The 72,089-nt window shown below is 43.0% G+C and overlaps 1 protein-coding gene and 1 long non-coding RNA gene across 3 annotated transcripts; one reads left to right on the top strand and one right to left on the bottom strand.

The window, feature by feature from the left end:
- Window positions 1-22,037: 22,037 nt before the first annotated feature.
- On the bottom strand, window positions 22,038-46,552 carry LOC141983881 (uncharacterized). The gene is made up of 3 exons (XR_012638555.1): window positions 46,455-46,552; window positions 27,939-28,172; window positions 22,038-22,281 (listed from the first exon to the last, which is right to left on the bottom strand). It is a non-coding gene; the product is annotated as an uncharacterized LOC141983881 (long non-coding RNA).
- Window positions 46,553-47,509: 957 nt separating this feature from the next.
- On the top strand, window positions 47,510-54,253 carry TENT5A (terminal nucleotidyltransferase 5A). Of its 2 annotated transcripts, none has more exons than XM_074946859.1 (3): window positions 47,510-47,682; window positions 50,309-50,821; window positions 51,886-54,253. In XM_074946859.1, exons 2-3 carry the CDS (start codon window positions 50,375-50,377, stop codon window positions 52,663-52,665), a joined length of 1,227 nt encoding a protein of 408 aa, XP_074802960.1. In that variant the 5' UTR covers window positions 47,510-47,682; window positions 50,309-50,374; the 3' UTR covers window positions 52,666-54,253. The 2 variants fall into 2 exon arrangements, with proteins under 2 accessions (XP_074802960.1, XP_074802959.1); XM_074946858.1 differs by lacking the exon at window positions 47,510-47,682 and adding an exon at window positions 49,862-50,061.
- Window positions 54,254-72,089: the final 17,836 nt, after the last annotated feature.

The following is a 72,089-nucleotide window of genomic DNA, read 5'->3' as shown; positions in this document are numbered from 1 at the left end:
CTGTGAATCGTTGAGCATTTCACAATGGTTTCTTATTAAAAACTGCTGTAACACGGGACAATGGTGCTTTTGCTCATTTTGTTACGTGTGCGTGTGCGTGTGTGTGTGTGTGCGCGCGGTGGGTAATACCAACATTAACACAGAGTTAAGCTAGAAAGATTTTTGCAAATTAAACTGTTTGGACTAGACCATTAATGGGGACAAAAGGTATGAATAGCTTGTTTGATATACTATTGAATTGGAATGTTGGAATGTACTATAGATTTTTAGCAGAGACTCTGCCAGTGGGACTGCATTTCCAATAGTCTCTAACTCTTGTTGCACAGCCTGAGTGTTCAAGTGTACATTTAAAATTTTTTTAAAAAATCCAACATTACCTCATGACAATAAGACTATTAGTTTAGATGTTAATGTTAAAAAAAAATTAAGCATGCTCTAAAACAAGTAGAACCCTTCATTATGTACCCTAGTATATAACTGCCCTGGACACTCTGGCCTTCAGTTCAGAGCACATAATTCACATTGTAGTTTATTATCAGCTGCTAGAGGCCACAATGGGGACCACTGCTTAATTATATCCTGCTTTTCCTTTCTAGTTCCAAATTACTTGTAATTTAAGTTGCTGCAGTTTGTTGTCACTTTTATCGTTTAACCTACACGAGTGGAAATGAAATGAGATCAGTGGTTCATTTCTTAAAATGCAGTTAATCTGAGTCACTTGTCTTTTGCCAAAAAATTGAATGCTAATTACAAACATGATTACACTATACGGCTAATTAGCCATTCAAGAAGATATGTAAGCCCATAATTTTTTGTATTTTATCTGAAATATTGTAGTCCTACTTTCTGTTTGCTCTCTAGATTCTGCTTTCCTAAATATAGAACGCCCAATTCTCATTTACATTCTAGATTCTGATTTCTTAACTATGTAGGGCCTGATTTTTATGGGGCTAATTAGCCTTCCAGGAAGAAATGTAAAGCCATAGTCAAAATTGTGGACTATGCAAAGTAAGTTAATTAAAATCACAATTGCGGTGGAAGCCTAATTGCAGGATCTGCAATATCTGCAATATCGCAAATTAAGTAGGACCTTAATTGTAAATAATGACTATAATCCTTGATTTGGTAAAAATTAGAAATGTTCCAAGCAACCTACTCTGCATTATTTAAATTTTTTATTATTATTTTCACTGTTTTGGGATTAAGGGTGCAAAATCTAATATTTGTTATGTCGTGATTTTGAATTTTTTGCCTGGAGAAGCTGTTGACTGTTATGAGCCAAAGGGCAGGACCATGAGGAATCCTTGTGTAAGATGCAGGGGCTATTAAATATAATGTAAACACACACATTTTTCACTCTTTTCATAATTTGCTCGGTGCATCTACATAACTCCTAAACAAAGGAGAAAACTCGTCTCTGACCATGTAAGGAGTGCATCCTCTGAGGTCACTGGGAGTTCTGGACATCAGGGAGATTAGAATGTGAGAACTGAGATCCATCATATATGGATCAGTGAGCAGAATGTAGCCCTAATACAAGTGGAATTGCAGTAAGTAATTTACAAAAGGAAGAGTTAACAGGCTGTAAAAATGCTGTCTTATTTTTGTTGACTGGGCATATTAACTGTACAGTACAAACATCCGTACTCAATTTCCAGCTCAGTAATGCCAGGGTGAAAGTACTGTATTGATTCACTGAAATCTTAACTCTGCAACTCTTAACTCTTGGGTTACTAATTTTGTTTGTTTGTTTGTTTTACCTTTATACTCTAGGATTCTTGAAAGGTAATATTCTCTCTCATTACTACAACATTAGCTGAATTTAAGAATTCTTTGAATATTTGTAATTTATACCTATGTGTAAAATACATACATGCACGCAGGTATATTTTGATAGAAATGCAGCCACAATTAAAGTAGAACATGGCAACTGTAAACAATACATCTCAGGGCACATAAGATAGGAAGTGAAGAATAATCTATTTAGTTTTAGCAGGGTTATTTTGTGTACAGAAAGTAGAAAATAAGTAGAGAAAAATCACCAGAATGCTGGTCTAATAACATACAGTGGCAAAATAGTTCCATGGGTCCCTAATGACCATAAATGGCTAACACTTCAGATTTTACTTGAGTTTTAATATTGGAGAGGCAGCTTCGTCTAGTGGCTAAGGCACTGTCATAAATATAAAGGGAAGGGTAACCACCTTTCTGTATACAGTGCTATAAAATCCCTCCTGGCCAGAGGCAACATCCTGTTACCTGTAAAGGCTTAAGAAGCTCAGCTAACCTGGCTGGCACCTGACCCAAAGGACCAATAAGGGGACAAGATACTTTCAAATCTTGGAGGGGGGAGGCTTTTGTTTGTGCTCTTTGTTTACGTGGTTGTTCTCTCTTGGGACTGAGAGAGGCCAGACAGAAATCCATCTTCTCCAAGCCATCCTTAACCTGGGAGGCAGTGACCATGAGATGGTCGAGTTCAGGATCCTGACACAAGGAAGAAAGGAGAGCAGCAGAATACGGACCCTGGACTTCAGAAAAGCAGACTTTGACTCCCTCAGGGAACTGATGGGCAGGATCCCCTGGGAGAATAACATGAGGGGGAAAGGAGTACAGAAGTAATGAATGTATTTTAAAGAATCCTTATTGAGGTTAAAAGGACAAACCATCCCGATGTGTAGAAAGAATAGTAAATATGGCAGGTGACCAGCTTGGCTTAACAGTGAAATCCTTACTGATCTTAAACACAAAAAAGAAGCTTATAAAAAGTGGAAGATTGGACGAATGACCAGAGAGAAGTATAAAAATATTGCTCAGGCATGCAGGAGTGAAATCTGGAAGGCCAAATCACACCTGGAGTTGCAGCTAGCAAGAGATATTAAGAGTAACAAGAAGGGTTTCTTAAGGTATGTTGGCAACAAGAAGAAAGTCAAGGAAAGTGTGGGCCCCTTACTGAATGAGAGAGGCAACCTAGTGACAGAGGATGTGGAAAAAGCTAATGTACTCGATGCTTTTTTTGCCTCTGTCTTCACGAACAAGGTGAGCTCCCAGACTACTGCACTGGGCAGCACAGCATGGGGAGGAGGTGACCAGCCCTCTGTGGAGAAAGAAGTGGTTTGGGACTATTTAGAAAAGCTGGACGAGCACAGGTCCACGGGGCCGGATGAATGGACTAGAAGGTGGATAGAAAGTTGGCTAGATTGCCGGGGTGGTGATCAATGGCTCCATGTCTAGTTGGCAGCCAGTATCAAGTGGAGTGCCCCAAGGGTCGGTCCTCGGGCCGGTTTTGTTCAATATCTTCATAAATGATCTGGAGGATGGTGTGGATTGCACCCTCAGCAAGTTTGCAGATGACACTAAACTGGGAGGAGAGGTAGATACGCTGGAGGGTAGGGATAGGATACAGAGGGCCCTAGACAAATTAGAGGATTAGGCCAAAAGAAATCTGATGAGGTTCAACAAGGATAAGTGCAGAGTCCTGCACTTAGGACGGAAGAATCCCATGCACCGCTACAGACTAGGGACCGAATGGCTTGGCAGCAGTTCTGCAGAAAAAGACCTAGGGGTTACAGTGGACGAGAAGCTGGATATGAGTCAACAGTGTGCCGTTGGTGCCAAGAAGGCCAATGGCGTTTTGGGATGTATAAGTAGGGGCATTGCCAGCAGATCGAGGGACGTGATCATTCCCCTCTATTCGACATTGGTGAGGCCTCATCTGGAGTACTGTGTCCAGTTTTGGGCCCCACACTACAAGAAGGATGTGGAAAAATTGGAAAGAGTCCAGCGGAGGGCAACAAAAATGATTAGGGGACTGGAACACATGACTTATGAGGAAAGGCTGAGGGAACTGGGATTGTTTAGTCTACGGAAGAGAAGAATGCGGGGGAGATTTGATAGCTGCTTTCAACTACCTGAAAGGGGGTTCCAAAGAGGATGGATCTAGACTGTTCTCAGTGGTAGCAGATGACCGAACAAGGAGTAATGGTCTCAAGTTGCAGTGGTGGAGGTTTAGGTTGGATATTAGGAAAAACTTTTTCACTAGGAGGGTGGTGAAACACTGGAATGCGTTACCTAGGGAGGTGGTGGAATCTCCTTCCCTAGAAGTTTTTAAGGTCAGGCTTGACAAAGCCCTGGCAGGGATGATTTAGTTGGGGATTGGTCCTGCTTGGAGCAGGGGGTTGGACTAGATGACCTCCTGAGGTCCCTTCCAACCCTGATATTCTATGATTCTATGATTCTAATCCAAGTCTCCAATATTGCAACCAGTATAGATAAGCCAGGCAAGGCGGATTAGTTTATCTTTTGTTTTATGTGAATTTTTCCTGTGTTAAGAGGGAGGTTTATTCCTGTTTTCTGTAACTTTAAGGTTTTGCCCAGAGGGGGATCCTCTGTGTTTTGAATCTGAATACCCTGTAAAGTATTTTCCATCCTGATTTTACAGAGATGATTTTTACCTTTCTTTTTTTTTTAATAAAATCCTTCTTTTAAGAACCTGACTGATTTTTCCATTGTTCCAAGATCCAGGGGCTTGGGTCTTTGATGATTTTGTAACCAATTGGTTAGGATATTATTCTCAAGCCTCCCAAGGAAAGGGGGTGTGTAGGGCTTGGGGGGATATTTGGCGGGAAGACGTCTCCAAGTGGTCTCTTTCTCTGTTCTTTGTTTAAAATGCTTGGTGGTGGCAGCATACTGTTCAAGGACAAGGCAAAGTTTGTACCTTGGGGAAGGTTTTAACCTAAGCTGGTAAGAATAAGCTTAGTGGGTCTTTCATCCTGGTCCCCACATCTGTACCCTAGAGTTCAGAGTGGGGAAGGAATCCTGACAGACACTAAACTGGATTCTGTTCCTGGCTCTGCTGCTAACCTGCTGTGTGACTTTAAACAAGTAACTTCTTCTCTTGGTGAAATCCTTGTTTCATTGAAATCAATGGGAGTTTTGCCACAAATCCTCTGATTGTGATTCTTTCCTCACCTTTGTCTTTTTTGTCATCTTAGATTGAGGCCTTCTGGGGCATTAATGTAATACAACCAGAAATAATTTTACAGTTGATCTGAATTATCATGAAAATAACTTAAATACATATATATGCGCTTAAAAAAAGGTTTTGCTCTGTTTTAGTTTAAATCCTGTGTCGTGTGATGAAAAAAAATGCTACAGAAAAATATGTTCTTTCTGCAGGCTAAAGAGTCGGAAACTGAGGAATGCACACAAAGGGAGAACAGGCTCTTTTTAAAAAGGAAACACCACCTTCGGTGTATTACAGTTTTATTCCTGAGTGAACAGCAAATCTCAAGGCACATATTTCTCTAACGGGAGGTTGAACTTTGTGAGGTTTCACAGCTGAGCAACGTTGAATGACCATTCACACAACTTGACTTCTTCAGTCCAGTATTTCTTTTTCACCATCTCCATAAAGAAACTGAAAAAGTATCTGTTACAATGACCAGGTTTTGCCATTCAGATCTCTCTAAATTACAGCCTTTTCCTCTGGCCATTTAAAGTGGAGTCTATAATGCATGGCTGTGTTACTCTTTGACTTCACTGTAACTTGTTATTACTACACTAAACTGTAGTGGTCTGTACAAAAGGCTTTTCTATAAATATCTTCCTGGCTGCACAGCTGACAGTCCCAACCAGTAGCTCCTGCATTATTGAGCCTCTGGTTTTCTGCTCCTCTGCTGAGAATGTTTTGAGCCGTTTTGAAATAAGAAGCCTGTAAACACTTGATGGCTGTTGGACTCCTGAAAATCTTATTAGCTGGAAGTCAATAATGTTAGTATACAGATGGATTTCATCCTGCTCACCATTTTGGTGAGGACAATTCTTTTTTCAGATTCCAGGGCTTTTTAAGGGACAGGAGGCAATGGAAAAAGTGATACAGCTACTATATATTATATTTGTGTTGCCATTATTTAATCGTGTCACTTGGCTAAAGTTCATGAATAAAATCCTGGTCCCATTGAAATCAACAGCAAAACTCCCATTAACTTTAGTGAGGTTGGGATTCCACCCTATTTCTTTGTGTCATGCTGATGGCTAGAGGGATCTCATAGGATAGTCTTCACTGAGCCCTGCGTTATGCTTTTTTTTTTTGGTCAGCAGAACCCCTGGCAGATACTGTCCAGTGGTAGAAAGTCTGGCCAGAGAGAATACAAGGAACTTGTAACCCCCACTGTGCCTGAGGGCCTGCAGCCAGTCAGTTCAGCCCTCCCCAAATTGACTAGGCTGGCTAGAACACCTAGGGGGTGCACTAAGTCAGTACACCCAGGGATAACTATTGCTGACAGGGCTCCAAGTTAAAGCTGCTCTCCCATGTCTGAAACCATGCCTCCCTGAGCCACACATGGCCCTGTTTGGATAGATTGTATCTTGTACCTCCTTTATGAGCAAGGAAAAGTCAAGTCAAATTCATGTATCTAATTCTATTTAATTAATTGAATTAGACTAGAAGCTCTTAGGGGCAGGGACTGTCTTGTAGGGTATGTCTGCACGGCAAGTTTCTGCGCAACAAGTTATACCACTTTTATTAAAGCGCTAGAATTAAACCGCTGTTGCATGTCCACACTGTGCTCCTTGTGACGCTGGAGCACATCCACATAAGCAGCTCTTGCAACGGGAAAGACAGCAGTGCACTGTGATCGCTATCCCACTGTGCAACTGGCCGCAGGGTGCTTTGGGAAGGGTTTGCAATGCTTCATGGGGCAGGCACAGCGTCACATGACACAGGTTTCCCAATCCCATTGTTCCATGGGCATCCTACTACATTGCCAGCTGCTTTTCAACTGAAGTGGGGTGGGGGGGGCAGTGTGTGTGACAGGGAGTGTGTGTGTATGGAGAGACTGTGTTTTGGGGGTCAGAGAGTGTGTCAGCATGCTGTCTTGTAAGTTCAGACAGCATCAGGAAGCAACTTGTTCTGAGGCAGGGGGAGGGGGACACCCAGACATCAGCCCCTGGCTCCCTGCACAGCAATCTCTCTCTCTCTCTCTCTCTCTCTCTCTCTCTCTCTCTCTCTCACACACACACACACACACACACACACACACACACACACACACACACACACACACACACACACACACACACACACACACACACACACACACACACACCCTGCCTTTCTGTTCAACAGCATGAGCGTTCCACGTTAATGGTTTGCTTTGTGTCCTGGAGCAGATCAGCACAGCACGCAAGGGCTGTCAGAAATGGAGCTTTGAAAGGGGAGGGGCAGCCGAGTTCAAAACAATGAGCAGAGCAGCCACTTGAGGGATCATGGGACGCTTCCGGGGGCCAGCTGATGGCTTTCTGCACTGTAATGTGTTTACACTGCCAATACAGCGCCGGAGCCTCTGCACTGTAAGGCTTACGACTCTCATCGAGGTGGGTTTTTTGCAACACTGCAACTAAGGAATTTCTACGCACCAAGTGGCTTGGCAGTGTGTACACCTCGGGAGTTACACCGCAGAAAACCACTTTACTGCGCAGTAACTTGCCAGTGTAGACAAGGCCTTACTATGTGTAATGCCAAGTACAATGGATCTTTGATCTTCTTTGAGGCTTCTCGGCTCTGCTGTATTACAAATAGTAATAATAATAAGGGGATACAGAACTGTCAACAATATTTGGCACTTATGGCAAATAGTATTTTCATATTGAAAACACGATACAGACATTAACTAATTAGTTCCTTTACACTTTTGAGAGGTAGTATTGCCCACCCTAAGTGTTCAAAAATCATGAGTCAGACCCCCAAAATCATGAAATTGGTTTTAAAAAATCTAGAATTTTTTGGAAAAAAAAATTAGCCTTTTTCTTGGCCTTCTAGTATTTGAGCCTTGAGGCGTCACATTTTCCAGCCTTTCTCTGCAACTGTGGGGGCTAGAAACTTACTCTTTAGAAAATGTTAGCTGAGATCTCACATAATCATAAGACTCCCAGAGCTGAGGCTTTAATATCAATTCCAAATATCATGAGACCTGTAATTAAACCTTGAGAGCAGGCAACAGTGAGGAAGATGGCTTTGATTCCTGTGTTACAGATGGGGAAAGAGAAGCAGAGGGTTTAAGTGAGAGTGACTTGCTCAACGTCAAGTGTTTCTACCCCGTCCCCAGGAGTTTACAAAAACGTGAGTCAGGCAGGTCCCAAAAAAATCATGAAATTGGTTTTACAATCATGAGATTTAAAAAGACTCCAAACAAACAAATTTTGATTCTTTTTATTTGCCTTCTGGTTTCTGAGCCTTTAGGGTACCTTTGCTTCATGTTTTTAAGTTTTCCTTAAGTTTTTAAATGAAAGCTGATTCCAGCAGTGTGGGTTTCAATAAAAACACCAAATATCACAGGAGCTGGTGACACAGAGATCACTGAGATTTGGTGGCTTCTTGCTGCTTAGCCAGTTACCCATTCCTCTAACCCACGCTGCCTTTCAATATGTTAATGCCCCCTATTGAGAAGAAAATCATGGAAATGCACCTGGTCTGTGGTTGTTTTTGAAACCAGGATTTTCCTTAAAAGAACGGGCTGGATGCGAGCTCTGTTCGTTGAACTGACATTGCAGTTCTCTGACAAAAATACCAACATGATGTGTATTTTTTTATTTGTCTATGCACACAGTCCTGGATAGCTGACTTTTGGATTTTAACAGGCTGGTTTTATGACATCCAGTGAAAGAAACGTCTGTATGAAATGCTGTGTAGTAGTTGCACTGTATGTAAGGGAGCAATATGACTGCTCAGAGCTCAGGTATGAAACTGCAGAAAAACCTGAGAGTCTCTGGATTAAGTTTAGAAGTGTGAGCAACAAGGGTGATGTCGTGGTGGGAATCTGCTATAGACCACCGGACCAGGGGGATGAGGTGGACGAGGCTTTCTTCTGGCAACTCACGGAAGTTACTAGATCACAGGCCCTGGTTCTCATGGGAGACTTCAATCACCCTGACATCTGCTGGAAGAGCAATACAGCAGTGCACAGACAATCCAGGAAGTTTTTGGAAAGGGTAGGGGACAATTTCCTGGTGCAAGTGCTGGAAGAACCAACAGGGGCAGAGCTCTTCTTGACCTGCTGCACACAAACTGGGAAGAATTAGTAGGGGAAGCTAAAGTGGATGGGAACCTGGGAGGCAGTGACCATGAGATGGTCGAGTTCAGGATCCTGACACAGGGAAGAAAGGAGAGCAGCAAAATACGGACCCTGGACTTCAGAAAGGCAGTCTTTGACTCCCTCCGGGAACTGATGGGCAGGATCCCCTGGGAGAATAACATAAGGGGGAAAAAGAAAAGGAGGACTTGTGGCACCTTAGACACTAACCAATTTATTTGAGCATAAGCTTTCGTAAGGTGCCACAAGTACTCCTTTTCTTTTTGCGAATACAGACTAACACGGCTGCTACTCTGAAACCTGTCATAAGGGGGAAGGGAGTCCAGGAGAGCTGGCTGTATTTTAAAGAATCCTTATTGAGGTTACAGGGACAAACCATCCCGATGTGTAGAAAGAATAGTAAATATGGCAGGCGACCAGCTTGGCTTAACAGTGAAATCCTTGCTGATCTTGAACACAGAAAAGAAGCTTACAAGAAGTGGAAGATTGGACAAATGACCAGGGAAGAGTATAAAAATATTGCTCGGGCATGCAGGAGTGAAATCAGGAAGGCCAAATCACACCTGGAGTTGCAGCTAGCAAGAGATGTTAAGAGTAACAAGAAGGGTTTCTTCAGGTATGTTGGCAACAAGAAGAAAGTCAAGGAAAGTGTGGTCCCCCTACTGAATGAGGGAGGCAATCTAGTGACAGAGGATTTGGAAAAAGCTAATGTACTCAATGCTTTTTTGCCTCTGTCTTCACGAACAAGGTGAGCTCCCAGACTACTGCACTGGGCAGCACAGCATGGGGAGGAGGTGACCAGCCCTCTGTGGAGAAAGAAGTGGTTTGGGACTATTTAGAAAAGCTGGACGAGCACAAATCCATGGGGCCGGATGCGCTGCATCCGAGAGTGCTAAAGGAGTTGGAGGATGTGATTGCAGAGCCATTGGCCATTATCTTTGAAAACTCATGGCGATCGGGGGAAGTCCCGGACGACTGGAAAAAGGCTAATGTAGTGCCCTTCTTTAAAAAAGGGAAGAAGGAGGATCCTGGGAACTACAGGCCAGTCAGCCTCACCTCAGTCCCTGGAAAAATATTGGAGCAGGTCCTCAAGGAATCAATTCTGAAGCACTTAGAGGAGAGGAAAGTGATCAGGAACAGTCAGCATGGATTCACCAAGGGCAAGTCATGCCTGACTAATCTAATTGCCTTCTATGACGAGATAACTGGCTCTGTGGATGAGGGGAAAGCGGTGGACATGTTGTTCCTTGACTTTAGCAAAGCTTTTGACACGGTCTCCCACAGTATTCTTGCCAGCAAGTTAAAGAATTATGGGCTGGATGAATGGACTAGAAGGTGGAAAGAAAGTTGGCTAGATTGTTTGGCTCAACGGGTAGTGATCAATGGCTCCATGTCTAGTTGGCAGCTGGTATCAAGTGGAGTGCCCCAAGGGTCGGTCCTTGGGCCGGTTTTGTTCAATATCTTCATAAATGATCTGGAGGATGGTGTGGATTGCACCCTCAGCAAGTTTGCAGATGACACTAAACTGGGAGGAGAGGTAGATACGCTGGAGGGTAGGGATAGGATACAGAGGGCCCTAGACAAATTAGAGGATTGGGCCAAAAGAAATCTGAGGTTCAACAAGGACAAGTGCAGAGTCCTGCACTTAGGATGGAAGAATCCCATGCACCGCTACAGACTAGGGACCGAATGGCTTGGCAGCAGTTCTGCAGAAAAGGACCTAGGGGGTTACAGTGGACGAGAAGCTGGATATGAGTCAACAGTGTGCCCTTGTTGCCAAGAAGGCCAATGGCATTTTGGGATGTATACGTAGGGGCATTGCCAGCAGATTGAGAGACGTGATCGTTCTCCTCTATTCGACATTGGTGAGGCCTCATCTGGAGTACTGTGTCCAGTTTTGGGCCCCACACTACAAGAAGAATGTGGAAAAATTAGAAAGAGTCCAGCGGAGGGCAGCAAAAATGATTAGGGGACTGGAACAAATGACTTATGAGGAGAGGCTGATGGAACTGGGATTGTTTAGTCTGCGGAAGAGAAGAATGAGGGGGGATTTGATAGCTGCTTTCAACTACCTGAAAGGGGGTTCCAAAGAGGATGGATCTAGACTGTTCTCAGTGGTAGCTGATGACAGAACAAGGAGTAATGGTCTCAAGTTGCAGTGGGGGAGATTTAGGTTGGATATTAGGAAAAACTTTTTCACTAGGAGGGTGGTGAAACACTGGAATGCGTTACCTAGGGAGGTGGTGGAATCTCCTTCCCTAGAAGTTTTTAAGGTCAGGCTTGACAAAGCCCTGGCTGGGATGATTTAGTCGGGGATCGGTCCTGCTTTGAGCAGGGGGTTGGACTAGGTGACCTCCTGAGGTCCCTTCCAACCCTGATATTCTATGATTCTATGATTCTATGACAGGTTTCAGAGTAACAGTCGTGTTAGTCTGTATTCGCAAAAAGAAAAGGAGGACTTGTGGCACCTTAGAGACTAACCAATTTATTTGAGCATAAGCTTTCGTGAGCTACAGCTCACTTCATCGGATGCATACTGTGGAAAATACAGAAGATATTTGTTTTTATACACACCTATTCTATGACTTGTCTATGGAGGCTTATAGCTAAAGGTATATCATTCTAAATTACATAACAACAGTGCTACAGTAGATGAAGTGATACTGTCTAAACAACTACAGTAACAGGGGTTCCAAGGAACTGAAAGCTTTAGCTGCCCAAAATTACTGGAACTGTTGTGTACATATGCCATAATAAAAGGGTATGGATATGATGGATGGTTCTGCAGTTATTAGCAGATACAGATACACCAGGCGATCAGTTTAAATGGACAACAATTGAAAATGCAAACCCAGAATGTCTATCAGGACTTTGAACTCCTTCTTTTTCTGTAAGAACTAGTTTTCACAGACACCCACACCTCTGTTCCTCTCCTTCTGACATTTCTCTTCTTGATCTGTTAAACCTGTCCCACCTTTTGTATGAAACTTAAAACCTAAGGCCTGACCACTTGCGGTCACTGAAAATCACATGGCACTTTTTGCAAGAGTAGGGTTCTTAAACTTCATGTCCTGACCAAATTCCAGTTTGAGTAACTATATTCAGGGGGCCTGTGTGGGGATTCCCTTAGGCCCAGCACACTTTGGGACATCTCTGCTCCATGGTATAGAGCTCAGAGCAACAGTACAGAGGGAGTGGGAGGAGAGCATCTTGGTCCAGCTGAGCCAGGTGAACCGAAGGGAGAGGGAAAGGAGAAAAGGAAGGAACTGAGTAAATTGCCTTGAAACCCCACCTCTTTGGATTGGAGGTAAAAGCAGAATGTCTCCTTGTTGCCCAGCTCACCTTTACCAACCCTTTGAGAGAAAATGGAAAGCAACTGCTGCCATCAAACAATAGAAAGGGGAGGGTGCAAGGTCTCTTGCAGAAAACCATTACAAATCAATGTGTCTTGGGCAGTTGGAGAGTACGGGAATCTTCAACACTCCCCCTAGGAACAGGGAAAGGAAAGAAGTCATCTTTCCTGCCTTTCTCAAGGGGAAATGTATCACCATATCTTTCCAATGTGGTAGAGCAAGGGAGGGTGTGCTTAGAAAAATGCTAGATTGAAAGCACTCTGCCTGCCTAAAATTAGATCTTAAAATGTTGTTTTTCTCTTAAAATATAGGCAGCACTTTCCTTGGTCTTGTTACCACTGGCCAGATGGAATCGCATTGCTACTTCTCAGACTCATGAGAGCTGCTAAAATGTTCTTAATACAGAGTTTCATATTATGATCCAAGTTCTGCTATCGTAAAGCTAAGACTTCCATGGTTCCAATGGGAGTTGCGTTGTATAACTGAGCGCACCATTTGGTCCCTGTCATAAATATAAAGGAAAGGGTAAACACCTTTAAATCCCTCCTGGCCAGAGGAAAAACCCTTTCACCTGTAAAGGGTTAAGAAGCTAGGATAACCTTGCTGGCACCTGACCAAAATGACCAATGAGGAGACAAGATACTGTCAAAGCTGGAGGGGGGGGGAGAAACAAAGGCTCTCTCTGTCTATGTGATGCTTTTGCCGGTAACAGAACAGGAATGGAGTCTTAGAACTTAGTAAGTAATCTAGCTAGATATGCGTTAGATTCTGTTTTGTTTAAATGGCTGATAAAATAGCTGTGCTGAATGGGATGGATATTCCTGTTTTTGTGTCTTTTTGTAACTTTCGGTTTTGCCTAGAGGGATTCTCTATGTGTTGAATCTGATTACCCTGTAAGGTATTTACCAGCCTGATTTTACACAGGTGATTCTTTTACTTTTTCTTCTATTAAAATTCTTCTTTTAAGAACCTGATTGCTTTTTCATTGTTCTTAAGATCCAAGAGTTTGGGTCTGTGTTCACCTATGCAAATTGGTGAGGATTTTTATCAAGCCTTCCCCAGGAAAGGGGGTGTAGGGTTTGGAAGGATTTTGAGGGAAAGACGTTTCCAAGCCGGCTCTTTCCTGGTTATATATCTGTTAGACGCTTGGTGGTGGCAGCAATAAAGTCCAAGGGAAAAAGGAAAATAGTTTGTACCTTGGGGAAGTTTTAACCTAAGCTGGTAAAAATAAGCTTAGGGGGTTTTCATGCAGGTCCCCACATCTGTACCCTAGAGTTCAGAGTGGGGAAGGAACCTTGACAGTCCCTGAGAGCAGAATTTGGATTTTAGATTCCAAATGCATGTGGTATTTTATTCCCGGACAGAGCATGTTTGCGGCTGATGATTTCTGCTGCTACTGCTGCTTAAGGTCATCTATACATGCAAAATGTGTCTCAGTGGGCACTTGACAGTGACAATGTAGATAAATATTTTAATTTACATAAACATTGCCTTTACATTTCCAGAACTGTAGTAAATAGTGTCAAATCCCAGAAGCCATTTAGACCCGTCAAGTATCACATTGTTGGGGATTATTTTTGAATAAGGTTGGTGTACTGCATTATTTCATTGGTCACAGTCCAGGTCTAGAGAATGAGTTACCATTTGTTTTGCAAATGGCTATGTACCCTCCTGCAATAAAAGAAAATCTAAGCGGACAGGAACAAAGTGTGGAGACCAAATGGCTTTTAAAAACTATGAACAGCTCAGGAAACTTCCCTGAGCTTGCCACAAATCATTTAAAACAATTAAATTACCCTCCACCTACTAGTAAGCATGGAGAGTGGGCATTTAAAAAAAGACTCTGGACATTCACACTTAAATTGCTGTTGTCTTGTTGCATTCCATTGTCCGTACACATGGCCACCCTGGAAATACAGTTGCTTCCTGTTCTGAATGGGTCCTCTCCACCTGACAACAGGAATGTAAAGCTGTATTGTGTGGCTGCCCAAGACTGCAGTTCCCCAGAGGCACTTGGGCTCCACCTACCCCAGTGGCACAGAGGCTAGTGGGGATGACATAGGGGAAAGAAAAACTATTGACACTAACATTGTATAAGTTGAGGAACAATAGAGGCCCATTCAAGAACGGATGGTTTAGCCACAACAAATCCTGCATCTTGGCAGGGGATTAGACTGGATCAGTGGTTCTCAAAGCCAGTCCGCCGCTTGTTCAGGAAAAGCCCCTGGCGCGCCAGACCGGTTTGTTTACCTGCCACGTCCGCAGGTTCGGCTGATTGAGGCTCCCACTGGCCGCGGTTTGCCACTCCAGGCCAATGGAGGCTGCGGGAAGCGGCGTGGGCCCAGGGATGTGTTGGCAGCCTCCATTGGCCTGGAGTGGTGACACACGGCCAGTGGGAGCCGCGATCGGCTGAACCTGCGGACGCGGCAGGTAAACAAACCGGTCCGACGCACCAGGGGCTTTCCCTGAACAAGCAGCGGACTGGCTTTGAGAACCACTGGATTAGGTGACCCTTGCGGTCCCTTCTAACCCTATGATTCCATAGAGATTTCAGTTCAGGGCTTTGATACCACAGAAATAAGCACCTTTGAAATAGCTGAGCTATTTTGGGGCAGATCCTTGAGTGGTGTCAATTTGAAGAGCTCCAGTTCATCCAGTTGAGGATCTGACCCATAGTTTTCACAATACAGAACTCTGCAGGCACATGAATTGAGTGGCATGCTTCACTAGTGCACTATGGCAACCGAACCCAGGGATAGTTTACGTTCTGTACACTGTCCACTCTGAAACATTATAGGTAACTAGATTCAAGTAGAACTGGTGCCGCTGAACTAGCAGCTAGTATAAATTCGTTGGAGTGTAGCTGTCCTGCAGTGTCACATGAGGAGTTTAATGAACACAAGGACCTGCATTTTCTACTCAGGACAATGACTTCAAGTATCTAATTGCCAGTGAGAACTGCAGCATGATTTGGTGAAGTCTGCTGCTTTCCCATGCTGGTGACATGCTTTTGCAGAGCTTCATCTGTTGTACCCTAAGTGCAGTTTGCAGCCACAGCAAAAGCATTATTGCTTGTAATGGAATAGAGAGCTCAGAGCTGTGCAGTGGACTCTGTGTACTTCCACAATTGCACTGTTAATGAATTAACTGCTTGAATGCATTCTGTAGTCCCCCAAACAATTATTTTAGCCTGTCATAGCAGATTGAAGTTGGCTAGTAACAAGTACAGCTTTCTGTGTAGTTTAATTCTGATTCAAGTCACTTACATTATGCATAGTATGGTTGTTTTCTTTGAGAGGGTCTCAAGTAATTTTGTCAGATATATTTCCATACTTGCACTTGGAGGTTCCCCAGGCATACCACCTTTGTGTATGTATGTCTGCGTGTGCTGTGTAGCCTAAATGTTCAAAAGTGACAAGTGAGTTTGGGTGTCCAACTTGAGACACTTTATAGGAGTTCGATTTTTAGAAAGGGCTGAGCAACTGACCTTTAAAAATCAGGTATCTCGGGGTGGGCACCCAAAATTACTAGTCACTTCTGCCAAATTCAGACAGTATGTAATCACAGCCCCAAATCATTCCGCTCTGTGTTGCGGCTGCACATTGGGTTTGAGAAAGATGCCTGGACTAGACCTACCAGGATACTTCTTCTTACTAGTAGGAGAGCATTCAGTCACCAGTGTGTGTTAATGATGTGTGTCTCGGGAGTTCAGCCAATCATTTCACAAACTTTGCTGGTTTATTGTTGCACCAAGACAAAACAATGTAACAAATACACAGAAATGGGAAAAGCCCTCAAATATTTAACATGTAAGTACTAAACTAGGCAACCTGCAGCAGGCTCCCAAGAAGTGAGTCCTTTGTCGTTAGGTTCTTAGCACTTCCGGGCCTTGAGTGCAAAAACTCCTTCTCAACTGCCATCACCTCATGGCTTTAATCTGCATCTAGCTGGCTTTTATAGTCCTGTAGATTCCGAACAAACTGGTACCTACTCTCTAAGCATGTCTTTCTCACCAAAACTGCCAGCCTCTTTCTGATTTTTCTTTCTATCCGAGCTGGGCTGTTCTACTCCCCTGCAATGAGTAAACAAAATTAGACACTACAATCAGGGCTCCTCTGGAGACCCTGTGGTAGCTGCATAACTTTCCAGAGATTGTCAGGCTGGGTACTGTAAGTTCATTCTCTCTAGTAAAGTGTCAGAAAGCACTGGAATGCTCCAGTGTCATTTATACCCATATTTTCTACTTTCCCCACTGAATGATGGGGCATGCGTCCAGTTACAAAGTTATACAGGGAAAAAATAATTCATGGCAGTATTACCATGTAAATTGTATAGGGAATATTGTGCCTTTCACAGGGTAATTCCCATAAAAACAGGGGTTCTCTAACTGGGGGTCACAAGTTTTCAGTTTCCACCCCAACCCCCACTTCACCTACAGCATTTATAATAGTGTTAAATATAAAAAAGAATGTTTTTAATTTATAAGGGGGGCGGGTCACATTCAGAGGCTTTCTGTGTGAAAGGGGTCACCAGTACAAAAGTTTGAGAACCACTTCATTAAAATGAATCTCCTATAGGAACATATTGTAAATATATTTTAATCTCTTTATCTATAAATTGTCTGGAAAACCCTTAGCGCAGACACAGCAAGATGCACTTGTTTGATGCTCAGAAATCAAAGGTTCCTTATCATGCTCGTAAAACTTTTTTAATGTTATATAATCCACATCATAGGCCGCTAGGGTGCTGGTCAATGTAAACCATTAAAATCAATATTTAAACAAAACTGGGTCAAGTAACCAGCTGGTCAAAATGGCTAAGGAAAAGAGAAACTAAGAAAGGAAGGGTTGTTCAGAAAGGGAAGATAAAATGTCAGGGATTAACTGATCTAATTCAGAAGACCTTACACTGAGTCCTGAAAAGCTACTAGGATTCTGGTTATTGATGTAAGTGGTGGTACTAGCTTGTGTCTAATGAACAGTTGTGACAATATGAGAGCAGAGCTCAATGGGCTGAAAGAGAGCGTAAGCAAATCACAATATCCTAGTGCCAATCATGTATTTGCATAGACCAGTGAGTGTACTGAATGAGCACTCTGTCAGTGGCCACACTGATTCTTTTGGCATGCCCACAAGCAAACTGGGAAGTGGAAAGTGAAACCAGACAAAATTACATGATGCCAAAATAGAAAGAAGCTCCTGCTTTGTGCTTTCATACCCCAGGATCTCTCCAGAGCTGCTCTGGAAATGCACATGAGAAGAGGCTGTCAGTGATTTTCAGATACCTGTCATATTTTCTCTAGCCCGTTTCTGTGGCAGGCACACTTTCTGTATTTGGCTGGTCTGCCAATAGCCAGCTTAACACTTCTAAGAGAGAGAACACTGAAATGGATCAACATATCCTGGAGTTGCAGGATGCCCTTCAGCATGACCCAGTTTGTATTGTGCTATTCCAGAGAAGTGTTGTTGCTTACACTCTCAGTATTCATTATTTATCAATGGCAAACAAATAATAAAACAAGTTTTATCCTACTGCTGACACAAATCTATGAGCTGCTGCATGCAATCAGTTCTCAGACTATGTGTCACCTGACAAAAGTTCCCCATAAACAGGGGCCGATTCAGGAACCTCACAGAGAGCCTGAAAGCATGGTATTGCTAAGCCACTTCGTGGATTTCTCAGACTAACTTTTCTAGATTTACCAAGCCTTCTCAAATAACCTTTGGCTGCAAACTGAACATTTGTAATGTGGGTGGCATAAAGGGCAAACTTCATTGGAATGATTACCCACTTGCCAGGAATCCCAGGGACTGCACCTAATTTGCATATTTTAATTGCATAGCCGTTCCAAAACAAAGAAAGCAAACCAGAGTCAAAATGGGTTGTTCCTTTCCTGAAAGTCAGATTTTAATAAGACTGAATATTTTTATCCAATTATCTTGATTCCCTGTCCCCAACTATGCAATGTCAGTCACTCCTGCAAAGAAAAATAATTTTTAGATATGTAACCTGTCCTTCCCCTATTATGAGCTGCACTACTATCTTAAGGATAGTGAAGGTGGCCTTGCTGCATGTTACCAAAAAGCTGATTGTGTGGTATCTTCTAACTTTTGTGGAAGCAGGAGGTATCTGGGATGTCACAAGATTTCCAGCCCAATTTTGCATACACACGAAGCATCTGAACTTCAGGGTACTTATCCAAACTGAACTTCTGAACCTTAAGAGGTGTTGCTTTCAAATGCTGCCTCTTGGGAGCATCACAGGTCCCATAGTGATATTAGGTCCTATAGTGATATTAGGTCTTTCTCCCCCATATACAATTTACCCCACTGTTCTATAATTTCTCTAGTACAGCATAATAGGTTTAATCCTTAAAACCCCTTTCGCGCAAGAATATCACATTTTAACATAAGCTGTCTGCTATGGATTTAAATATATTCTATGATCAACAGATTTTGAGGTAGTCCTATTTATTACCACATACAACAATTCAGAGTATATCGCCATGTAAATTGCAGTTTTGCATATAATGACCATAATTTGCCTTCAAGGAGTAAATAGCGGTGTACTTACATTAGACCATGGCACTCAGCTATGTAGGCCTTGCTCAGCAAAACTCTCACTGATGTCAAAAGGGAGTGTTAACTGAAAAAGGATTTTAAGACTAAACCACAAATAAATAGCTGATAGTTGCCTTTCATTTGTATGGAAGTTGTCTGACCATTGTAGAAATAAGAGTTAAGACTAAAATTAATAGTAAATAGATGTATAAATTATAGTAATGATACACAGAAAAATACCAAGTGTCAAGATTTCCGTTTCAAACACTATTGTTATTGTAGTGCTTTTACAATGGATTGTCCTGAAACTTGGTTATTGTGAGGGGAATGTGCCTGTTGAGGAAATTAGCTTTTAGTCTTGTTTTGTTTGTTAAACTTGGCAGTCATGGGAGTCTAAAAACTCTTAATTAAAATCAGTTGGGATATTAAGAGGAAAACAATAGGACAACAAGTCAAACAAGCTGGAGGAGAGAAAACACAAAGGCAAAGGGGAACTTTCAAACAGCTATGCCAGACAACTCTGTCTAACATTAATGCGAGTCACATGGACAGTGCTTTGAAAAATGCAGGAGAGAAGAAAATACATCATTTAAATAAATTCTGCAGACTTCCAAGCTAACCTGTTCATTTAGTCGAAAACAAGGAGGATATGGGTTCTATGAAGTTGCTGGACAGTATCGCTGCTGTAATTTATTAAAAGGAAGGTTTATTTTACCTCAGTTATGTTTGTTGTATGTTAAATATTGTGCCAATGTGTGACTGTCCTTCTGAAACCATGCAGAAATCTCATGATTTTGTTGCACATTCAAAATGTAGCCCAGGTTTGCTGAAAAATTCATCAGCCTTTTGACTGAATCTTAACCTTGTTTCTAGGTAAACCTGAGGACTCAGATGAAAATTGGGATTTATGCCTGAACTTCTGGGTTTGTCCAAATCCTAAATACAATATAGGATTATGATCCCCTGTGAACCAAAATCAATGAGCATCACTGAGTTAGCACAGCATTTGCTAAGTAAGGCTTGAATCAATTCAAACACATTACTCTTATTTCATAATATATAGTGGATAAGATGTGTGAGAGAAGCAGGAGTAAAACCATGTCTCCATCACAAAGACTGTTGTTATCTACTCCATTAGAGGTCTTGCAAGCAAGCTACTTAATCTCTATGTGTTCCTGACATGTAAAATGAGCCTAATATTAATGATTTGGGTCCCAATCCTGTAAACCTTTATGGTGTGTTCTAAAGCCAATTGACATCAATGGGTTGGGCGCTACCAAATCCACAGCCTTGAAAAACGCATCACAGACTGTGAAATCTGGTTTCCCCCATGTAATTGGGGGGGTGGCGGTATTGCCACCCTTAGTTCTGTGCTGCCTGCAGAGCTGGGCGGCTGAAAAGCGGTGGCTGCTGGCCAGGCTAGCCCAGAAGGCAGCACCGCCACCAGCAGCAGCGCAGAAGCAAGGGTGGCATGGTATGGTATTGCCACCCTTACTTCTCTGCTACTGCTGGCATCAGCACTGCTTTCAGAGCTGGGTTCTTGGCCAGCAGCTGCCACCCTCCGGCCACCCAGCTCTGAACGGAGTACAGAAGTAAGGGTGACAATACTGCCACTCCCCTACAATAGCCTTGCGACTGCCCCCGGTGACCAACTTTTGGGGTTGGGACCCCCACGGGTACAACACTGTGAAATTTAAGATTTTTTAAATGCTATCACAGTGAAATTTACTAAAATGTACCTTAAATTTGGTAGGGCCCTATCAATGGGATTTTAGGACTCCCTTTGAAGTTAATGGGCCTACTCAAGTGAATGTGGCTTCGTCACATGAATAAGGGTTGAAGGACATTGCTAATTAGTTAGATGTAGATCTGGGAATGACTCTGGTTTTGTTTAACTTTTCAATTTACTCTGCATCGCTAGACTAAACAGGCTGTTCTTGGAGCAAAGAAATGCCGAAACCTAGAGTGTTTTTTTACCCTTTCCATATTACTTGGCTTTGTTCATGCTCTAGCGTAGTGTCACTCTTGGAATCCAACCAAGCAAAAGTAGGTGTCCTACTTTTTGCCTCTGAAATTCTGGTTCATACTGTGGCTACAGCTATACATTTAGCACCCAGAGCAAAGTCTCATTATTTATTTATAAATGTATAGTATTTATTTCAGTATTTTAAAAATTAAATTACAAGGCTAAGAAAGAAAACGTGGATTTTCCCCCAGACATCAGCATAAAATGTTGCATAAAGAAAAGAAAGAATTATTCTGTATAGGATAGATTGTTAGGTCTAGTGAAAGCGAATAAAGAGTGAATCATAACATTATCAAAGCATGAATGCTTCCTTATTTGGTGGTCATGCAATAATATTAAAAAGCAAAATATGGGAGTTTCTCTGATTTGAAGAACAGGGTCGTTATTATCTGTGTTGCAAGTAGAGCCACTTATTCTTGTGCCAATAAATTTTTTTCAAAACAGTTTAGTACTAGAGTAATTATACAAAAAGGCAAATATTAATGTTTTTAGATAGATGGATCCAGTTGTTTAATAAGTTTCTGCTGTGCAAACATATGTAGCCTTAATATTTTTCCTTTCCTGTAAAGAAATGTAACAGGAGCTACCTGATCTAGTGGTACTGGGTAAAAGTAAACTGGTACCAAACATTTACCGAGAATGCTGCTCCTAAAAAATCCTACCCCAGCATCTGGGATGTGGCACTATCTATCTTGCAATTCTGTAATCTGTCCTCACTCTGCTTCGGCAAGGCCAGTACGTGTATTGGTTTTGTGATCTACAGTGAAAGAATACTGGAGGAAGTGAAGGAGGAGGGGCAGTTCTGTGGTTAGGGCACATGACGGGGTGCTACAGACTTACGGACATATCTTTAAAAGTATTTAAATGTCTTAAAATACAGATAGGTGCATAAGATTTTCCATTGCACTCAATGTGAGTTAGGCACCTGTGTGCTTTTGAAAATATTGTTAGGTGCCTATCTCTTTAGGCATTTAAATATCTTTTAAAAATCTAGCCCTTGATTTTTCTGTGCTTTAGTTCCCTCCACTGTAATCTGGGGATAGAAATATTTACCTTCCTCACAAGTGAATGAGGCTTAACTCGTATTTTACCAAATTCTTTAATGAATATCCAGTCAGCTTCCAGAACCCATCAGGGTTAAATAATCTGTCTCCAGAATGGCAAACGTCTGCCCTCCTAAACTCTGGACGGACTTAACCTCCAATCTTTCCCAAATTTCTATGCTGGCTCCAATTTCATGGGAAGCTCGTACACTATAAGAAAACAAAGAGAGAGAATGGATGGTACAGGCTACTGGCAAAGTTTTACACAGCTTTTCACTTCAAGTCCAGAGCAGTAATGACTGCATGTTTTTACTATCAGATGGCTGGTTGGTGGCCTGGGGGTGGGGGACTTGATTTCAGAGTAGTTGCTACTAGAAAGGCAATAAAACTATCACTGCTGTTGACATTAATGGGCAACCTGCTGGGCAGTTTCAGTAAAGTGGCCAAAGCACTGAATCAGAAGATAAAGTTGCAGGGGAAGAAATGGACTGATACTGTATTACTTGAGAAACAATTGCAACCATATAATTCAAGACCACACAGTAGTGGAAAGAGGCAAAGTTAAGGCAGTACAGGTAACTTTAACTGCTTAACCATGCAACCTAATCATTCTCTTAAAGTAGCAATTGTGTGGATTCATAGTCTAAACATTTTGCATTGAATCAGTTTCTTAATAGGGGAGGTCCACCCCAAAATCCTGGGTCAAAGAACCCCAGAGCTTTGGGGAGAATTGGGTCTTGATCCCAGCTTTGTGGCTTAGACCCGTCTCAATATTTCATTCAATCATTTTAGAACAGCTCTGTTTTAGAAACTGGGCTCAACTGCTTTAGAAGATTTTTTTCAAAAACAAAATAAATATCCCTTAAGGCAGATTTCAGAGTAACAGCCGTGTTAGTCTGTATTCGCAAAAAGAAAAGGAGTACTTATGGCACCTTAGAGACTAACCAATTCATTTGAGCATAAGCTTTCGTGAGCTACAGCTCATTTCATTGTATGCATACTGTGGAAAGTGTAGAAGATCTTTTTATACACACAAAGCATGAAAACTGTGTCCCTTGTAGTGGTGAAGAGAGAGGACTCGGTTGCAATGGGAGTCTTTATCGAAGCTGCTGGACATACACACCCTCTGTGTAGCATCCTGGCCTTCTTCACAGGAGTGAATTTCATCAGGTTTGAGAACAGTAGCCTTCTCCGCACAGCTTCATGAATGAGAAGTTTGCCTAAATCCTGGCCTGGATTCTGCAATCATGGAGTGGATTACTGACTACCCAGGTCAGTATTTGCAAAAAGGAAAGGAGTACTTGTGGCACCTTGGAGACTAACCAATTTATTTGAGCATGAGCTTTCGTGAGCTACAGCTCACTTCATCGGATGCATACTGTGGATATGCATCCGATGAAGTGAGCTGTAGCTCACGAAAGCTCATGCTCAAATAAATTGGTTAGTCTCTAAGGTGCCACAAGTACTCCTTTCCTTTTTGCGAATACAGACTAACACGGCTGTTACTCTGAAACAGGTCAGTATTGTGTGTGTGTGTGTCTAAGAGATGTTTGACGGAGTTATAAGCTCTGGGGACCAAGCCCAACTCTCTGCAGGCTCACTGCCTGGTTATTGATTGATCGATTGAGGCATCATCCACAACATTAAGCAAATACACAACAGACAACACATTTGAATGATTTTAGTTTAGCTTAGACATATTATAAAACAAGGCTTTGGTCATCTGAAGTGTGCACTATTGCCCAGAAATGCATTACCCGAAAGGCAACTGCTGTTCTAAAATGTAAACTTAAATTTTTTTAAACAAGAAAAATCAAGAAAACGTGGCGATGTGGTACATCTGGCTGGGCATTGTGTTAGAGACGTTGCAATTTCAATAGCTGACCCAAAAGCTCCATTTCTATTGAAAAGTTCTTAAATTATTTAATCATTTTTGATTAAAATCTAAACCCATTTGACTTCTGCTTCAAAGCTCCTTGTTAGACAACAGTGTAATGCAGACAGATGATTCAACAACCTTCATTATGGCTGTCTCTGTTTGCCATCTAGTTTGATTTATGTGTTACCTCTTCCAGATTGTAGACATATAGTTTCCCTCACACCATATGCAAATTAGAGAAAATAGAAGGATGCAGTATGGTGTAGTGAGGCAGGATGTCAAGACACAGTAAACTTTTAAAAAACAACATCAAATGAAAGGCCTTAGCATAATGAAAAGGAATCTTGTGGTGACTGTAAAGGATTCTGACATATGTCCTTTATCCATGTGAACAAAAATACTTAGTCTGAAAAGCCCATGGAGATCTGTGTGACCAATTTCCAGACAGGGGGGAAAAAATCCTTCCAGAAAATAAGAAAAAAAGCTGTTTGCACTGCAACAAATGCCTACAGTACTGACATGAATTATGAAATTGCTGGCTGTGACTCATCAGCCTTAATAAATGGAATGAACTGGAAATGGAGCAAATCCTTTTTCTTGTGGTGAAAACTGCTTGAGTTTACATTTTTGCTCAGAAAAAGGGCTTCTACTGAACAAACCTGTCTGTCACTGTATTGTTATCCAGTGGAAAGGGGAGAGACATTCATTTTTAGGGAAAGAAGATGGGAGAGTGGGATTTTGTGAAACTTTCAGAACTTTGCAGAAAGCTCTAAAAGAAGTGTGGGTTTTTTTGTAAAATTTATTTTGAAATTTAAGATTTTTGGGAAAAATCCAATCTACATTTCTCTACTCTGCCTGCAGAGAAAGTGTTCAGAAGACTGCAACAAAAAGCAAGGCTCCTCCCTCTTACTGATAGAGGACAGATGTCCATCATTCCTAAAATCATCATCTCATGTGGAGCCAATTGCTACCCTTGTTGCCAAGTTTCAGCAGAGTGGCCAAGAACAGAGTAGTCTTTACTTTGATGGGGTGTACAAACATCTCACTGGCTCAGGGCAAGAAGGGGATAATGGTTTGCTTCTCTCCCCACCCCCACCCCCCAAAAAGGGCTATAGCTGGCTCTGCCCTATAGCATGTGGAGATTAAGATACTGTGATGGTAAAATCCAGATGAGTTTACCAGGAGATCTGGTGCCCACAGCCACGAGTGCTGTCCTGTAGATGCCATCTCAAAGGCACTGTGCTAAAGTGACCCCTCCTCCACTACGGGTTAGCTGGAGTTGACTTTCCACAACTCATCATGCTGTTCCTGAGTCAGCCAGCTGAGTCAGGGATAACTTACGCAACAAGAATCTCTCCATTCTCCTCAGGGCTGAGTGCCCTACACTGACAGTCAGGTTAGTCTATTCTAGTGCAGAAAGTGAAGGGATATTTATTTTAAAAGACTGACCTAAAAATTCCAGTTGAGATGATGCTGTTTCCAAGGCTGTCTTGGTTCAGAGAAAAAAGAAGCCAGAGATGCACATTCACATTGTTAGGGTAATTACTAGATTGCTCGATGCCAACTCTGTCCACATATTTATTCAAGTGACACCATCATAGGACCTAATCACATTAGCCACACCATCAGGAGCTCGTTCACCTGCACATCTACCAATGTGATATATGCCATCATGTGCCAGCAATGCCCCTCTGCTGTGTATATTGGCCAAACCGGACAGTCTCTATGCAAAAGAATAAATGGACACAAATCGAACATCAGGAATCATAACATTCAAAAACCGGTAGGAGAACACTTCAACCTCTCTGGCCACTCAGTAGAAGATTTAAGGGTGGCAATTTTGCAACAGAAAAGCTTCAAAAACAGATTCCAATGAGAAACTGCTGAGCTTGAATTAATATGCAAACCAGATACCATTAACTTGGTTTGAACAGAGACTGGGAGTGGCTGGGTCATTACACATATTGAATCTATTTCCCTAAAGTTAAGTATCCTCACACCTTCTTGTCAACTGTCTAAATGGGCCATCCTGATTATCACTACAAAAGTTTTTTTCTCCTGCTGATAATAGCTCATCTTAACTAATTAGCCTCTCATAGTTTGTATGGCAACTTCCAACTTATCTGTATGTATATATATATCTTCTTACTATGTGTTCCATTCTATGCATCCGATGAAGTGAGCTGTAGCCCACGAAAGTTTATGGTCTCATAAATTTGTTAGTCTCTAAGGTGCCACAAGTACTCCTGTTCTTTTTGCGGATACATACTAACACGACTGCTACTCTGAAACCTATTAGATTGAAATGGCCATTTGCTTTTCTGTGTTCTGATTCTTTTTCATTTTTCCCTTACAAAATGGCAGCATCAAGTACACAAAAGATGAGTTCAGTTCCAAGAACACAGGTATGTCTTCATACTATTTATGGCATGCATGGTGGAAAAAAATACATCACTCACTAATGCTAACATTTGTCTGGCCTCAAAGTACAGAGAGTAGATAGAGTGGGTGGACCTCACCAGTATGACAGAACACAAAGTATAGAAGAATTACTAAGAAAGTCATAGAAGAGCAAGGGAGTGAATAAATATGGTCAGAAAAATCCCTATACCTTCTTCCCCATTACTGATTCAACATAGCCCAAATCTGGTTGTACTTTTCAGTAGCAATAAGCCTTTTCAGAGCGCATTGAGAGATGTGTTTTAGTTCAAAAAGCCATTAACTGATGATTTCCAATGCATCAGAATAATTCTGTTCATGACCATAAAGGACCAGTATAGGGCAACACCAGCAAGCTAGTAATTAATCCAAGTAAACGGAGCAAGTTAAGTACTGGGAGAAAAACAAAAACAAAAAGCAAGCTGTTACTTATTCTGAACCATTAATGTGTAATTTTTAGGCCATATACAGTCATCAGTTTTCAAGCTGGCCTCCTCTTTGAATTCAACACTGGCAGCGCAGAGGGAAAGGGGCAACACTAAAAAAGACAAAGATAGATAGGGCCTGATATGAAGCCCATTGAAGCAAACAGAAAGTCTCCCATTGATGGATTTTGGATCAGGTGTATAAATATCAAGGAACAAATACAGAATATTCTATATATGTACTTGCCATATTATATCTTGGGTTTAGGGGAAATAATCTCTTAAATTGCAGCACTGGAAAAGCACCTGTATATTACAACAGTTGCAAACTGTGTGTGTGGAGGAGAGAGAGGCAGGGGCTGAGGCATATGACTTATTTGTACTCAAAAGAAAGACTTACACTAAAATAAATGTTTTCAATAGAGTCATCCAATATTTGCTATCTTTTTGCTGAAGCAGAATATGGAGTGCCTCCATGAAAGGGCCTGGAGGTTAAATCAACTATTCTTAGTCAAATACCTAGGAATTAAACCTTCCGGTTGCTTCTGCACACAGCAGATCTGTCCTTCAATTTTCCCTTGGGTTTAATACCTCATGCCAGATGATTTCTTTGCACTTTGTACTTCTAAAAACCCAAGCAAATAAAAAAAAAAGATTATTGAATGTTAGATGTGCAGTTTTGCTAGGATTCATGTGGTTTGCTCATCTCTACAAATTAGTTTTCCAGAATAGTTTCTGAGATACAAGGTAATATTCATGTTGATATATGAGCCTCCAGTACAGCAGTGAGCACCCAGCATGGCTTGTTACACAGCTGTTTTAAAAAGTCATGTTTTGAAACATATTTTTATTTGCAACATTCATGGAGGAAGATATTCAACTTAACATTTGGTGCCTGGCAATGGGATAACTAGGAAGCAGGTTCCGTTTCTAAAGGAATGATGGGAGTAGACTTCTGCTCTACATCTGGATCTTACTTTAAACTAGTTGATACTGGGATTTTATCTAACTTTCATTAAATTTCAAATATTACAAGGATTGCTTTAAAAATTATTTTTGTGTGAAAAGTAGAGCAGTTTGGATGCTTTATTCTAAAAGTTTCTGTTTACCAACATGTAACTTACCTGTAGCATATGGCCCAGATAATTTCAAAGCTAATCTGGATGGAGAGAAATAGTTTTCACAGTCCAAGTGCACAATGGTGAAGTATGAAATACACTTCGCGTTGTACTCATGTCAATGGCAGGGCTCCCAATCCATCCCTAATTTGGAGCCAATTCTCCACAGTGCCGAGCACTTCCATGCAGGATCAGGTCTTTGAAGAGGTGAAGCTCCAACATATCAAATCAAATGAAGATCTTCAGGACCAGAGAAGAGCACAGCTAGGTTTAGAACACAACCTGTGTTACGCTAACACTCCCTTCCCCTCCCCTGCCCTCCAATGTTTGTAGACAGATGTTCAAAGTTTGAAAAGATTTTACTTTAGCACACAAAGTACCATAACTTTTGAAAACAGTGCTAGTTCCCGGCTTCTGAGTTCAATAAATAATCAAGGACAAAGAGATGAACAGGTTAAAGTGGGGGAAGAACAAAATGGAAAAATACCCAATGCCAACCAAACCCACAAACGTAATGCCTCCTGTGTAATAATAATAATAATAATTAATAATAAAGCCAGGAGAGAGGGAGAGCTGCAGTGGAAACAACAGGGACAAGAAAAGGAGTACTTGTGGCACCTTAGAGACTAACCAATTTATTTGAGCATAAGCTCACAAAAGCTTATGCTCAAATAAATTGGTTAGTCTCTAAGGTGCCACAAGTACTCCTTTTCTTTTTGCGAATACAGACTAACACGGCTGTTACTCTGAAACAGGGACAAGGGCATTCCCTTTAATTGCAGTATGTGACTGTGTATGAAGTCAAACCACCCTAAAAAGTTTCCATCTTCAGGAGGTCCAATTTAGCCATAATCTCTTCCTGCCCATAGTCTTCAGGATGTGACCTATTTATTTCCTGTTGGCTTGTTTCTAGATGCTAGGGGGCGGTACAGGGGAGCATTCTCCCCTTGCACTCTGTATACACTGTGCTGGGCAAAGGGACAAGTGCAATTTCTGCACTCAAGGGAATGCAGTGACTGCTTCTTCTACGCACCCTGAGGGACAAATAACCTCAGAGGAGGAGGTGGGACCGGCTCTCTTTTGCACCAGCCAGCAGAGTTGGCAGACCAAAGAGAGGGTACCAGGCTGTACCATCCTAAAGGATGATACCGGTTGCCAGCTCCTGCTTGAATAGCCCACCTCTGCACACACACCTTGCAGGCCACAGCCTTAAAAGCACAATCCAGCCCTGAAAACTGAGACTTTGTGTATCCAAGGGATAGATTTCCAAAGGGATTTAGCTGCCTAGTGGGCTTTCCAAATGTGCATTACCCAGTTAGGCCCGAACTCTCATTGATTTCAGTTGAAATCAATGGGAGTTAGTTGCCTTCAAACTCACTTAGGCACATTTGAAAATCCCTCGAAACCTATCTTTATCTTTAGGTGCCTAAATATCTTTGAAAATCTGGCCCTAAGGCTTCAATCCTCAGTTGTTTCTAACTCCCTGATCCTGGAGTTGGCGAGGAGCTGGCTTGGCTCTTGGCATAATTTAGAGTAGCCCTGAGGTTTCTATTACTATGCCCAGCTGGCTAAAGCCCCAATGGAACATCCTCCAGCTGGTGGTTGCTGGAGTGCAGCGGTGCCCCAGCCATGTATCCACCTGCTCTGGCAAGTCTCTTACCTTGGAGCTGCAGAAGGATTGGTATAGGAACTGGCTACACCGGCTCCTTGCTGAGAGAGGACTCCCTCATAATTTTATTTTAAATACATGTTTGCTTGTGAAAGTTGGCAGCTGGAGGACACGGGAAACTGAAGACCTCTTTCTGGCCGCAGATTAGAGCACAAGTAACAAGGAGGACAGGCCCTTAAAGGATAGGTGCAGCTCAGCTCTCCTGCTTCTGGGTCTTGGCCCCTTTAAGACTAAGGATTCTGGGATTTTAATCTTTCTACTCTTCCTCCACCACTTCTCTCCAATGGATTATGTGAGGCTAGGCAACCGATCCCTCTGTGGAGGATGTCGGGTGGGGCTACCAACAAGTGACAGATTTGCCTTTGCCTTAAAGGCATGGAGACCAAAAACTGGAGTGCTGGGCCATGCATGCTCTTAAAGAGCCAGCTTGCCATGCTGCAGTACTTCAGGGACATCCCTCACAGCTTCCCTATGAATCTTGCTCTAGGGGGACCACCTTCTGGGTGAGAGGATAGTTCAGTTTCCAAGCCACTTAAATCCTTGGCTTCTCTGCTGATACTGCCAACAAGGTAACAACTGTGATGTTGTTTCCCTGCAATCTGGTCTCCTCTCCACTAGTTACTGCACTGAGATGAGACCACCAGTTCATTTCACATAGGCAACTGAATAGCTCATCATATGATAACATGTTTCAGGCATTTAGCTGGTTTATATCCTCAAATCTGTAGTAATACACTCACCATGTCCGTTGCTATTCCCGGGAGAAAGAGAGAGAGAGAGAGTGTAATTTGGGGGGGGAGGTGGGGTGGCAGGGTAAGCCATTCATTTTTGCAAACCCAACTGTTCATAAATCAGTAGAAATACTGAGCGCAAGACTCAAAGTAAACAAACTGTGCTTTCAAATTGTGCTTATCACCATCTCTTGTCAGAGCGTAGGTGTACTTGTTTACTTATTGTGAATGGTACCATGCTTTTAAAAAATGTTTTGACTCACAGCAGCAACAGATTACAAAAAATTAAATGTTATTTGCCAGTGAAGTGCCATTCACCCTCAGAGTGCTACAGAAATAACAAAACAATGGTAGACTCTCGAAGGTCAGAACTTCTCTATGGGACCAAATCAAGTGTATTTTTAGGTTTTATAATACTCAGTGATATCCGTTTAAAAGTGCAGAAATCTAGTTCCTACCCTATTAGTTTAGAAGGTGGATTAATTCAATAAAACTCAACAATATATTTTCCCATGTACAATCCTTTCTACCAATACAGTATATTTTGCTCATGATAAAGTTCCCTATAAAACAGATAGAGGTTAGATTTTTTTTTCTGCTGCTGAATCATCTGCCCATTTGGAAATGTTGAACTAATGAGAATACCAGTAAATGTGAGTTCTGTTTTAGAGATATATCCATTCTTCCCACCACACATGCATACAGTTTTGATATATGAAAGCAATACCAGCCATGAGATGAAAACTGTCTTTGAGGAACTATTCATCATGTTGGCTGTTTGCCTGTAGTTGTGGTTATTTTGATTAATGTTGTTAGAAGTCCCAAGGATTTGAGAAGTTAAAAACATTTTTCAGTTTCATTAAAACCCTTTTTGCCAAATATATTTTGATCAACTAGTTCTCCCTAAAACCTTAACAAAGATGATGATGTTTTCTAGAGGTATGTTCAAGGGAGAATGTCTCAATTTGTAAGTTATACTCATTATTCATGATGTGTGTCATTCACATAGAGACAGGTCCTTACCTGGTTTAAATCAGCATAGCTCTGCAGATTTCAATGGGACTGTGCAAACTTACATCATCTGAGTATCTAGCCCTGTATATTTAACAACACAGTTGGACTGGCTCTGTGCTCTTTTGCAGTGGAGAGTTGAGATCATTTCTGGTGACTGGGGCTTGAAAATAGATCTCAGTAAAGTGTAATGGCAGCAGGTAGCAAAGATGGGGACATAATGGGCAGAGCTCCTGAAGAGAGGGAGTATGTTATACCAAAACAGAATGACCGCCTTGACCATTATAGGAGATATGTTCTGGGTTCCTTAGCAAGCAAAGTTGGGAATCTGGCCAGTTGCTTCAAGAAGGCTTTGAAGATGGAAGGGATAATAAAAATTAAAACCATGAGGAAAATCTTTGCACGAGATAACTGGCTCTGTGGATGAAGGGAAAGCAGTGGACGTGTTGTTCCTTGACTTTAGCAAAGCTTTTGACACGGTCTCCCACAGTATTCTTGCCAGCAAGTTAAAGAAGTATGGGCTGGATGAATGAACTATAAGGTGGATAGAAAGCTGGCTAGATTGTCGGGCTCAACGGGTAGTGATCAATGGCTCCATGTCTAGTTGGCAGCCGGTATCAAATGGAGTGCCCCAGGGGTCGGTCCTGGGGCCGGTTTTGTTCAATATCTTCATAAATGATCTGGAGGATGGTGTGGATTGTACCCTCAGCAAGTTTGCATATGACACTAAACTGGGAGGAGTGGTAGATACGCTGGGGGTAGGGATAGGATACAGAGGGCCCTGGACAAATTAGAGGATTGGGCCAAAAGAAATCTGATGAGGTTCAAAAAGGACAAGTGCAGAGTCCTGCACTTAGGACAGAAGAATCCAATGCACCGCTACAGACTAGGGACCGAATGGCTCGGCAGCAGTTCTGCAGAAAAGGACCTAGGGGTGACAGTGGACGAGAAGCTGGATATGAGTCAACAGTGTGCCCTTGTTGCCAAGAAGGCCAATGGCATTTTGGGATGTATAAATGCATTGCCAGCAGATTGAGAGACGTGATCGTTCCCCTCTATTCGACATTGGTGAGGCCTCATCTGGAGTACTGTGTCCAGTTCTGGGTCCCACACTACAAGAAGGATGTGGAAAAATTGGAAAGAGTCCAGCGGAGGGCAACAAAAATGATTAGGGGACTGGAACACATGACTTATGAGGAGAGGCTGAGGGAACTGGGGATGTTTAGTCTTCAGAAGAGAAGAATAAGGGGGGATTTGATAGCTGCTTTCAACTACCTGAAAGGGGGTTCCAAAGAGGATGGCTCTAGACTGTTCTCAGTGGTAGCAGATGACAGAACAAGGAGTAATGGTCTCAAGTTGCAGTGGGGGAGATTTAGGTTGGATATTAGGAAAAACTTTTTCACTATGAGGGTGATGAAATACTGGAATTGGTTACCTAGGGAGGTGGTGGAATCTCCTTCTCTAGAAGTTTTTAAGGTCAGGCTTGACAAAGCCCTGGCTGGGATGATTTAGTCGGGGATTAGTCCTGCTTTGAGCAGGGGGTTGGACTAGATGACCTCCTGAGGTCCCTTCCAACCCTGATATTCTATGATTCTATGATTTCCAAATGGATAACATAGGAGTAACCATTTACCCTGGAAATAAAAACAACATGAAAGGTTCTGATGCCTATTCACAGCTTAAATACAACCATTTCCCAACTATTTAGTAATGGGTATATCTCAGTGGAAGTCTTTGACACCAGTACTCCATAATCTGTGCTGGTCACCTGTTGAGCTCTGAGTGTGGTTTAGGGTTTCTGACCTATAAAGGACATTGGACCTACCTATTTGAAAACTGGCCTCATTCCCTGTGCTACACTGAAACAGATAGATGAGTGGAAGCATTGCTTGATCTTGATTTCCCTAACTATAAAAGAGAAGGGGCAGAGAATGGGATACAACAGGGATCGGCAACCTTTGGCACGCAGCCCGCCAGGTTAAGCCCCCTGGTGGGCTGGGCCAGTTTGTTTACCTGCCGTGTCTGCAGGGTCGGCTGATCGCGGCTTCCACTGGCTGCTGTTCGCCGCTCCAGGCCAATGTGGGCTGCGGGAAGCAGCAGCCAGCAGATCCCTTGGCGTGCACTGCTTCCCACAGCTCCCATTGGCCTGGAGCGGTGAACCGGCGCCAGTGGGAGCTGCGATCGGCCGAAACTGCGGACACGGCAGGTAAACAAACCTGCCCGGCCTGGCCCACCAGGGGGCTTACCCTGACGGACTGCGTGCCAAAGGTTGCCGATCCCTGGGATATAATTTTGGGGAAGAAATCAGAGACTTGTGGGAGAAAGCAGGAATAACTTCTCTGGCAGGTTGGTGGTGGCTGCTTTTTGTTGGGGAGGGGAGGTGGCATTTCCAAATGGCTGCCTTTAAGCTGCTCAGACTTTAGAGGTAGCCATAACAGAAATGGATTTGTAGGCAAAATGTTGGTGAGGTGCTCAAAGGTGCAAAATAAATACAATGGTTCTGCACTGCTTACATGGACAACACCATCCTCTGTGTGTACAATTGTAAATAGAAAACACTTGACCAGCAGCTGTCACTCGTACTCCAGCTACAAGTATATCTACATACACACACTTCATGGTTTTATCCATCTGATACATTGCAGAGCCATATGATACGTCCTGCATAGACACACACAGATGTGTACATTTTAGTACTACAAAAATCCTGCTGTACCAATTTAAGAAAACCTGCTGTAGAAAACAAATGAAAGGAACACAAGTGGAAAAATAAATGGTAGCTGGAGGCAAAAGAAAATCTTTCAGGAAGCTTTGGAAATGTGTGTGGAAAATCTGATTTGGTTGATTTTCTTTTTTCTGGTCTTTCTTAAATGAACTGTATTCAACGTTAAGCTGATCATGCAAGATATATGCAGAGAAGTGATGGCTCCAATACACTGGTGAGAATGGAAGCATGATTGCTATAATTCCTAGTGCCTGTCAGGTCTTGAGGTCAGGGGAAAAAAGAATTTATGTAACAAAGGCGTGGAGAAAGGATAGGAAAACTTGATGCGTTTGAATGTCAAAGGCTAATGCTCAAAGATATTGAAGGCTTAGATGTTGCAATTGTTTGTTCTGGAAAGTACAAAATATTGAGTCTAGAGAAAACCCTAAAGATTATCTCTCTCTGAAATAAACAGTATTTTCTTACCCCTTGACATTATTATATCAATGTGATCTTTAAATGATGTACTCTATGATTAGAGTTTGACCTAAGCTCCTAAATAGAGCTATTATTTCCAATGACCTCGTTCTTCATTACGTTTTACAGGTCAGCAGTGAACTAATAGGCAGCTTTCTGCTAATTAATCCTATTTAGCTAAAGAACTGTTAGCCTGCATTATCTTATCTCTGTTAAAAGGAAGTTTTTTCAGCCCTAGCACCGGATTACTACAATGAATGACAACTCCCCACCTCCCTAACACTGCATTGATGTGAAGGCAGAAGAGTAGAAAACCGGCTGAAGTACACCAATGCCATCTCGTCCATCAGAGTGCTCCTTAACATACTGAACTGTCACAGTCATTCCAATACCCAGGTGGCTTTGTACTCACCCTAAATACAGCTGGTCAGGCTGGAAATGGCATTGTGATTGGACTTGCCTGAGCCAAGGGGTCATTTCAAAGACCAGCTAGTTCTGAAGACTCCAAGCAGGTACATTTGCAGATGGCAGAGCTGGACGAAACTAATTGCTTATTTTTGTATATAGTGCTCATTTTTACTTCTGACTGTTAGTTTCCCTGACAGAATTGAATCCACTGTGAGGCAAGGAGGAGCCTGTAGCAGAAGAGTACTTACTGAGATTTAATGGCTTTAATTATGGAGTCTTAATTGCCACTCCTTTACAACAGGTTTTGAAATTAGTGATGTTACACCAGTGCAATGGTGTTGGGGGGAAAACAAGCCACAGTACTCACTAACTTTCTAGATCAGGTGGTAGAAATGCAATGGGACAGCAAGCACTGGTCAATGCAATATGGTGTGTGGGATATTTAAGTTTCTGATTTTTGTTTGCCTTTCACTAGCCAGCAGACCTTCTCTTTTGTTTTAGTATGACCTTGGGTAATCCTGTAACATGCAGGACGTAGCTGAAGACAGAGCATATATTAGGACAGGGGAAAGAGATGTTTATAAAGGACCTCTATTTTTACTGATGCTGAAGTGTCAAAAGTTAATTAAGAAGCTATGTCTATGAAAAGTAAGTATTTAAAAGGCTAATTAGCTTAGTCTCTGTTTTCAAAGGCCCCCAAAGAAACTATTGTGTTGGTGAAATAAATCATGCATTTGGTTTTGCCAGGGAAGCATGGGCACCACTATGTGGATTTCACCTGAGCTGGCTGAAATAGTCCCTCTGTGCTTTACATATGTCACTCAGTATAGTGCTTTGGGATTTATAGCTGTTTTCTGAGTGGGTTTGTTTGCGTCTCCAGCGCCTGGTGCAACTTTTATCACTATTCCTCCTCCCCCCAGTCATGCTGGTTGATTTTTAGAGTGAAGGAAGGCCTGAGAGATGCTACTTCCATCCCTAGCTGCAGGGTGAGTACAGTAGTGGCAGCTGTTGAAAGGAAGCTTGCTCGTTATATCAGGGGTGAGGAGGGCAGGAACAAGGAAGGCAGCATAGATTAAAGAGTTATGTCAAATCACCTACTTAGAATGTTCAGAAACCTGAGTCTCTGTTTTAGGGTGTTGAGCCCTCTTGGTACAATGGTTGCCATTAATGCTTACATATTTGTGGGGTATACATCTCCCTATAATTAGAATAGGAAATGTCTGTTGTGGTTCAGATACTGTAATAAATTTTTTAATGGTGACCACTGTGATTGTACCTGCAGTGGTGAATAGGACGGTGCAAAGGAAATAGTCTTCATACTGGCATACATGGGGATCTCTGCCACCAAAAGAGGCAGGATGAAGGGAAGCCAGGCAGTTATTAAGCAGGAAAAAAGTAAATTGGGGCATCAGCTCCAGTAAAAGGCCCACCATCTGCTTTTCTTCATCAACTCCTCATGCCATGACAGTGTTGTGTAATTTTACCCATACATAAAGACAAGTCCCTTAATTGTGTAGTTAAGCAGGATGAATAAGCTAATGATTCTTTTGATGTGAAGTTAAGCATAGCAAAAGTCTGTTTGTAAAATGACACATTAAATTATAGGTTCCTTGTGATTCATTATTAACATTATTTAAAGTATTCAAATGTAGCATAAAGAGCAGCATTTCACTGGCAGAGGAGACAAATTGTAAGATGAACAATAGGTCTCTCTCTTTACCTTTTAAATTAAAATTGAGCTGAAGAACTGTAGGAAGTCCCGTTTTATTATAGAAGGATAAAACCACTTATACCAGGAAAAGAGCCAAAAGAATAAAAATCAGAGAGGCATGAAGAAATGTGAGCAATTTCTACTACCATGTGACTTTAGTTTGCTTGGCCTACATTTAAGGACTTCAATGTGTTCCTGATTAGTAGAGACAGAGGAATTATGTACTACACTTAAGAACCGTGTGGAGTTTGTCTAGAGATGAAAAGGAAGAGTCAAGTCTGTTCTGGAAAGACTAAGGAATAATCTGAGGAGAGAATGGTTTCCATATTTAAAATGGTGCACTAGGGAAGGAAGAATATGTTCTTTTCCTACTTTGGATCCTTGCTTTCCTGCTCTGATTGTTGGGGAAAGTCTCTAAAGCTGCTTTCTTAATCAATTCCTTAGCTAAAAATACTGAAATAAAAAACAATACATTTGGTAAAATAAATAAATAAACTTACTAAAGAAATTGCCAGCTATTACATGCTATGAGGACGTTACCTCCCCACCCAATTACAGCACTGCACAACTGGCTAGATACATTATGGGTTCCCCCCCCTTTTTCTAGGCCACTGCTGGATGCCAGTTTGGTGGACCACGGGTTTGATATGGCATCATGTGACATAGTATAATATATGTCATATTTTTTTTTAATATCAAGAGACTAAGGCCAGGTATATGCCCTGTGATTACTAGGGTTGCATGAGGAACAAAATCTGAAGGGATTTACATACACACACACACCTCTCTTTTTAGCAAGTTTTTCAATGTTTTTAAAATGCAAGCTCAGTTTTTGTATTATTGAACATTTATATTGTGCTTAGAGGCTTTGAGGCCTCAATGTACTAGGCATTGTATAAACAAGCAATTAACTTTTGTGGTCTCCAATAAACATATCCTTTTATTCTCTAACATGCCCCCTTTTTCATGCTTGCATATTTTAACCTGGCTGCAGAGATAGCAATAAGGTCACTTCTGCACAGTAAACATTCTTCAATAGGCTTTTGCTGAACAATCCATTTTGGATCTCTTGTGCATATAAATAATGCATAAAAACCCGAAGCCTTTATTCACCGGATTTTAAATCTACTGGCACAAGTTAATTTTCATTTTGTTCTTCATTTCGCAAACCAACAATAATTGCCTGGTAAAGTGGGATGATCTGGTTTAACAGTTCTTTGGCAGCTGTGACACAGAGACAAGAGGAAATGGATAGCTGATCTCTGTCACATGTAGTCCTTTGGAACAGGGCCATAACTTCCTAATACCAAATGAGTTTGGGATTACAGGTTATGAGAGTCAAAATGGCTAAATCACATCTAGTCTGTTTTTGACGCATAACTTCAATTTGATCTTCAGTACTGAGTAATGCTGACTAAACCTACTTTTTGTGAGTTCACCGGGTGTGATGTATTAAAGGACATTTGAGACCAAAGGGCTTTAGCTGGTGAACATATTAGCAGTCAGAGGAAGCTACTGTAAGTAACTATAAGCATTACAAGGACCCTTGAAGTGCCTCCCTTCCCCCCAACCATGTGGCCTTTGGGAAAGAAACTGCAGGGAGGAGCCAGCAATTTCTCAGAGCAATTAAGTGCAATAAAATATACTGTGGATACTTATCATCCTAAAATGATAGACATGTATAACCCGTTTCAAGTGAAAGGACCGTGTTGTGTAATTAGCAAAAAAGAATAATGCAGATCTCCTTCGATGTTGTGAAATACCCAGTTAGAAGGCTGGTGGGAGGTCCAGGAGCAGCAGCTGGCATGGAAAGTCTTTTTAGGAGAGGTCACAAAGAGCCAAGAGGCACCATGGAGGCACCGGGCCTCTTCACAGATCATTCTGCACTCCAGTGGATCCCCTATGATAGCTGGGGGCTGAATCCTCCTTCTGCATGGAGGACAAATTCTGCACCACCCCAGGGAGGGAAGCTAATGGAGTTTGCTGAGACCTATCTAGATTCTTCTGTATACTGTGTGTCCTGAGGCAAATTCCTCTCTCTATTACTGTAGTGCCAATGAGAGCAGAAATTGGCAGGTGCAGTATAGCTGAGGGCTTTCCTTGAAAATCTACGTTAGGACACGATGTCTTATGAGCATTTTATTATTTGTAATTTCAGCTGAAAGTGAAACAAATCATTATATTATTACACTGATGTCTGAGAATCGTTAGGAGTTAGTTCTGAGAGGCAAGACTGATCCCCATAAGAGAAGTAGGAGGAGGTGGAGTAAGAGTATTGATCTACTTTATTGTATTCTTCAGGTTTCATCCCTTTATCTCACAGAACTATGGCCTTTGTGGCTGCAATTTCAGGTATTATAGAAATGGGCTGAAGGGGAAACAGTATTCAGAGCTGAATCCAGATTAAGTTTAGGCTAAGACTCAGGACAGGATTAAGTTTGGGACAGTGTTAGGTTAGGAGTCAAGGCTCAACTAGGGTTCAAGTTCAGTGATGAAATTTCACAAACGTTGCTCAACAGTTTGGCTCAGAATTATGTATGGTGTAAACCATGGGAGATCAGCTGTTTTTACAAGATTTCCATGATTATGGGGAACATCCAAGTCAGATCTGGAAAAAGGCCCCTTCCCAGTTTGGATCCAGCTCAGAATTAAAACCATAGATTGGATTTAGATTTTGGGATTGTGGTCTGAGACACCGTGACTGATCCTTCAAGTTTGAGGATAGACAGAAAAGTATGGAACCAATGTCCCAGTTTGGGTCCACCGCTAACATATTTGTGGAAATAAAGTGGGAAATAATAAATAAAAACATTCTGATTTTTTTAAAAAAACATTATACAAAACCAGTGTAGCCAATATTAAATAGATTTAAAAGCTGGTTAACAGATAGATCTCAGAAGTTAATTCTAGACATGGAATTATTACTTTATGGAGGTGTTTCTAGTGGGGTCCCATAAGGATCTGTTCTTGATCCAATGTTATTCAATATCTCTATTAATTATCTGGAAGAAAATATAAAATAACTGCAGGTAAAATTTCCAGGTGACACAAAAATTGGTGGAGTGGTAAATAATGGTGGCGAGAGGTCAGTCATGCTTACCAATCTGAATTGCTTGATAAGGTGGGCTCATTTGAACAACATGTGTTATAACACAGCCAAATGTAAGATTTGATATCTAGAAATGAATAATGTAAGTCATACTTATAAGATGGGGAAGGACTGCATCCTGTAATGTAATGACACTGAAAAGGATGCATAAGTGGGGTGATATCAAGGACTAGGAAGGTGGTAATACCTCTGTATATGGAATTACTGGAATACTATGTACAGTTTTGGTATCCAAAACAAGACAGCTTGTTTCGATCTTAAATTGATGGGTTTCTGCAGTTCTGCTGGTTAAAAAACAGAACACTTAGATATACTGGAGTATTCCCATATGAGTTTAGTGTATTGTAGGATAAACAAAAGATGGAAAAATAAAATCTACAATAATACCCTACCAGTCATATGCATATGGAGCAACATAAAAGTATGACTCATGAAACATTGAGACTCTGTCTTCCTATGTGGGTAGAAGAACTGAAATATTAAACTCTGTCACATACACGTGGAAAATGTAGTCTTAAGAAAAGTCCTCCCCCAATTATTAAGTTTGAATTTTAGAACAGTTTATTTTACTCACACTCAAGTGATGCAGTGACTTTTTTTTAGGTAATAGATTACACAGGAATCCATCATATTACAGGACCTAAAGAGTTTTTATTCCTTTATGGCTTCTCTGCACTCCTGTCAACTGAGATCAGCTTAGAGAGCAACATGAGCATCCCCATACTTTAGTCCAGCAAACAATCTCATCAAATAAAATAGGAAACAGTCTTGATAAGTTCAAGTGTCAGTGGGCGCTCACTGGGGAGTGATGAGAAATATTCTCAAATCTCCTACCTAATGTATAGGGCCCTACCAAATTCACAGTCCATTTTGGTCAATTTCACAGTCATAGGATTTTAAAAATCGTCAATTTTATTATTTCAGCTATTTACATCTGAAATTTCATGGTGGTGTAAATGTAGGGGTGCTGACCCAAAAAGGTGTTGTGGGAGGGTTGCAAGGTTATTGTAGGGGGCATTGCAGTACTACTACTCTTACTTCTGCGCTGCTGCAGGAGGCGAGTTGTCTTCAGAGCTGGGCAGAGAAAGAGTAGTGGCTGCTGGCCAGAAGCCCAGGTCTGAAGGCAGAGCCACCTCCTGCAGCAGCGTAGAAGTAAGGATGGCATGGCACGGCACGGCACGGCACGGCACGGCCACCCTTTCCTCTGTGCTGCTGCCTGCAGAGATGGGCCCTCAGTCAGCAGCCGCCACTCTCTGGCCTCCCAGCTCTGAAGGCAGCAAAGCAGAAATAAGGGTGGCATGGTATGGTATTGCCACCCTTACTTCTGCACTGCTGCTGGCGGGGTGCTGCCTTCAGAACTGGGCGCTCGGCCAGCAGCCGCCACTCTCTTGCCGCCCAGCTCTGAAGGCAGCGCAGAAGTAAGGTGGCCATACCACAAGCCCCTTAAAATAACCTTATGACCCCCTTGCAACTCTCTTTTGGGTCAGGACTCCCAATTTGAGAAACCCTGATCTTTCTCTTGAAATTTGTACAGGTAAAAACATTCAAAAGACCAGATTTCATGTGGGAAGACCAGATTTCACGGTCCGTGACGTGTTTTTCATGACCGTGAATTTGGTAGGGCCCTACTACTGTATTTACTACAAGGAATTGTGTTGCATTCTAGCAAAAAATATTAAGAGGCTTTAAGATGTCTAATGCATAGCCATGTTTTATTAGATATCAAGCAGACAGAAAACATTATAAGCACAATATTTTGGCCAACGTGTGATTTGAAATATTGTTCTTACTGCCACTGTTTCTCATATGAAGTAAACCAATACAACAATAATCTATGCTAATGTATTGCATATTCATCCATCTGAAAACTGCACCAATAATCTCGATGCACATCCTGGTATGGCTTCTTGCTATTAGAGTATGGAGCATATAGTCTCAATTTTGTTTTTTTTAAACAAATTTTTTAAAAAGAAAAAAATGTGTGTGCGCATTTACTCTTTCTACTATGAAAAACAGTACTTAGTAAAAGGATAAGAACAAAGGGGGGGGGGAAAGAGGTGGGGAAATGTACTAAAAAACACCTTTTCCTTACAGCTGTGAATGTATTTACTGTTTTATTTTCTAACTCTGTCTATCAGTTTTAGAGTTCCCTATACTAGTTTTCCGCTGCCTCTATCCTGGTAAGAGAGAAGGCTATTAGCCTTATTAGCTATTAATAATATTAATATTTATTATTATTTGTATTACAATAGCACCTGGAGGCCCCAAACAGATCAGGGCACCATTGTGCTAGGCACTGTAAAGACGTAGTAAAAGACAGTCTTTTTCCTGAAGAGAGTACACATTCTTATTTAAGACAAGATGTAACAGGTGGGTTAAACAAAGAGGGAACAGGCATGGGGCAACGGTTGATACAAACATGTTAAATCAGATATAATCTGGAAAAAAAATAGTGAATTCTAAAATTAAGGAGAGAGAATTTTATTAACTTCCTGCATCTTTTATATAATGGTGCAGAGTGAAAAGTTCACAACAAAGAATCTCTATATAAATATACACACATATGTAAAAATTATATTTTTATTATTTGAATTGTGATAGAACCCAAAGAACTCAATGAATATTGGGGCCTAATTGTGCCAGGCACTGTACAGACACACAGAAAACATGGCCCCACCTCCAAAAACTTACAATCCAAATACCTCTTCATGCTACCAGCAGTTCTCAAACTGTGGGTCAGGACCCCAAAGTGGGTCATGACCCCATTTTAATGGGATCACCAGGACTGGCATTAGACTTGCTGGGGCCTAGCCTTTTGGCTTTGGCCCACACACCCAGGGCTGAAGCCCTCAGTCTTCGGCTTTGGCCCCCCCTCTCTCACCCACCAGGGACGGTGCGGCTCGTGTGGGCTCAGGCTTCAGTCCCCCTTCCTGGGGTCATGAAGTAATTTTTGTTGAGAAGGGGGTTACAGTGCAATGAAGTTTGAGAATCTCTGTGCTATAAAAATAATGTATTTGAACAGTATATTAGCCTTATATTGTACTTCTCTAATACACTGATAAAATACTCTCAACTGGATTATTTTCCACATTGACTGATTTAAAAAAACGAACACCTTCTTCAGGTAAATGTATCTGTAATTAAAATGATAGAGATGTATGCTCATGACTTAAATTACTGTTCATAATTGTGATGTTAGCAATGTCCATCATAATTGAGATGACCTGTGTAAGCTACACAAATGTTTCCAAATTTCCAGCAATATAATTAGCCTACATTACATTAGTTGTTACTTTTCTCGACCAGTTCAGCTCATTTAAAGAAATATAATAGAATGCAGTTTCACAAACTGTATATTGTCTAATAGTGAATATTAGAGATTTTTAAAGGATATTTTTCCACACTAATGCTTATAAGTACTCATGTATATATACACTTCTAGACTTCCAAACTTCTTGCTCATTCAGTCTGGAGAGGGCTATAACAGCATACATACTGTAGCAGACCAGTAGTCCCATCTTGCTCAGTATCCTGCCTTTAGAAGTGGCCTATTTTAGATTTTTGGGGGAGTGGAAAAGAATGAACCACACATCTACCAGCCATCTTTAGAATACTATAGGGAGCGAGATGTGAAAAGAATTTCTTACTGATCCAAACAGTGCTCAGTTTGTACCCTGAAGCATGAAATGATTCATGATGAGATAACTGGCTCTGTGAATATGGGGAAAGCGGTGGACGTGATACATCTTGACTTTAGCAATGCTTTTGATACAGTCTCCCACAGTGTTCTTGCCAGCACGTTAAAGAAGTATGGATTGGACTGGATGGACTATAAGGTGGATAGAAAGCTGGCTAGATTGTCAGACTCAACAGGTAGTGATCAATGACTCCATGTCTAGTTGGCAGCCAGTATCAAGCGGAGTGCCCCAGGGGTCGGTCCTGGGGCCAGTTTTGTTCAACATCTTTATTAATGATCTGGATGATGGGATGAATTGCACCCTCAGCAAGTCTGCAGATGACACTAAGATAGGGGGAGAGGGAGATATGCCGGAGGGTAGGCAGGGCCATGCCTACCCATACGCAAAGTACGCAGCTGCGTAGGGCACCAGGAAATTTTGTGCACCAAATTTCCTGGTACACTACGCAGTTGCGTGCTGCTCCAGCCCCTGCTCTGCCTCTTCCCCATGGCCCCCATCCCTACTCCGCCCCAGCCCCACCTCTTCCCACACTTTCTCCCTCCAGCCCCGCCCCAACTCCACCCCTTCCCCAAACCCCCTGCACCTACTTCGCCCCAAGCCCCACCCCCACTCCCTCTTCTCCAAAGCCCCTGTCCCTGATCCGTCCCTGCCCCACCTCTTCCTGACCCTGCTCCACTCCCAGCCGCACCACCGGTGTGTGCCGGGGGGTGGTTCCCCCCGCCTCCCAAGTCTGGGAGCCAGTGGAGCAGAGTGGGCTGGGTCTGGGTCACTCCACTTCCTGCCGCCCCATGAGTGCGGGGTCAGGCCTGACCTACACTCACCGGGCGGCAGGAAGTGGAGTAACCTGGCCCCAACCCGCTCCGCCGGCTCGTGCTGGGGGGCAGTTCCCCCCTGCCCCCCAAGCCTGCTCCTGCCCCCCCACAGAAGCTTGCCCCCCCTCCACAGAGGCCTGGTGCTCCACACACACCCCCCACCACGTGGGGGCTGCATAGGACAACAAAATGGCTAGGGACGGCCCTGAGGGTAGGGATAGGGTCCAAAGTGACCTAGACAAATTGGAGGATTGGGCCAAAAGAAATCTGATGAGGTTCAACAAGGACAAGTGCAGAGTCCTGCACTTAGGAAGGAAGAATCCCATGCACCACTACAGGCTGGGGACCGACTAGCTAAGCAGCAATTCTGCAGAAAAGGACCTGGGGATTACAGTGAACGAGAAGCAGGATATGAGTCAGCAGTGTGCCCTTGTTGCCAAGAAGGCCAACGGCATATTGGGCTATATTAAGAGCAGTGCCAGCAGATCGAGGGAAGTGATCATTCCCCTCTATTCGGCACTTGTGAGGCCACACCTGGAGTATTGTGTCCAGTTTTGGTCCCCCCACTACAGAAGGGATGTGGACAAATTGGAGAGAGTCCAGAGGAGGGCAATGAAAATGATTAGGGGGCTGGGGTGCATGACTTATGAGGAGAGGCTGACGGAACTGGGGTTATTAAGTCTGCAGAAGAGAAGGGTGGGGGGAGGGATTTGATAGCAGCCTTCAACTACCTAAAGGGGGGTTCCAAAGAGGATGGAGCTCGGCTGTTCTCAGTGGTGGCAGATGACAGAACAAGGAGCAATGGATTCAAGTTGCAATGGGGGAGGTCTAGGTTGGATATTAGGAAACACTATTTCACTAGGAGGGTGGTGAAGCACTGGAATGGGTTACCTAGGGAGGTGGTGGAATCTCCTTCCTTAGAGGTTTTTAAGGTCCGGCTTGAGAAAGCCCTGGCTGGGATGATTTAGTTGGTGTTGGTCCTGCTTTGAGCAGGGGGTTGGACTAGATGACCTCCTGAGGTCTCTTCCAACCCTAATGCTCTGTGAAGGTGTCCCCTTGTAATATTTTGTAATCAACAAATATAACTGCAAACGTTATTCCTCTACCTATAAATAACTAATGTTTTCCCCATTGTTTCAAGTGAACGAGGGTATAAACTGCAGGTGCCAGGCAGTAAGGGCATTGACTACCATTGCCGTATAAAAAATAAAAGGCATTTAAATGAAAGTTCCCCCTTAATAAAATTCATCTTTTCTTGAAATGACAGCAACACGTTTAAACATTTACAACCAATCTTTATTTTATTTTGCAGTGCTGCTGTTGGCCGTGTAAAAATCTTTCAATTTCTTTCTAAATTCCATAATCAAGTAAAAAAAATCTAAGCAGACTGACCTGTTTCTCTAAACTACCAGACTTGCTGGAAGTAATCCAGCAAGCCGTTTTCAAATGTGACCCTGGTTCATAAAAGATTCCATATATAGTTTTGGAAAGTGAAACTGCAGTTTCACAAAGATCATATACATTTGCATAAGCATACACATAGTGGTAAGCTACACTGAAAAGATGGTAGGTTCTCAGCCTATTTTGTGCTTGAAAAGGTGGGATTGGGCTGAGCTGGAAGTACTTCCTTACCACAGGCCAGAAGAGCTGGTTCCCCTCTGGGAGTGGAGGTTGGCAGCTTGACTCTGTCTGTAAAAATGTCCTACATAAGCCTAGAACTCTGAGGAATGGTATACAGATGAAATTAAACTGGTATTCCTACTGAGGTCTGTCTGTGGGACATACACTGAAAGACAATGAGAGTTTCAGAAGTTTGAAGGGGTTAGATCTGGTGTTTGGAGCTAACCAATTTAAGAAGAAGGAACTATTTGCAAAAATGGGATCCAGATTAGGACTTCTGCTACTCCTCCCCACCCCTCCAAAAAAAAAAACAAAAACCCAAGGTTGGATCCAGGGTTTGGCTGTATCTCACCCGACTATCTCATTCCATACACACTTCTGCAACGGTGCTTGGAAATGTCAGCGGGCCAGAAGCGTGTTGTCTGTTAGTGTCACTGCTAATGCCCTGCTTGGGTCCACCCAGCTCCAGGATCAATGGAGCTTTGTTAGAAATAAATGTAGTTTTGTGACAAGTGAGCATAACCGTGAGGCAGCAAGTTCCCCTTTGCGGCTCCCCTCCCCCAGCACCTTACCCGACAGCAGGCAGGAAGAGGAGCTGCAGGCAGGCGCGCTCTCCTCACGGGCCAAGCGCGATCCCTGCAGCGGGCAGAACAATGCCGCGTTTGCTGAGGAGGGTGCCTGGGAGGGAAAGGCGTCCTCAGCGCCGAGGGAGGCGAGGGACTCGCTGTGTGGGTGCCGGGCGTCCGGCAGGGGGAGGCATTGCCACACAGCAGGGCCCCCGCTGCAAGGCGAAGCTGGGCGAGAGCAGTTACTGCTGCTGGCCTTTCCTGTTTGCCTCGAGCGGCTCGTCTCCCCCTGCCCCGCTGGGGGTGTTAATAGGCTTCCCCGCCGCTGTTCTGTGGAAGCGGCTGGGCCTGAAGCCTTGGGGCGGCCCGGAGTGCAATCAGCATGGCAGCCAAGGAGGGCTTGTGCGCGTGGCTCTGGTCTCCTCGGCAAAGGGCTTACAGACTAAGGGGATTCCCCAACTCTGCAAGGAGCTCTCCTTCCCGCGGGAGGGGCCCCCGAAACTGTGGCAGGGCGGGGGAACAGCCCCTGTCCCCGGCCATCACTGTCTGTAGCGTTCGCTAGGATAATTTTCCACGGGCCACCCCCTCTCCTCGCCTCCTCTGAAGCCTTAAAGCAGAGCCGCCGGGAGGCAGAAACCCCTTCGGCTTGCATGAAGCAGCCGCGCTGTGCGCGCTCTCTCCCGTCTGCTCCCCCGGTGCTAATACCGTAAGGGCGACGAAGCGACCCGGGGGCTGAGCGGCTGCAAACAGCCAGCCCTTCTGTGCGTGGGTATCCCTACCCGCGCGGCAGCCCGGGAGCGCACAGAGCTCATTCACACGGAGCTGGCACCGCCCCTCCTACCCACGCTCACCCCATTGGCTCCTAGCCCTGAGGGGCCGAGGGGAAGGAGAAGCCGTCGCCGGCGGTGATTGGCGGGGCCCTTCGCACAGCCCAGCCCTTCGGAATCGCCCAGCAGCTGTTGCTGGAACGTCCGGACCTGTGACGTTCTGTCCCGTCCAGCTCCCTCTGGTCCAGCGGCTGCTCGCCTCGCCCATCCCCCAGGAACGTGCCAGCCACAGCTGCCGCCATGCGCCAGTCAGCCCGTGCCCACGCCCCTTTACATGTGTCCGATTGATCTGTTTGAGGAACTGCGTAGCAGGAGCCCCTAGTTATAGCCACATTGGGCAGCTCACAGGTGAAGCTGTTGCGTGGACTTCGGTGACACACACGGAAGATAATACTAGAGATAAAAGAGTGAGTTTCCTTTTTACCGTCTTGTTTATACATCTACCCACTGCAAACTCAGGGCGCATCTCCAGCCATTTTAAAGCATCGCAAATATTTAAAGCAGCCTACCAGACATTTTAATTGAAGAAAAGATTAGCCTCGCGGCAGTGCAAACGAAGGAAGAAGTTTTTACATTGTAGCATGTACCTACTGCCTGTCTGCACTCATATGCCTTCTTCTATGCTGCGTGATCCGCGTGTTATTCTGCTCTGCTTGTATAATGTTTGTATCTATATTGTTAAATCCTTCTCAGAGATAAAACTGGATATACCTGGATCATGCCGATATTTGGCCCCAAGTCTCCTACTGCGCGGGTGGGGGAGAGCAGGGGGAAGACGGCAGTTCATGCACCACCGAGCATGAGCGCTGCAAAAATCCGGATTCAGCAGCAAGAGCCTGATGGATCCAATCAGTTTTTGGCCCTAAACCCTCAAGTTCTGTTGCGTCCATACAAAACAAGTTTTTCAGCTCTTACTGCAGCAAAAAATACTGGGCCCTAACATAGCGCGTGAGTGCCGCTAAAACCCAGAACCCAACGCACCCGTATGCATCCCTGCTCAGTGGTACCGCAAAGACAGCACCTGGAGCCTGCTGGATCCTAGCATTTCGGTTTTGATTTTTTTTTTTAAGCCCCGAAGTTGTACTATCAGAATAGACGACACATATTTCTCATCATACTTAACCAGAAAAATACACGCTCAGACTCATCCTGGTACAGGAACAATGCAAAACACATATACGGCACCTGAGTCTTATCAGATCAAGCAAAATGTGGACCACAAACCTATATTGTACTGATCTCATTATTTGTGTTTTTAGCTGATCAACTCTTGACCGAGATTTTCAAAGCAGTCCATGGAACTGAGGCACATATCTTCTATTATCACATTTTAATGTGTGTAAATCTCCTGGACTTCCTAACACTCAGTGCATTGGATACATTAGCTAGATTGGACAGATTTATCTGAGGTAAAAGAATGTCTCCCTTTGCTGTTTATCTAAAAGGTGAAAAAATGGATGAATGGAGAGTGGATTTTTCATGTAGGAAGGTGCATCAGCTTTTCCATTTTTTCACCTTTTAGATAAATAGCAAAGGGAGATATTCTTTTACCTCAGATAAATCTGTCCAATCTAGCTAATGTATCCAATGCACTGAGTGTTAGGAAGTCCAGGAGATTTACACACATTAAAATGTGATAATAGACGATATGTGTCTCAGTTCCATGGACTGCTTTGAAAATCTCGGTCAAGAGTTGATCAGCTAAAAACACAAATAATGAAATCATCACCATCTGACCGACCAGTCCACTGCTATATTTCAGTGTCATGGCATACATTTTGGCTCTGTTTAGAATGATGATGTGTAATCTGGTTTCACCGAACAGCAAGGAATCCAGTAAAATGATGTCTAAACTTGATGTCTCCTAGAAAAGGGATGGGGGAGGAGAGGGGGATAAGAGGCTGCTGGATCCACGTACATATGTGGGTGCTCCACGGTCCCCACTTGCCGGTGCAGTAGAAGTAGCTACAGAGGGGATTTGGGAAGGAAGGGCCAAAAACTGGTTGGATTCTGTAGGCTCCGTGTGCCAGCTTTGGCATTTTGTGGCGCTCCTCTACAGGGATACCCCGAGGTCTAGAATTTTTTTGGTGAAGTAGGAGCAGCTCCACATAGTATCTGTTTAGGCATTCGCATTTGGGGATTAGGAGGCAAACTTTGACTGGATCCAGCTGCCATATGCGGGTAGTACAGCATTTCTGGTGTGGAATGCCTAAGGGTCCGAATTTTGCTTTGGTGGGGGACCAATGGCTGGATAGGGGATTCTTCTGCTCGTTCCGCGCTACAGTTTTGGGGGCAGTGGCAGGATCTGAGTAGCTCCAGCTTTGCTCAACCCCCCCCTTCCCTCCACCCCTGGTCCGAGGTAGGGCTTGGGGCGAAGGGCGGTTCTGGAACGACGGCCGGCTCCGCGGCGAGTGCCGAGAACAGCTGTTTATGCATATGAGGTGGGCGTGGCGGGGGAGCCTCGCCAAGGGCTGCAGCGGGCTGTCCATGCAAATGAAGGGGGCGTGGGGAGCGTGTAACTCGGAGCCCCGGAAGAGCGGAGAAACCCCATATAAAAACTACTGGGGACATTTCCCGGGCAGAACTACGAAAGCTCCAGAGACAGCAGCACCCGGGGCGGGCGGGCACAGCAGCTCCGCGCAGCGCAGCACCCGGCGCCGAGCAAGCCAGCGGGCGAGGAGGAGCAGAAAGCGGGGCCGATAGCGGCTCCCGGGTCGGGCAGGCGCTCTCCGGCCGGGCAGAGGCGCAGCGCCACGGTGCTGTCTCCAGAAGGCAACTCTCCCCAGGTGCTAAAGATCGGAGCGATCTCTTCCTTTGGGCGGGGTGGGGTGCGTGTGTGTGTCAGTGCGAGTGGGATCCCCGGGGGTCTGCATCTATAAATGCCGTGTCTGCGGGTGGGAGCCGGGGGGCCGCAGCTAGCTCGGCTGTTAGGCGCCGGTGAGCGCTAAAGCCCCGCTGTGATGCAGTAGCGGAGGGGGTCTAACTGGGCATGTCAAACCCCGCGCTCACTGCTTGCTTTCCTGTTCCGTTAAGAGCGAAGCAAGGCGGCATCTCGCAAAAGGGACCAACCAGGCTCCCGAGAGGAAACGGCTGCGGACCATGGCTGACGATGAAAACGCCCGCAGCCCCAGCTGCAGCGGTACTGGGCATTGCACGGGCACTTGCGGCGAGAACCCTCATTGCAACGTGCTGAGCTGGGAACAAGTGCGGCGCTTGGATCGCATCCTGAGCGAGACCATCCCCATCCACGGCCGGGGCAACTTCCCCACGCTGGAGATGCAGCCCCGGCAGATCGTGAAGGTGGTGCGGAGCCGCCTGGAGGAGAAGTGCATTGGGGTCCGAGACGTGCGACTCAACGGCTCGGCAGCCAGCCACATCCTGCACCAAGACAGTGGCCTGGGCTACAAGGACTTGGACCTCATCTTCTGCGCAGACCTCAAAGGGGAAGCCGAGTTTCAGACTGTGAAGGACGTGGTCTTGGACTGCCTTTTGGATTTCTTACCTGACGGAGTTAACAAGGAGAAGATCACCCCGCTTACCCTCAAGGTAAACCTGCACTTGTCCAGACACACAGCCAAGGGAAGGAGCACTTTATAACAGTGGAGCTGGGGGGAGGCAAGGGTGTCATGAAATTGACGCCTACAACATGTTTTTAAAAGTGACTCCTCTCTCCTTTTAAACCCCAGCTGAACCAAAGAGAGTTTGACTTGCAGCTAAGCGATAACGACAATACATACTGAGCTAATGAGGAGGAGGAGCCAGGCAGGATTAGTGAACTTTTTTCCTCCTTTTGTCATTATGGTTATTGGGTTACGTTTACTTAGAAAGTTGGAGTTTACAGAGCCTCATTTTAAGAGTTACTCAGAGGGACGGAAGCATAGTTTAAAAGTATCTTAAGCTCATTGAACATTTATATGTATCTGCAGGGAAAATACTCTTTGCAGTGAGCACTTTTCCCAGATGGATGGAGAAGCTGTACATTTTCTTGTTTTAAACAGAAATTCTTGTCTTAAACAGGATTCACTTTCTGAGTTTATTATAGTTTATGCTAAATAGCATATACCTATTTTGTCTGTTTTGGGGGGCATTTTTAAAATTTGGGAGTGTTTTGGGGGAGCTGTGCCGAAAGTACAAGCTTTGATTAGTTTGAAAATGTAGAAAATATATTTTCGTGGTGCCTATAGAAATGCTTTTTTATTATATTTTAATGGTGATCTTTCAGATCCCCAGGAATGATTGTATGTGTGAGACAGAAAGAGAGTGTGTGTGCATATATACTATGTGTGCAATCAATTTTGTAACGTGTCTCTCTCTCTCTCTATATATATATATATATAATGGTTAGAAGTGCTTAAAAAAAACATGGTTGCAAAAGTTGTTCCTGACATAGCACAATCCCATAAGGAACACCACTCCCATCACCCCTTGCAACTACTGTGGTGCCACGACCTATGTTAAATATGTCTCCTTCAGTTTTTATCCAGAATCCTTAAAATACTTCGCAAAAAGCGGGCACAGGGTGGAGGTGGGAGAATATGCAAATGAAGTCTGTGAAGGGGAATTGCTTGTACTGGTTTCTTCATCTGTTCATTTTGTCTTTCAAATTATAGGAAGCTTATGTGCAGAAAATGGTAAAAGTGTGCAATGATTCAGACCGGTGGAGTCTCATCTCCTTGTCCAACAACAGTGGCAAAAACGTGGAGCTGAAGTTTGTGGATTCTCTGAGGAGGCAGTTTGAGTTCAGTGTAGACTCTTTTCAAATCAAATTAGACTCCCTTCTGCTTTTTTATGAATGCTCAGAGAATCCCATGACTGAAACTTTTCACCCGACCATCATTGGTGAGAGTGTCTATGGGGATTTTCAAGAAGCCTTTGATCACCTCTGCAACAAGATAATTGCCACCAGAAACCCAGAAGAAATCAGAGGAGGTGGCCTTCTTAAGTACTGCAACCTTTTGGTAAGGGGCTTTAGGGCTGCCTCAGAATCTGAGATTAAGTCCCTTCAGAGATACATGTGTTCCAGGTTTTTCATTGACTTCTCAGACATTGGAGAACAGCAAAGAAAGTTGGAGTCTTACTTGCAGAACCACTTTGTGGGATTAGAGGACCGCAAGTATGACTATCTCATGACCCTTCATGGTGTGGTGAATGAGAGCACAGTGTGCCTGATGGGACATGAGAGGAGACAGACTCTAAATCTTATCACCATGCTGGCCATCCGTGTCCTTGCTGAGCAAAATATCATCCCCAATGTGGCCAATGTCACCTGCTATTACCAACCAGCCCCATATGTAGCAGATGCCAACTTTAGCAATTACTATATTGCCCAGGTTCAGCCGGTATTCACATGCCAGCAGCACACATACTCGACTTGGTTGCCCTGCAATTAAGGACAGTTTTAATACACCTGGTGGGGAGAACATTTTCTAACAAGCAGAAAGGGGTGATATGCTCCTTAAAATGGGGTGTTTTGTGCAATGATGATCTGCTCTAGCTATCAAGTTTGGTAAAGCTTGTGGTTCTTCTTATAAATTGTGTGAGCATGATCTAGAAAAGAAGCAGAAATAATTGGATTCTACCCCAGAGCACAAGAGACCTGTCATTAAAAGCAAATAGCTTCCCCTGAAATAAACAAGGGAGGAATGCTTGATGACAATATGGGTGGCAATACCTGCTCCCATAGCTTTGGCATAGAGAAGGTTGGAAAGCCTTTTTTTAGAATGGGATCTGCAAAAGGGAGAATATGAAAAAAAAAATACAAAAAACAAAACAATTTGCTTACATATATTCAGGAGTTAAAAGTAGAGGCATGAAGCAGAGATAAGTTGAAATAAAATGTATATTGGAATTACTGCCTTTGGGACTTGCAACAAGTGCTGTCTATGGAATGATCGTGTAGAATGTATAGCTTGCTTGAATAGAATGCTTTAACAGAAACAGCTTGCTCCAAATGAACAGTAGGAGATTGGTAGAGTTATCATAAAACCAGAAAAAACACATGACGATACAGTCCATTCTTTACAGCTGCAGGCATGCTTCACATTTTAAAAATGTGAAAATGCAAGAAAAACAGCTGTAGCAAACAAAATATGCTCAAGGACCAAAGATTTCACAAATAAGTTATCCAAGTAAAGGAGATACAGTAGACTATAAAAATAATTTACTATATTTGTACACACCAATGTTAATCAAAAGTGCCTGATGCTTTCCGAAAATTTGAAGTGAGAAAAATATAGTTTTGTGGTTTTTACCGTGCATTTTGTTTTATCAGGGACACAAGAAGACAAACAAAACAAACAAACAAAAAACCAAGCTTGTGAATCAGTGGTGGAGAAAATGCCCTATTTTTTCCTTGGCAAATACTTGTATAAAGTTAATATTGTCAGTGTGATGTTATCATAGGTACGTGTGTGTGTGTGTGTATGTTTGTGTGTGCGCATGTGTGTGTATATATAAATATACACACACGCGCGCACACACAATGTATATATTAAATGTGGTCTCGGAAAATGTAGCAATTAGGGAATGTTTAAATAAAGTACTGTGTGTTTTCCAGTTTGCAACAGGATGTCATAGGACAGTGAGCACCTTGCCGTGAATTTATAACCCACACCTGAGAATTTGCAGTAAATGAACCAGTCAGGATTAATGTGGGATACAAATAATGTCTTTGGTTGCAAGAACAAAGATTACAGTAATTCAGTGAGTTGCCTGTGAGCCATAATAATTCCACAAATGGATAAACATTTGATTAGCTGATGCCTTTTTTCACATTTTGTACTGTAATACCATTTTGACATTTAACCCACTAACTTTGTGACTGCATACCTCCATGATGTATAATTCAGTGGAACGTGGATCAAAGATAGGTTATTTAAACCCCCTGACAGCTAAAGAATATTGTATTAGTTGGTCATTTGAACACTAATTGTTAATATTTAAATAAATATTTTAATAGAATGCATTATGCATTCCAGGACCACTAGAATTTAGTAAATGTGAAATGAATCCTTTTTAAGAGTGTTGCACGGTTGCTTAAAATTATATTTTATATATATATATTATATATATATTTTTATGCAAATATTAAACATCTTTGATCTGGTTGTCACACTGCATTTACAAGTTTAGTACTGTACTTTATTTAAATGGAATCACTTTACATTGGAACTATAACTATTCACTTTCATTTCCTCGCCCAAGAGACCAGTGGGAGGCGGGAGGGAGAGGCGTGGAGGGGTGCGGGGGAGGAGAAGAAATCGACCGTTTCACTATTTTCACTTCAGAAACATCTCTTGGGGAGGACTAGTTTTGAAATCCTAGTGCAGTATTTTCTGCATCATTTAAATTTCGGGTAAAAGAAGATTATGTTTAAAAATGTGTGTTTGGAAAGGGAACTGTTATCCTGGAAGTGTGTTCTCCCCTTGTCATTACAGAGCTACTAAGACAAGATTATTTTTGCCACCCTTTGTACTTTTATCTTTGAAGGCAAATTTAACAGGAACCTGACTTGTTTACTGAAGCACCTTTCCTGTGAGTTCTTCAGGAAATGTAAAAGCTATTTCATTGCCACTCAGTGTGTTTACTTGGGAGTCCTTGTCCCCACCTTCTCTTTCCTTCCCTTCCTCCCTTCCGCATTGGCTGTTTTCTTTCTCTCTCTCTCTTTGGTCAGGGGAAGGCTTTTCTTCATTAATTATGAAAAGGAAGGGTTTGTTTCCCATGGCCTATTACTTCAAGCTGTAGATCAAGACTGAGATGTACTTGTCAAACCTAGAGCATTGCCTGTAGCTGTTTGAAGGGTTTTCTAACGGAAGCTAAGGGGAGGGCTGGGGAAATAGGATCAGCTGGTAATGTGGTATGTCCTCTCTTACCACAACTATTTGCAGCAAATAAATGAGTCATCCACTATTTAAAGAGGTTTTGGGATCTATAGCTGTGCCTCAACCACAAAATACTGATAATACATGAGACAATGTACTTTTCCTTTGGAGGGCAGCCTTTTTCCATTGCTTTTTTTTAAAAAGTTTTGATTTCTTTCCTCCTTCAGCTGAAATTTTATTACTTTTTATGACTGACAGCAGCTGTTCATTTTGTAGTACACGCAGCAGGGCTCAGCCTACCGCACCTTTCACCATGCACATTTTGATACATATATAATACGTTTTTGGATATATTATATAAGTATTAGACGTATTTTGCATATGTAAATGAACAAGTGGTGGAACTGGTAGGGCTTTGTTTTCTCTGTGGCTGGTAGTTTAAAAGGTACCTGATGTTAGTGGTGGGAAGGAGCCATGAGTTCAGGCCAAGAGTAAAATAAGAACATCTTTTCAAAGCTGGATTGCTTCTGTGGTTTGCACACCTTCCCCTTCATAAAGTCTGATTTTTTTTTTTCTCTCTCGCTCTCTTTCTCTCGCTTCAGAACACTAGTACTTTTACAGCAAAAAAGCTCTTGGTATTCTGTGTAGGCTTCACTTTCCCATCCAATCAGCCATTTCAGCTTAGAACTTGCTGAAGAAACAGTACCCCCTTTAAAATGCTGAACTGATGAAAAAGGTTGACCTGATTACAGGCAAACTGTTGTGTGACAGTTGGATTTATTGCTAATCAACAGGGAGCTAAACTTGTTTTAATATAAATATAATGAAACGTGAGAGGTTTGAAATCAGATTATTTTCTGATATGTATAAAAACCCCCAAATGTAAGAACTTTCTCTTAAAAATAGAAGGGAAAGTAGAAACACCAATGAGATCACATCATATCTTTCCTAACTGCTTTTTTTTTTATTATTTTGTGCTTTAAAAATACATCTTGTTAAATGTTCTGCATATGAAGCGTATTATGTTGGAGGCTCATGCCAGTTCAAAAGAAGCTTTTTGTTGTTGTTGTTTCATTGAGAAAATGAAGTGTGTTAGGTAAAACTGCAGATATAAGAAAAGGAAAGAAAGTGTAATGACATATTCAGCATCTATTTGAGTATACTCTTTTGTATGGTTTTCTTTTAGCAGACAATTTCCACTGCAAGAAAGAAAATCTGTGTACTATCTTGCTGTTGTAATAATGGCTTGCTAACAAAGTAAATAGCAAAAAAAGGCCTGCAAATTTCAATACAGCTTGGCTGAAGCACTGTAAACTCTTGCAGTCTGTAGGAGGCTGTGAACATTTGATCTCCCTCAGAATTCCATACAACTGTTGCCTTCTGTGAGGCATCCTGTTGCAGCAAATTGCTCCTTGGATTGCTCTTGTGGAACATTTTGACTATAGGCTCTGTCACAGACAGAAAACGAGCTGATGGAAAACAGACTCTAAGAGCTGAAGTGTTTGCATCAGTGCTAGAGGGAAAAGATTGTGAATTTTGTTTACAGCATCCAATATTTGGATTTTTTTTGTAAATAAAAAGAAGTTATTTTTTTCTATTGATTTGTGTCTGCTGTCTTCAGTGTCTGAAATAGCTCTGGCCTGTTCCTAGTGAATACCAACTAGCTTTCATTAAAAAGGACAAGGGCAGCACTTTTCTGAGAAGCGCAGCGTTCAGCAGCTTTCTGATTGGAGCACAATAAATTTTAAAAAGTCCTGCCTTCTGCCAGCCAATTTTGACTGGGTTCACTCAGCTACGAAAGAACCTAGCTGGCTGGTGCCAAAAATACTTGGCAGAACACTGGCGGAGCAATGTAAATGATCTTAAAATCCAAGCCCCATCGAACTAGCAATTCTGAAGAACCAGAGCCTCAAAACATTATTTGCCACCTTTCCTGGACCCTTGGGTGAGAATATTAATAATATTGAACACTTACATAGCACTTATTGTTTTCAAAGCAGCACACAAACATTAAGGCCCAGATTCTGATACCCTCACTGATGTTGAATAGTACTTTACTCCTCAAATGCTCCCATTGATTTCACTAAATTAACTTGTGGAGTTGGAGTAAGGGTATCAGAATTTTGGCTTGAGTAATAGAACTTCTGTGTGTGCTGGAATCTACATGCCCATTTGATCTGGGACTCTGAATCAATGTTTATTCCCCCAGATTTCCCCACATTAACTCTATTTTCCTCGCTTACGATGCTGTCGCTGTCAGTTGAGGTACTTTGTTTGCCGTGTTTGTGGTAGAGAACCTCTGGTAATGAAGGCTGATTTCCTCAAAAGGCACTTCCAGGGAATATAAAATATTAATTGACAATGCTAATGGCAGTACTAGGTTTTAGTGTACTAGGTTTTAGTGTATTATCACAATCCCCCTCCCCACCCCTTTTTAAACCAGACTAACCCTTCTATAAGAAGTGTTGACGAGAGACTCTTCAGTACATTAATTGTTACTACACTCCTCTATACACGGCTCCCTGCTTGGAAGGCTCATATGTTTAAGTGCTTGCCTGAATGTGTTTTTTGTAATGATGAGTGAACCTATATTCCCTTTTAAGAAAGTAAACTCAGCTTCTGGGAACTGCTAATTTTTCCAGGCACATGAACAAACACCTGGCTGAACAGCAGGCTCATTCTGCATAGTACATCTTTTTCTTTAACGGCTCTGTGTGTGTAAAGTGATTAGCAGGCTGCGCTGACGACTGAGATGGTATATGGGAGAGGGGATTAGCTGCGCCTGAAAAACTGCACTGCATTTTTCCGAAATTAGAGGGGAAATGTGGCCTGAGGCTCACACTAGTATTAAACCATGGGGCTGCAGAAATTTTCAGCCAGCCAGGAAATTAAGGCTGGGATTATCAAGGAAATAGAAAGAGGTTAGGTGCCCAGTTCCTACTGAATTTTCCTAGGAGCTGGACTCCTAACTTCCTTATGCAACTTTGAAAATCCAAGCTTGAACGGATTCTCTTCTACTTTTGACTGGGTTAGTGTCTCCTCTCCTCAAATAGCACTTTAGAGATGGAATCATAAATTAAGCCTATGGAAGACTTTGAGGGGCTTCGTTCTTCTTGTTGAGCGTTTTGTTGTTCTGGGTTGTGGGGGTTTGTGTGTGGGGTGGAAGATTCAAAAGACTGTGGAGTAGGGGAAGGAAAAGTTTGATGGGTTAAACTAGGAAATGGGAGCATGGCTCATGCTATCACCCTGCATTTCCCCACCATCAGGAGAGGAGAGGGCAATTTCAATAATAATATTCTGCAAGTTGCCCTGGCTGCAAGCTCACTTGAGAAAAACAAACAAACACAAAGATTTCTCGAGACATGAAGCTGAGCCTAGGTCACGCCCAGTTCCTTCCTTGTCATGGGTACCTCCAGCCCCTGTAATGAAGGGTTTTATGACTTTGGGAATAAGCGATTTCCAACCTAAATAACTGACTGTTCTCATCAGGATCCTCTATGCAAGCTATATATTGATTTTCCAGAACATCGTGTACTCCTCATTGTTGCCAGGAGTTTGTGGGGATATGGTCATGTCATCATAAAACTGCCAAAATGCTGCATTCTTTTCTTTTTCAATAAAAGTCAATATGTTTGGCTGTGTTCACTTCTGCAAATCATACTGTACTGTTCTATACAGTAGTAGTAGTAGAACCTACGTGTTGCTGGAGCTGTCAGTTATAGGCTTTTTGGAGTGTGTCAGAAACAGTGCGGTGCAAGGGGTTTTGACGTTCAGACGAGCAATAAGACCACTATGGGTCAGATCTGTGTTTCAGTGCTGAGACTAACATCATCCCGCAAAGGCCTGATAACGCATCAGAAACAGAATACGATACCTTGTCATGTTTGCATAGCTTTCGACTACACAGCATGATTATTTCCGGGATGCTAAACTCAGCCCGCTCATAGGTTTGCTGCACCTTCGTGCATGGTTTAAAATACCCTCTACACATTACATCGTATGTAGCTCTAACCAATGAAAGGCTATCTTGAAAAATTGACATTTTTGCATTTGCCAGAGCCCTGATTACAGAACAACTAAATTCTTCTGGGGAATTCAGAGCCCCAAATAGCTTCCCATGCTGCTTCTTTCTTGCTTGGGGCACAATAATTGCACAATGTCTTTTGATATATCACATTTCGGTCATGGGTCTCCCAAAGTTTTGGAGTGCCCAGCTAGGAGACACATTGGTCCAGTCTTTCTAGAATGTAGTACACTCGAAATGCCCATTGATTTAGGCTGGGATTGAGGGTGATCAGCTCTACTGAGCATTAATTTGCGGGTTCCCAGAAATGGGAGGATCCAAAATTGCCAGCCACTTTAGACAATGTAGTCATGTTGTGATAGAACAGGTTTCAATGTCTAATTGAAATATCTGTCCTTAACTTTCTTTTGTGCAGTGAATAGAATAGTGTTACCCTTCAAATCACAGCTCAAGTAAAAATGGTAAAGAGGAAGCACATTTTGGCCACTACTATCTTGCCTCTGTCAGTTACTTACTTGCCCCCTTCCCCCTAGCTTTTGGATTGTTAGAGAGGAAAGACTCAAGGGAGATGTAAGGCAGGGATTCTCAAACTCTTTTCTAGCGGGGAGCACACTTTTTAATTGTGTGTGTGTAAGGTGCTGGCCTGTTTCCCCAGCCTGTGAAGGACTCACTGGGGAATGTCGACATTGCAGTAAAAACTCTGCAGCTCAGCTGTAGCTAGCCCGGTTAGCTGACTCGGGCTGCAGGGCTGAAAATTGCAGTGTAGACATTCAGGCTCACGCTGGAGACCCTTGAGTCAATTGACCGGGGCTCTGAGACTCCGTGCCATGGGTTTTTTATTGCGGTGTAGATGTACCCACTGTCACACCCACAGTCTCTTTCAAGCCACATTTTTATTTCTCCAGTGCAGAATGCAGGCAAAACCTTGAACACAAAACTGTTCCTCTGCCCAGCGTGGCCTACAGTCCCCAGGGCTTTTCTGCATTGCCTCTCTCAGTGCCTCCTGCTTCAGGGCCTACTGCAGGAGCTCATCTCCCTCCTGCTACTCCTCTGTCCTCCTTCTCCAAGCCATCTGCCTAGGAGTTACCCTCCTCCAAGACCTACAAAAAGCTCCAACTGCCCTTCTGCAGCAGCCCCTCAACTGAGCCCTTGCCAGCTTTTATAATCACTTATTCCCTTCCCAGCTGGGTCTGATGACTGAACAGGGCTGGCCAGCCCAGGCCCCCCGACCCTTAAAGGGGCAGACCATCCTGTTACAGAGTGTCTCACAAACAATTTGTCCTGTCTTCAATGGTCAGATTACCTTCCTTTTTAATCGTGACTTAATGGACCACCTCCGCTTTACCCATATCACCTTTGTGGCAGCTGCAGCACTTGCTTGCACAAAAAAGTAGTATCAGGAAAGTGTTTCTCTATATGGAACTGTCCTTAATTCAGTGAACATCCTGACCTGCTTTGAAAGCCACTGTCTACTTTGATTCTTCTGTCCCTCTCTTCTCTCTCTCCCCTTGCTTCTCTACACATGCTTGTCTGCCATCCAGTCTCCTTCTCCACGTCTTACACTTCACGTGTTGGGAAAGTCAGGAGGAGGAGCTACACCATGTGACGTGCCAGCTCTTCACAGACTAGTAGTGATCCATGGGCTACAGTTTGAGAATCCCAATGTGTAAGTCCAAAGCTGACTGTGAAGAGTTACAAAGGAATCTCACAAAACTGGGTGACTAGGCAACAAAATGACAGATGAACTTCAGTGTTGATAAGTGCAAAGTAATGCACATTGGGAAACATAATCCCAGCTACACATACAAAATGATGGGCTCTAAATTAGGTGTTTCCACTTAAGAAAGAGATCTTGGAGTCATCGTGGGTCGTTCTCTGAAAACATCCACTCAATATGCAGTGGGAGCCAAAATGTTAGGAACAGGCTAGCTAATAAGACAGAAACTATCATAATGCCACTATATAAATCCAAGGTACACACACACCTTGAACACTGCATGCAGTTCTGGTCACCCCATCTTAAAAAACGTATATTAGAATTGGGAAAGGTGCTGAGGAGGACAACAAAAATGATCAGAGGTATGGAACAGCTTCTATTTCAGGAAAGATTAGAAAGACTGGGGCTTAGAATGGAGACACCTAAGGGGAATATGATAGAAGTCTATAAAATCATGAATGGTTTGGAAAAAGCAAATAAGAAAGTATTTACCTCGTCACATATCACCGGGCACCCGGTGAAGTTAATAGGCAGCAGATTTAAAACAATCATAAGAAAGTACTTCTTCACACAACCATAGTTGCCATGGGATGTTGTGAAGGCCAAAAGTATAACTAGATTAAAAAAAGAATTATATAAATTCATGCAGGACAGGTCTATCAATGGCTATTAGCCAAGATGATCAGGGATGCAACCCCATGATCTGGTTTTTGCCAGAAGCTGGGAATGGGCAATGGGATGGATCACTTGCTTCCCTCTGGGGTACCTAGTATTGGCCACTGTCAGAAGACAGAATACTGGGATAGCTGGACCTTTGGTCTGACCCAGTGTGGCCATTCTTATGTTGTCCTTAAACCTGTGGCTGCCAGAAGCTGGGACTGGATGACATGGGATGGATCACCTCAAAATTGTCCTGTTTTGTTCATTTCCTCTGAAGTACCTGGCACTGGGCACTGTTGGAAGACAGGATACTGGACTAAATGGATCATTGGTCTCCTCCGATATGGCCATTCTTATGTAAGATGCTTCCACACCAGCAGCCCTAATTGCCCTATCTACACAAGATATCTAGTCTTTCTTTCAACGAACAAGATATCTAAATGTGAATCCCTGTGTGGATTTTCTGACATAGTCCTCAGCAAGATTTGATATAAAGCAACCAGTGCCTTGAGGTAGGTCCTAGAGAAATGCATAATGAATATGTAAATTTCACTATCTCAGCTCCAGATATTACCAGATAGGAGGCTCGCCATGACTGCTTTCCAGTTGTTTATTTTATTTACACATACAGCAGAAAGGTACACTCCCACTACAAATATCGTCAAAGGGTACCAAGTCAGACTTTTCCATGTGATACTATGTGCTCCCAGTACTTGATCTGCCTTTGCCACTTTGCCTTAATCCCCTGTGTGGATAAAACAACCAAATCCTTTGTGACATCAAAGTGCAATATTTAAAGCTCTTAAAGTTTAGTGTCATTCATTAGTTTGAGGTAATCCTCTATCCCAAACGGTTTCAGATATACTTGACTTGCAGTTAATGTACTTAATTGCACTGTAGTTGTAGTTAATGAACATAAATGAACAATATATACCAATGAACTGCCTTTAAATTAGGATTTAATTGACTCAAGGATATGCTGTTTAACCAGCACAGATGTGATTAACAAAAATCTCTCCAACGTGAACAGATCCTCTTCACTCCTGCTATTAGACAAGTGCTGAAATTTGCATGAGCTGGTTTCCTCTCCTGTGGAAGGGCCTACTTCCTCAGAAGTGACATTTCACAGCAACATGAATATAAACCGCCTGATCCACAACCCACTGCAGTTAATGGGAGCTTTTCCTTTGATTGCAGTGGGCATTGGATGAGGTCACAGGAGCAGCACCAGAGGGCTCAGAAAGGCAAAATTCATGTGTGCCCAGAGCATACACATGTACATCCAAGGGGAGAATTTGGCCTTATGATTGTTATTATTTATATTAAACATTTATATTGTGATGGCAACTAATGGCCACAACCAGGTTTGCGGGGGGTCCACTTTATAAGGCACTGTATGAACATACAATGAGAGTCTTCAAGGACCTTTTTCCTGGATGGCTGTCAAAGAGCATACTCTTTTTCTTATAAAAGTTGGCTTACCTACTTAAAAATATACACCTCTCTTCTAGAAAAATCTGATATTGATAGTAAAAAATGGATCCCAAAATTGTAATTCTCCTAAAATATTATGTAACTTCACAAAAGACAAGACAGGCTAAAACTGAAATCCCTGACAATATACCCGTCATGAGTAATGAAACCCACTTGCTCCCCTACAAATCTGTAGGTTTAGTATGCAAGATGATCTTTGCAGCACTGGGAACTGAAGGGTATGCTTATCTCTCTCTCTGAACGTACTATGGACAATACACAAACAGACCCAGTGCACTCACTTCCTCCTCCCACTTCTGGGACTGAAATGTGGACGCTGCTTAGCAGTGTGCAGCAACACTGAATGGCACTGTAAAGCAGTAAGTGACATACTTTATTCAATGAAAACTGTAGGGCAAATTCAGGCTGGCAGAGTGCAACTACTCAAAATAGAATTTGGTCAGGCCACCAGGGCACCAGGGTTAATGTCCACTTTGACATATATATATATATATGCATATATAGCATATATATATATATACTAGCCTGGTTTCTGCCCAGATTAATGGGGGCATAAGGGTCAGGACTCCCCACAAGCAAAGATTAGCCACAGAACCACTCTGCAGAGGCTACATCAGCCATTCGGCCCAGAGTCCATCTCTTCCTAAAAATAAAGTCATTATCACAAAAATCAACAGCCTCTCAGCATTAAACTGGCAGCAGGAAACTATTGTCCTGGTACACTGTTTTGTTCCATAAACATTATCTCTTTTATATATCAAATTACAATGTTTGAAAAATCTTGATATGCTAAGCAGCTCTTGACAAAAGTTGTTAGCGAGTTTAATCACTGCAAACCGCTATAAATAACAAGGATGACGGGAACTAATAATAGCCCTTTTTGTAATTCAATAGAATAATTTGAAACTCTGTTGCAAGCCTGTGATTGTACTCTCTGTTCATACGAGCCATGTGCTATGGTTAAGAGTCTATCTGTGTTTCCATTATAAACCCCTATTTTCCAGGTTTATAGTTTGGTTGCAAAAGCGCCATAGAGGCCGAAATTTGGTGAGTCCACATGTGGTTTAAACCCACAAAAGGCAAGCAATTCAGAGGTAGGACTGGAATTCCCCTTTCTATGTCCCCTGGTGTGCCAACATATTTCACAGCATATTGTACCAGAGAGGGACTGATGATTCTAGTTGAACTTTATTCCATATGAATGGGAACGTTCCACAAAATATAATTAGTGGTAAATACTAACTTCATCATTACATGAATAAAAAAAGTAATACATTTGCAGAAACTTGGGCCACATCTCTGCTGTTTTGACAAAAATGAGTGGGCATTCTCCTCAAATTTGGCAACCCATGTACAAATTTATTCAAACTAGAACTTATTTACTCTCTGGGTAGCAGATGAAGTTCACAGCAAATCAATTTAAGTATATTTGTATAATGTAATACTGACATAATCAGTCTATTTTAGACTTTCCCAAATATAATTACTGTGTTCTGTGTAGTAATGAGAAATGTTCCTGTTTAAAAATATCCAGTCAGGCCCATTTAATCTTGAATCAAAAATTTAGACCCAGTTTTCTTAAATGTAGACAAAAGTAAAAATACTAAAAATTTAACAAAGCAATGGTATAGACCTATTGGAAAATTTATCACAGCTAATTACTCAGATAATCAGAGATATGTCAAATCCAGTCACAAATTAGCTAGTTCTCTCACTGGCCTAGATTATTGTTACTGTCTTCCCCCACTTTCTGGATCCCCGGTCCATAGATCATTCTCCCTCGTATACAAGATGGGGCCTGCTTCATTTTCTGTTGGTCCAGGGGTGGAGACTGGACAGACCAGGGTGAGGAATCCCACATTCTCCCTTCCCTCTGACCCAGTGAGATCCTGAAGAAAAGAAGCTACAGCTGTGACTGGATCCCAGGGATACAACCTGGAACTGTGGGACCACTGTGCTCCCTTAACTCTCCAGCCTGGGTTGTCTCTCACGATGCTTTGCTAGAGACAAGCCTTAAACCTTTCCAGGTGCCGTTATCACTCAGCCATCTGCATACAAAGACACACCCAGCTAAATTGCATGAATGCTCTCTTAGGCTTTGTCTACACTACCAAGTTTGTCACCAAAACCTGCCTTTTGGCGACAGAACAGTGAGAGCATACACACTGAAATAAGACTTTTGTCGGGAAAAACGCCTGGTTTCAGTGATAAAAAACTTCCACCCCACGAGAGACTTTTTTCTTTTCCCCTCCCTTTATTGCCGACAAAGAGCCAGTAGAGACACTGCTGTTTGTTTTGTCGACAGAACTGGCTTCCGCCAGGATCCCACAATATCCCACTGATCCCTCTGCTCAGTGTTTTGATCTCTGCTGCCCTGCAGGCATGTGCCCCTCCCCTTTCAAAGCTGCAGGAAGTATCTGACAGCTGAGTGTGCTGCTCCCTTTGGGGAACAAAGAGCAAATGCTCCTGTTCTGCCCTGCACTAGGAACACAGTGGCAGGCAGTCTGGTGTTGCAGGGAGAAGGGGAGGAGAGACTGCTGCGCTGCTTTTACATTCCTCAGCATGGAGAGTTCACAGAGCTACTCATGATGCTGCTCCTGGCAGCTGAGAAGGCTGTGGGAGAACTCAGAGGGAATCCTCCCAAGGTGCGCAGCGATCAGCTCCATCTTCCCATTACACTGCACTGTGGGATACATACCCACAGTGCATTATTCACACTGTCGATGATGGTGCCCACAATGTGCACAGATCTGTTGACAGAGGGAGCAAGTGTGAACTTCCTTTGGCGATTTTTGTTTTGTCGACTTTTGGGTGTTGACATAAATTTTGTCGACAAAACTTGGTAGTGTAGACACAAAGCCTAAGCCACTCATGAACTATACAGAGGGAGACACTAGCAACCCGCCCCCCAGCTCCCAGCCTTGCACCCCAGAAATGTACTGTCTTGCACTGCTCACGACCTTCTTTTGAACAATGCAAGCTCATTAATTAGTTTACCCCTTTGTCAAAGGATAGCGAACATACACCAGCCTTTGTAATCTGAGCAGTCCTCAAGCACATTAGATAAACTCACTGGTAAGAATACATTAAAATAAGTTTATTAACTACAGAAAGATAGATTTTAAGTGATTATAAGTGGTAGATATAATGGTCAGAGATAGTTACCTAAGAAAACAAAAAGTAAACACTCATTCTGAATCCTAAACTTTCAGACTATGCGAGATTTGAAGCTTTTCTCACCCCACTGGATGTTGCAGGTAGGTTATAGTTCTTAATACACAGGCTGAATTTCCTTCTTGGCCTCGGACGAGTCTCCTCAGTTCAAAGTCTTTGTCTTCCCAGAGCTCTTGTTGCCTTCAGCGAAGGTGGAGGAGGTGAGAGGTGATCGCCTGGTGCCATTGTGCCTTATTTTATATGCTCAATTTCTGTACTAGAGAAGATACTGTGCCCAGGTATGTCCTGGTGGGCCTTGCTGAGTCAGAGTTGAGCAATCCCCATTGTGTGGTGCTTGCATAACTGTGTCTTATAGAATTGTAAATCTCTTATTTACAATTCCCTTGCTGGTCAATGGCTCATGATGGTCGCCTAGCACCCATTTGGGTGTGGGTCACCACCTTTGTTGTCCCTGGAGACCTAGCAGCGGGTGTCTCTCAAACTCATAACATATTTCAATAGCAACTATACAGCAAAATCTCATCATTTAGTACACCCTGTGATATACATATTTTTGGCAGAACAATGAGTTGCAGCAGATCATGACCTTTCATATGGTACCTTACAAAGCATACTTTGTATTAAACATCACCACAATATACCAATGATGACTTTGCGGGGCTTACAGGGTGTTATTTTGAGGTATAGCATGTCACAATAGCCTACCTCTGTATCACTTTTTCCTTGGAGATCCCCAAGCAGCTGTGGGCAGAAGTCATCCCTGGAAACAGGGCTCTTAAGAAGATGAACCTGCAGGAGGCTGGGGAGGAGAGCTGGGGCTGGAATAGGTGTGCAGGCAAAGGACCACCATGCAGCTGGCCCTGGACGCCCATGAATACCCTGGGATTCTCCAGATACAGGTACAGTGCCATGAGTTAAGGCAGCCTTTAGGGCTATTCTAGCCTAACCTGCCCCAGGGCCCAAGCAGCTCAAGGATATGGGAAATTAAGCTGCCCTCCCCACTGCTCCCTGTGCTGGGCTGTGCTCTGGCACAGAGATGAATCTAGCCCTCTGAGCTTGTTCATTGCCACAATAGGCAGCTGTAACACTTTCAGGGCTCCATCCAGCTCCTATTGGGCCAGAGGATGGGAGGGAGCTCTGGGGCCAGGGACGGAGGGAAGGGGCTCTACGGGGAAGGAGCTTGTACTGGCTTGTAGTAACCTGAGCTGTAGGTGAGGGAGAAGAGAGTTACAGGCACAGGGGCTGGCAGGGGGAGTTGCTGGAGTTGAAGGCGGTGAGGCATCTGAGAGCGTATTACAGGGCTGCTGGGAGTCTTCCAGCAGTACCGCTCAGAGCCGCTGCCAATTCAGCTAGCAGATAGTGGAGTGAGTTGGGAAGGTGGTGCTTCCAAGTGCCTTCTATTGACAGGCTGCTCTGCAACACTTTGGTGTTCTGGGATGCACTTCTTGGGATTGCATAGTTACATTATTGCTTGTAGCACTATGGAGCTAAAAACAGATCAGAGATTACTAGCTGAGCATGTGACTGACAAAATCCCAATTTGAATGGTAGCCCATGGACCTGAGACTGCCACCTTTACTCATGCTGAGGAGAGCCCCATTTCAGTGGAGCCAAAAATTTGCATGGCTTGACAATGACACTGTGCATTTCTCTGACACCCTTCAGGAGGACAGTACCATCCATGGTGTCCTCCCCTTCAGCGGTGGATAGGTCTACCTAGGTTAATGCTTCTGTAAGCAACCTTAACTTTGGCCCTGTGCCTGCATCCAATCAGTGTGGTAGATTTTGCCCAGGCACAAAATGACCAACAGTAGAATGGCTTCTATAACTATTCCATGCTGCAAGGAAGGAAGTAGGGCCAGAGGAGCAGTGTAGCATCTGACTCTCTTGGAGCTTCCCCGTTGAGCCCCAAGAACTGCGGAATTAGTATGCACTAGTCCTATTTTATTTATTTCCTTTGAAAGAGAGAGAGAGAGAGAGAGACCCAGAAGATCCACTGAAGTGAAACTTTTGGAGCTATTTTTGTTTCTCCGTTCCCCTCCTTTAGGTATAAATGAAACAAGGCACATTTTGGCCCATAGGACCTAACAGCAAAGCAAGAACAAGTTTGTCACATTCTTTGATCCTCTAAGGTCCAAGATTTCTGCACGTTTTTCTCTGTAGTCTGATCCTTTCACTGAGTGTCTTTTTTCCTTTCACAACTGCATGCCAAATCCCAGCTTTTTCCCTTTGAATTTGAGAATTAGGAAATCAAAGGAAAATGAACCGAAAACTTTCCAAAGTGTCTTTAACCATAAATCAATCACTTTTGCACCACTGATATTTTTCATCCTGTAAAAGACAAGCCCTACTGGAAAAATATTTATACAATAAACAAAAAAAGCCTTGACATCAAATTAATGTAAGGAAAGATAACCCAATCCCTTGACAAATGGGAAATTAAAGTGATTCATTTTTCTTTGGCTTTCCCACTGTCATTTATTCCGTCTTCATGTAACCAGTGAAGGGACAGAAGGACTTTCACCCCTGATTTACCTTTTTTCACATTGCCTGAAAGGCATTTGGCTCTTAGCAATGATCATCAAATCGCTGCCTATTGTCAAATCCTCTCAGGTTAGTAAGACTGCACTGCTGTCTTTAGCTTTGTAAAAAAGGTCTTGTCAATGAGAACTCTTCATCCAGAAGCACCTATCATCTTTGTTGTACAAAGTTGCTTATGTTCTTCCTCTCAGAGTTCCTCCCCTTCCTAAAACGTGACATATTGGCTGAGATGGTTCAGAAACCTTTAGCTCCTCCTAGTATGAAGGCACCTGACAGTTCATGTATGATCCAACTGATCGCTGCTGAGTGTCCGGGCAGTTTACAATACCCACACAAATTGCATCAGAAGTGCCTCCTTTTGTTATCTTGCTACGACTGTCAGCCACCTCAGTTTGCTTATACAGGGCCCAGCCCTGCAAGGTACTGAGCGCAATCCACACCCAAATCAGTGGAAGCTGAGGGCACTGGATGATGCACAGGATTGGGTTTGACATGAAGTTTCGAGGGCGCCATATCAGGAATATTTCTGTGTAATCTTTGGAAACACCTTATTGGTCATTTGAAGCCAGGACAAGCAAATGTTGAACATACTTTCTCACTATGAACCCTCCAAGCACGTCAGAAAGTTAATTCACACTAGCTCTTTTGACTCTAAAATCCTCTGCTCTTTTGGACAATCCGAGCTAAGAGGCATACATACCTAATCTCTCTTGGGCTAGCCAGACACTGATGTCACCTTATCATACTCAAAAGCAGAAGGGTGATTAGTGTTTCACATCTCAAATCAATCTGAGATGATGTATTGAAATACCCCCAGGAGAACTGGTGCAGGCAGGAGATCAGTATAACTTGTCAGGAGCTGGGAGGGAGGTGAAGGGGGGAGAGATTTCTTTCTGAAAAGCTTTGCTCAGCTGAGAATCAGAGGGAAAGTAACTGCTGAAGGCTCCTGGAAGCCAACAGACTCCATCTGCCCCTGTGAAGTCATTCGCAGCACTGGAGCCTTAGAGAGCCTCACACAGCAGCTGGGTTGGCTGTTTTCAGGTAATGAAATGCTGCTTGAGGCACAGGTTAGAAAATAGCAGGCAAAGCCAACCAAAAATCTCACTGCACAGCCTTTGTCTATGCTACATTTCTCCTGTGACTCTCCATGAGGAACTATTACACTCTCCTTTGCTGGTTGGATTTGTTGCTTCAAATTAAAGCCTGGCAGCAAGCAAGCATCTGGAGAGAAGCCTAGCACGTGCATGAGGTCACAGAGCTGGATCGTGCAGCCTGGACATCGTTTTTGCCAAGAACAAGCATTAAAGGTGATTTTCAATCCAGAAGCATAGGAACTGAACCACAGAGCGTGAGTTTCTGCAGCCGGTGGGTTTGGGGCAGGCTGCACCAGTGGGTCCTTGACATTTACATTTAGAATACAAATGACTGACCCATTCTTGGTTTTTCTTTTCAAATTTCTGTTTGAGCCCTTGCAGTTAACAGCTGGCTCCTGCAGGCCTCCCACACGTGGAGCTGCCATTGAAGTTAATGGGAGTTGCCCAAGGAGGCCTTCCCAGAGCTGGCACATGATGGGTGTGTGAAATTGCCCTTCTGTGTCCCCTGTGCCAGCTTTAGTACATGTTATAATGTGGCCCACTTCTTCAGAGAGAAACTGTCTCAGGGACCACGTCCCCTCTCAGCACTCCCATCCCGATCCTGTTCACTGGCCGTGTGGCCAATACTGGCATTGGTGAGTTACTGAACTTTCAGAAACTTCAGAATCAAATCAGTTTCCTTTCCCCCCAAACTAACCCCACTATCTCACTTTTGTTTAATTTTCTCTCCTCTGCCTTGCATGTCTACTCCAGCCTCCCCTGCTCCCAGCGCCTTTTCTCTGCCTATTCTCCTGCTATTCCCTGCCCCTGCTACCCAACACTTCCTCTCTACCCTACTACCTGGCGCTTCCCCCCCTCCATCCAGTCACTTATACTTCTCTTCCTTGTTCTGCAGCATCCCCTCCCTGTCCAGTCACTTGCTTTTCCTTCATCACTTTTCAGCCCTTGCTTTCTGCCTCCACCCTCCTGTCATGTCTCACTGATGAAGCCCTGGCCTCCAGCCCCAAGACTGTGTCTACTGGCTGTCTTAGTCCCCCTGAGAGCTATGTATTCATGTCCTGTTCTCCTCTTGGGGTTGCAAGAGCCCCTTGTGAAAGGTGCTAGGTTAGACCTCCTCTTCTACAGCTGCTGCTGGAACACATGTACTTCACTCAAGAGCCAGGGCATCTGTAGAGAAAGGCTATAAAGAAAGAGGCACAACCAGCAGCATGTGACTAGCAACTGTTCCCCATATCACCAGTTCTCTGGGCCACAGTTTGAAAAGCATTATACTAGTATTTCTATGTACTACAGTACTTGTCCTAGCAAGGCACATCCAGCCAGGGAATCATTTTATGTTTCACATTAACATTGCAAGCTTCAAAAAGTCACATATTGGGCCTGATCCTCCTTGCACATCGACATGTGTAAGTTGGAGTAATGCCTGGAATCAATGGAGTTACACCAGTTTGAAACCAGTATAATTGAGAGCAGAATCAGGTCCATCATTTCTAACATACAAAAAGAAGAACACTCATTTGCTCTAAAGTTGTTTTCTACACTCTCCCGCACCAGCTGGCCAATCACTTTTGGCTCCAAGAACTCTTAACCAACTACCTATTGAATGAGAAAGGATTGCACAACCCTGTGACCTAATAAAGGAATAACTTGGCACAAGATATTGAATTTAGGGCAAAGTAGCACAAGGCCTACCCAAACACAAACATGTCTCACTAATTGTATGTTTATTCAACATGGAGCCCACCATTAGTTGTGAGAGAATAACACAGGGTGACCCAAAGTCCTGGTTTATTGAGGTAGTTCTGGTTTTGAGGGCCACTACTGGACCTTTATAAACTGTCTCACATCCTCCCTCTTCACTATTGAACCTGGAGTGAAGATTTCCCCTACCCAGCTGGTTCAGATGTGAGAAAACCAGAATACAGTGCAGAGTACAATACAACCTCATGGATATTACTGAGGTTTGGTTAAGCAGGAGTTTTTCTAACTGGGGATTACACTTTATTGTGTATATAGAAAAGAGTAAAAATCAAAGAGGTGAGAACTAGAAGAAAGACATTAACTGAAACAAAATAAACTATTAAACACAAAAGTAAAAGTTATACAGAGCTCATTATTTAATTCTATAAAACTCATCTTGTATGTTTGTACCACTCCTAGCACAATAACTAGAGGTAACAAATAATAATATCATCCTTCATGGGAAATCAAAGAATATTGCTAAAGCACAATCTGATTTCCGAGAAGCTAGGTAGAGGTAATCAAGAGAAAAGTAGATTCATAGGACCAA

This window comes from Natator depressus, chromosome 3 (assembly GCF_965152275.1).
Source record: "Natator depressus isolate rNatDep1 chromosome 3, rNatDep2.hap1, whole genome shotgun sequence".
Taxonomy (NCBI): Eukaryota; Metazoa; Chordata; order Testudines; family Cheloniidae; genus Natator; species Natator depressus.
Note: the sequence above shows the minus strand (reverse complement) of the source record. Positions and strands in the feature narration are given on the sequence as shown.

Coding starts and splice junctions, on each gene's coding strand:
- TENT5A (XM_074946859.1), top strand. CDS start 50,375: ATGGCTGACGATGAAAACGCCCGCAGCCCCAGCTGCAGCGGTACTGGG. Junction 50,822..51,885: donor TCACCCCGCTTACCCTCAAG/GTAAACCTGCAC, acceptor TTCAAATTATAG/GAAGCTTATGTGCAGAAAAT.